This window comes from Corapipo altera, unplaced genomic scaffold, assembly GCF_003945725.1.
Source record: "Corapipo altera isolate COAL_440 unplaced genomic scaffold, ASM394572v1 64, whole genome shotgun sequence".
Classification (NCBI taxonomy): domain Eukaryota; kingdom Metazoa; phylum Chordata; class Aves; order Passeriformes; family Pipridae; genus Corapipo; species Corapipo altera.
Genome location: NW_020884893.1, coordinates 9,387,943 through 9,456,961, shown reverse-complemented (window position 1 = coordinate 9,456,961; position 69,019 = coordinate 9,387,943). Strand labels below are relative to the sequence as shown.

The following is a 69,019-nucleotide window of genomic DNA, read 5'->3' as shown; positions in this document are numbered from 1 at the left end:
GACTTTGTAATGTGCCTGAAAAACCCACTCTCTTATCCCTCTTGGTTAGGTGAGAGGATCCTGGGCTATGCAGAGGAGCCTTGCTACCTGTGGTTCGTCATGGAGTTCTGTGAAGGGGGAGACCTCAACCAGTACGTGCTCTCCCGAAGACCCGACCCGGCGACCAACAAGAGCTTCATGCTGCAGCTGACCAGTGCCATTGCCTTCCTGCACAAGAACCACATCGTCCACCGGGACCTGAAACCAGACAACATCCTGATAACAGAGAAGTCTGGCACCCCTGTGCTCAAGGTGGCCGACTTCGGGCTGAGCAAGGTCTGCGCTGGCCTGACTGCTCGGGGCAAGGAGGGTGGGCACGAGAACAAAAATGTGAATGTGAACAAGTACTGGCTGTCCTCGGCCTGTGGCTCTGATTTCTACATGGCGCCCGAGGTCTGGGAAGGACACTACACTGCCAAGGCTGACATCTTCGCCCTCGGCATCATCATCTGGGCCATGATTGAGAGGATCACTTTCATTGACGCCGAGACCAAGAAGGAGCTGCTGGGGACCTACATCAAGCAGGGGACCGAGATTGTGCCCGTTGGGGAAGCGCTGCTAGAAAACCCAAAGATGGAGCTGCACATCCCTCAGAAACGCAGGACTTCCATGTCTGAGGGGATCAAGCAGCTCTTGAAAGACATGTTGGCTGCTAACCCACAGGATCGACCTGATGCCTTTGAGCTTGAAACCAGAATGGACCAGGTTACATGTGCTGCTTAAATTCAGGGCAGGGCACTGCTGTGCTTTGCAGCTGGGTAAGTGATTCACACTTTTTGACTTAATCTGTCTGCTATACTGGCCCCATAGTGCACTTTGTAGTGACACAAAGGAGTCTTATGTTCCCAGAGCTATTTCTGTAGTGACTCATCAGAGCAGTGCTTCTGAGGTTGTTTTTACCTATTCTACTGCAAAAATAGCAAAAATAAAGTAGAGGTGGGAAATAGAATTAGCAGCTGTATGTCCTGCCACTACCTGAAGGCCCAGTGGAGTTGGAAAGGCTGGGCAGGAGTCCTGCTCTTCACAGGTTCTGGCCAGTGTCTGAGACAGGCTGGGGTGTGGCAGAGAGATCTGTGAGCACTTAGTATAAGCTTTGGGGGTGTCTGTCTCCCCCAGCGGCAGGGAGGGAGCTGCCAGTTCTGCCTCTGCTATGTGCTGTAATTTCTGTGATCAGTGTTGGGGGCACCTCACTGTCTGGCACCATCCCCCTCCCCTGTGACACTTGGACAGGGCACCTCGGGGCTCAGCTGGCTCTGTCAGCAGGCACCAAGTGGCACATCTGCCTCAGCACAAAGCTGTTTCCTTTCACCTATGAGGCACGTGGGTCTGTCTTGTGGCTCTGTTTCATTTCCCTGTTAAGGGTAGGACTTCCCTTTGGTGTGAACTGCAGTGGCCCAAACCCAGGAGATGCTTTGGCCTCCAGCATCTGTGTTTGTAGACCTGTGTCTGCTCAGGAAGGAAGCTTACAAAACAGCAGTGCTCAGACTGAGCTCTGCTCTGTTCAAAAGTCCCCTCCCTTCTCCCCCCAGCTAAATAGTCTCAAGCTCAGAGGTCCTGATCCTGAGACCTGGGTGGTCACACATGGTCTGAAAGGATCCCCAGGGACGTGGGGTAACTGGCCCTGTCATTAACCAGTGACACAGAAGGACTGGGAGGTGTTGCCTACATGGCAAAGCTGTCTGTAAACAGGAGCTGTTACTAGGGATTTTCCCAGCCAAAGATTTCAATGGAACTGAAGAATTACAGATTACCAGGGGTGAGGCTGATCTCTTCCTACCCCAGGTCCTTTTCTCAGGCTCATGCAGAGCTGCCTGCCTGTCAGTGATCCCAGGAGACCTCTGACAGCCTGCCTGTTAGGTGCTGGCATTGCAGCCTGGCCCCCCAGCCCCTACCTCACCCCAAAACCACACAGAGCCGGCTGGACTGGAGCAGACCATGGATACAAGAGGGCAAAGAGGGAGGAAATGGCTTCCCTGGCCAGCACTCACCAGCCCTCAGCTGATGGCTGAGTGCCTGACCTGCTCCAAGAGGGAGCCTCCAGCAACAGGTAGTGGGGAAAGTGGGGCTGTTTTGGCAGATTTTGTTAAAACCCCTCGTTGCTGCCCACCTGAGTGTTCCTGAGCTTATGGAAAACAATGTGCTGCCTATCCCCCCTCTACGTGTGCCCAGGTACACTCTGTGCTGTATGTAGAAAAATAAGGATATGGAAATGGAAAGACCCATTGGGTGGGTCTCGTTCTGTCACTGTTGGTTTGTCCAAACTTGTGCACAGACCATCCCCTTTGCACCATCCCACAGCACAAAATATTTAACACCTTTGAGGTCTCAAGTGGAGGTAACTGATTCAAGCACTGCTGCCTGGGGCTTGATACTGGTCCCAGTGCAAGTGTGGGCTGGGGATTAGTGTGAGAGGAGTGAATCTGGGGAAATGTGAGCCCTTAAGAAGGGTGTGCTCCAGCCCCGGGGCAAGAGGAGACACTCACCCCACCTTGTGCCCCGGGGCGAGGCATGGGGGGGCCGGTCCGGGGTGGGAGCAGCTCTGCCGAGGGTCAGGCTGGGCTGTGCCATCTGGGCTTGCTCTGTGCTGACATGATGCTGCTGAGTTATGCAACCAGCCCCTGCCCTCCGGGGAAAATTCATCCTGCGCAGATCTGCGGAATAGTACATGAAGGGATAACAAACACCGAGGGGACAGTCCTACCCTGCGGCTGTTTGCTCAGTCCCAGCTGCCTCCTGCAACCACCCCCCCCCTCCATCCGTGAGGCTGCACCGATCACTCCCTGGTGACACAGCTGCAGCAGCCATGGATGCTCTTACATAACCCAACCTGGCACACGGAGCGTGGTCGCTTGGCCCACATAGAGCCCAGCACCAGCCATATGTTCCCTGCGAGCCCAGAGCGTTCCTCTGCCTCACTCGTGGGGCACCAGAGTATTCAGTGGGCTTTGCTATGGGGATTTTCTTGTGCCTGGTGTAGTAGTGCATTCAAATCAGCCTTCCTCTGGCTGCTGTTAAATGCAAATCTTAAATTGGAAACCTACTTGAGAAGCTTAAAATGGGATTTAGAGCAGGGCCTGAATTCTGCTCTCAGGTAATTTTAGTTGACCGAGAAACTCACGTAACCCCTTCCAACTTATTCGTGGCCACTGGCATGTAGCTTGGTCATGCAGTTAGTTCTTCCCCAGGACAGTTCAGACCTGCTCAGCCTTGGTTCATGTCATAACCTGGAAAACTGTAACCCTCCCTGACCCAGGCAATCGGATTTTTGCTTATTCTTTGCTATGCCACTGACCTCTTCAGATTTCGCTTCGTGTCTCAGCAGCTTTGCCTTTAGTTCTGCCAGGGATGCTGCACGCACCTGCCAGCTCCACGCTCTGCTGCTCTTCCAAAATGCAGATAGGAAATGTCAGTTCTCAGAGAGGAAAGTGTTTCTGGCTTGGTTTCTGCTGGATGCCGGGGGGTGCCTGAGGTGGAGATGATTCCTTATCTCCTCACCCTCCTCCCCAGCACTGCTGGTGGCCCTGGGGCAGTGCTTCCAGCAGAGGTGGGCAACGTTTTCCTGGGGAAAACAAAGGTATTCTCTTTCTCATTTGAATACTGTGCTTCCCCACCTTGGGCAGAAGTTTATATACGGCCTGAGATCTTCTGCAGAAGCTTATTTAAAGCCAAGTTTATCTACAGATCTCTATAGCTGTTTCCAAAGCCTTTTGGGCAAAGAGGACAAAAGCCTTTCTGGTACAGTTAGGGAGTGGCTTGGTTGTGCTGGGTACCTGCTAATGTATCTCTTGGTTGCTAGCCCAGCACTGACTGCTATGCTTTTAAGAAACTTTATAGTTTTGATTCACACAGGACATCAAACTGCAATGGTTGTGTTCAGTGTAGAAGGCAGCTTGTTTTGGCAGATTGTATTCCATGATATTTTCACTGTGGATGAAACAGTTGGTCTGATGTTGTGGTGGATGCTCAAGATGAATGGCAGGAATCTCTGCAGGCTGCTGCAGCATCTTGGGGGCTGCCATCAGCAGGAGGGTGTCTGGCAGCTGAGGGCAGCCTGGTTCTCTCCAGCACTGCTCTGTCACTGGGTTTGATCATTCCAGTTTTGGCTGAAAGTGGCTGTTTGCATTTGCATTGTTCTGCTCTTTGCATTTCCGACGTGCACCGGGAGCTGATGCTGAACAAGCTCATCTGCTCGCCCTGCATGACAGTGTCTGTCTGGCCAGAGCTCCCTGGTGCTGTGCCCAGCCACTCCCAGCCCGCTGATAAACTGCTGCCCTGTGGAATTTCAGAGCTGGAGGACAGAGAGGTACCGGGGGGCACAGCAGCAGTTCTGGTAGCTGTTGGTGATCAGGGGTGCTGCATCAAGTTACATCTTGTCTGTTAGTACCACTCAGCTCAAGTTTTACCCACTGGCCAGTCTAAGGACAGCAATTTCATTCCTGAAACAATGTTAGTTTTGACTTTGGACTGTTTCCAGTGTGGTTTGTGGATCTTGGCAAGGACAAAAGCCATGGCACAATAGAAGCAAAGTCAGTTCCCCTTCTCGGCCGTAGCAGCAGGTGCAGCATCACAAGCCCACCCCAAAGTTTGGTGATACTCTTCTTGGCAGTATTGATTCTACCTGGGTTGAAATGAAGCCCTGCAGGTGAATTGGATCCTGTCACCTGTGGCCAGATGTATTAGTGTTTGTGTTTGTTCACTGTCAGCCCTGCTTTGCCTTCTGGGGGAGGCTGCTGCGGTTGGATTTAAGTTGCTCCCAAAGAATGCATCACAAATATAGGTACAAACGGCGAGAAAGGGCTCAGGAGATAAATCAGGCTCTCAGCCCCCTTCCCTGGTACTCTGTGTTCCCACACGGGGGCAGATATTGTGGTTAGCACGAGAAGGTGATGGGTTCTCTCTCCCTCCCCTGCACTGAGTCCTCTCTGCCGTGCAGACCCCACTGCCAACTCCCTTCTCTGCGAGACCCACGCGTTGGTGTCACCTTTGCATGCTGGGTGAGGACTCCATGGGCTGCTGGTTCATGTCCTGCTGATGCTGAATGAACATTCGAGCTGATTAAAACTATAAGTGGCATCAGAGGAGGGATTAAAAGCTCTTGAACAAGCTCCTGCAACAACGTGCGTCAGTGGGGTCTCAGAGCTGTGAGCTCAGGGCTACTCAAGCAAGAGCCCTCCCTGAAAATACTCCTGCTCCAGGGAAGCACAAACAGAAACAGTGCCCTTCTTGCTAATGAAGCTGCATAACAGGAGAAATCTTCCACAAAAATCCTCGTGTTTGCTGACCTGATGTCTGGGTGCCTCTCGCCTCCTCAAACAGAAGGGGTTTTTTTCTGATGGCAGCCTGCAAAAGTGGCATCTCTTGGTTGACCTCTCCTGAAAAGGAGTGTGCCCATGACCCTGCCTTCTGCTCTGAGCAGCCTCTCCCATTAGAAATGTGTTCCTCAGGCATGGATTTCTTTAATGAGATTTCCTAGGGCTAAGGGATTGGAGTAATTTGCTGGACAGTGGCATTTTTTCTGCAGTAGGTCTCTCCTGCTGCTCTCAGTGTCCCTGCAGAGCCTGTGGTCCTGTCCCTGGTGGGGGAGGACCTGCCCCTGATGAAGGGGGGAGCTAAATCCAGCCCCCAATTTTTTTCCATATAACTTGAGCTCGGAGGTCAAGTTTGACGAAAAATTAAACTGATGTTAACTCCTGGAAAATTACCACCCCTGCGTAGCATGAGGGAGGGCTGACAAAGTGAGACTTTCATGGAACTGCCACCACTACTTCCCAGCACAACTGCTACCCTTGGCTCTGCTGGTCCCTCCTCTGGAGTTTGGGGCATCCTGAAGGGTGTATTTTCAGTACAGAAGTGACAATCGTGTGTGCATGTCCTGTTCCTTTGCTGGGTCCAGCTCTGCTGCTGTGTGGGATGTCTGCAGGCAGTTTTCTGGGTTGCAGACGAATTGGATGGAAAACGCTGGTGGCTTATGTGTGGAGTTGAGCATTTCCACATCCCTGAGCGGAGAGGATGGGTGGGTGCAGTGCCAGGGCTGTGGATGAATGGGTACAGCACCCCTGCTTCTACAAGGACCATGGGGGATGCTGAGTGTCAGGGCTTTGGCCAGAGCAGGGATCGGGGCAGCAAATACCTGCCTGCTCTTCCCTAAAATTCCTGGTGCTTAGCATCTTTGTGGGCTGAGCTGTGAACCCATCCTGCTCTGCTTCCAATTGTACCAACCTGGATTTTAGCCACCCCTTGCAGAGCCACTTGAGATGCCCAAGCTGCTGCTGACGCACCGGGCGAGCAGTGCAGGGCGTCCCAGGATCACAGCTTGTTCCACCTTTCCTGGTGCAGCACAGGGAGCCAGCGCTCACGGATGCATTACGTGGATGCTCAAGGCCAGGCTCTGCCATGGTAACACTTGTCCTTGTTCCAGCAGGGCTGTCGCTGCAGGGAGCCCTGTGGGATGGGGCGACACTCAGCCCCCAGTCAGCCCACCCCAGCTCAACCCCTGCACTGGGGCAGCTGGATGTGTGCTGACCTTGACAGTGTGCTCCATGCACTGCTGAGTCCCTCTGGGAAAGAACTGACTGTAAACTGAGCCCAGTTCCTATCTGGATCGATAGCAAAAGCACTGTGAAGTAGAGAGATGTGGCAGCACCCGTTTTGGACTAACTGGGGTCAGTGGGCAGGCGGTGGGAGTGGTGTCCTACACCCTTTCCCTCCAGCAGTGACAATGGAGTTACAGTGTAGTAACTGGAACAAATCACTGACAAACCTGACCTTTCTTTCTCCTCTCTTGTTTTCTCTTACAGGTTTATTTACCAGGGACCCATAATCTCCGTTATTTACATGCAACGAGGAAGTCAAAGATAAGGGAAGATGATAATACAGAAGATCTCTGGCAATGTGAAATCTTTGGGTGTTACTTTATTGTGTCGGGAAGGGGTGTTGTGGGGGTGTGGGAGGGGGATGCAGGGGCCTGTGGAAGAGCACAAGCTGGCAGCTGTCACACTGATGAGACCTTTAAACAAGATCCAGAGAGTGGAGCTGCCCTTGCCCAGCCCTCCCCACATCCCCTGTGCTGCCATTTGACTCAGTAGATGTTTCTAGAGATGTGGTTCCATAAGGAGGCGGCCTGGCACTGAGGTGTGCTGCCAGGCACCAGCTCTGAGTCCAGCTGGGCACAATTTTGGGTTGAAAGCTATTGATTTAGCCTAGGGAAAATGGAAGCAAAGTGATGGTGAGGTTCGCACTGGGAGTGCAGTGCTTTAGGAAAAAACAGTCTCTCGAATCACATGTTGCAAGCAGCTAAATAATAATAATTTCATAGCCAGGCAGCTCTGAATAGGTGGGTGCTGCCCAGGCTGTGAGCAGTTCACATTAGGATAGAGTAGGATAAGCAAGCTGGAAAGCCATTTGGCAAGGCATATCTGCTGCTGTGGTGGGCAGACCTCTGCTCTCCCTGGATTTCACTATGATGTTTGGTACTCTCTGTACAGAGGTAACTGTGGAGCTGCTGAGTACATTTTCAGGTGGACATCATCTGCATACAAGAGAAACACAAAGCAGTCCACTGCTCTGATCCATTTAATGCTGAGCTCTAGTTGTTAGGAACAATGCTGGGGAGAGGAGGAGGTTTGGCCTGAGTGGCTCATGGGCTGGATTCTTGCCTCTTATGGGACACTTTTCCCTGCTAACTAATGATCTCCAGAAGGCAAAAGGCAGTGCTGCTGTTCAGGGTGGGTTACAGTACAGTACAGCTCAGGTAAGGAGATTGGAACCTCAGGCTGAGCAGTTAATACTCGATTTCCTTGCCTGTAGTTAAACTCCTATTCTGGGGCTGCCCCCGTGTTGATGATCTTTAGACTTCGCTCACTGTAAATGCAATGTAAAGCACCACCTCTTCTCCACCCTGCAGCTTCTGAACCACCTAAAACCTTTCTCACCAGGTTAAATCACCCAGCAGTGGTTTGGGGAGAGGGCTGGTCTGACCCAGCAATGCTCTCAAGCTGCTGGGGTGCTCAGCCTGGAGCTGGCCATGGCCACGGGCAGGAGGGGATCCCCCCAAGCCCCTGGCTGTGGGAACTGCTCCTTGCCTGTGTGCAGGCTGCAGCTTTCCTGTGTCATCACTGGAAGGTTCCTAACTGGCAGCACCTCTGTGTATCTCCTCAGCGTACTTTGCTGACCTCATGGGAATGAGTGGAAATGGAGGAAATTCAGGTGGGCTAAGGCAGAGCTAGAGCAGAGAAAGGAGGGAGGGGCTTCTTTCTTCTTTTACATCTATTCCAAGACACAAAGCTAAGGCTGTGGCTGCAGGAAGGCCAAGTCCATCTTAGGAGGACCAGGAGGGTCCAGACCATCTGTCTGTGACTTGTGAAGGTTCAGACAGCCCAGATTCGATGCCAAGCCCTTGTTCTCACACTGCTTTTGTGTTTCTCCCTAGGGATGCTTCTGTGGGGTGCAGCCAGGTGGGACTCTCCTGCAGCTCTCTGTGTTGCATCCCTGAGGAGGGGGAGAGTGAACCCTGTAGCTCACAAGTGCAGTGTTAGTGCCCTGATCACTGGACCCATCCTTCCTCCACCTGGCAGAGCCTTTGCTCCTGACTGTTACAACTGTTCTAACTGAACCCTGGCCTGAATGGGTGCAGTAAGAGGGCTTTGTCCTCCCAGCCCTGCTCACAGGGCTTTCCCTGCTGGAATAGCAAGCACCTCAACAGGTGTCTCATTGCAGTTGAAGGGAGCTTCCTAGCAGCAGGAATACCAAGCCTGAAAGGCGGGAGGTGAGGATGGAAGGCACTGAGTGGGGTTGCTCCCTGGGACTGTTGTCTTCAGCCAGCTGCCAGCTTCCTGCTCCTCTCTGGGGACAGGAATGAGCCTGGCAGGCCCTGGGAGGTCAGTCCTCTTGGTCCACTGCTGTTTCAGGCCATCTTCAAACCACACGTCTCCACCTCAGCTTTTGAATTGCAGATGTGTTTTTAAAGCAGCTTGATGTTAGTGAGCTAGACCGTAGTGCCTTACTTAGGATTTAGCAAACACTTCCCAGGAGGAGTCCTAGGGCTGCTAGCCTTTGGCCAACGTGGATGTTTCCCTGATTAGTTTGTCCTTTTAAGAGCATTTCTCCCTGATGATTTTGCTGCTGTTTGTGCTCAACTCCCCAGACTATACAGGAACTTGCCTTGTGTTTACAGCTCCCCACATCTCTCCTCCCAGTTACTTTGGCCAGACCAACACTCCCTCTAGAACAAGCTGGGAACAGGGAACAGCTCAAACCTGTGTGTGCTGTGGGATAGAGGATGTTTAGGCTTCTCTTGCCAGGTGGGTCTATCTGGCCTCACCTGCCTAAGCTCCTGCAGGCTGAACTTCACCCTCCGCTGGGGATGTTCTTGGCATTAGGATGCGCCGCTGGGAAAACCCGAGCTTAAGAAAGCAACACCAAGCCTGCAGCCCATTACCCAGCCTGGGCCAGGCTGGCTCTGTCTTTTGTGGCTGCAGTGAAGCTGGGCATCCAGGTAGGAGTTACCTGGTCAGTGTGGGGGGAGCCAAGGCCCCTGTTGCAGAACCCCGTCGCCCTCTGGGCTCGTGCGGCCCCAGCCGGTGCCCATGCCGGGGGAGTGATTGTATGAAACTGTTTACTTCTGACTTTGCTGTTTACAAGAGGGATGTGGGGTGGGTGGGGGGAACAAGCCAAGCCTCAGGAGGATTGGGAAACATGTTATCTGCACCAGCCTGCAGCAAGGCTGACACCACCGGCATCATGCAGGTGTCACGGGGATTTCCCGGCCAGCTTTGGTCCATGGGGAGGAAAGCAGAGGTGGCTCTAGCCTAGAGGGGTTAGATTAGCTTCCCCATATCCCCTTGCTGCTGTGTTTGAGGTTCAGGAGTGCTAGTGACAGATAAGAGTTACCCCTGTGGTCTTCCTTTACTCCTCAGGACCCAGCTCCTTCACATATCACGGGCTCCTGGAGCCTTTCTGGAGCAATAAGATGTAAAACGAGCATTACCATCGTCGTGGAAATCCTCCGTTGTGTGCGGTGTCTGTCTCCTCCGTATGCAGTTCGAGTCTGGGTTTAAGCCTGCCAAGCATGATGGGACAGCTGCTTCAGGGCACAAACTGGGATTCATTTCCCTGGGCTTTCTGCCGGTCAGGAGAACAGGGAAACCCGTTGCTGCTTTCCTTCCTCGCCCCACGCCTGTGCTGCCCGAGCCTCACACTAGAGCTGCGTGGGGCGAGGGGGGCTCCTGGTCCCCTTTTCGGTGATGCTGACATGGGGTGGGTGTGTGGTGCTCAGTGCTGTGCCGGCTCAGCCGTGCTGCAGGAGCAGGCTGTGGGCTTTACTCCACTCTTCACAGCCCTCCCCATCCCATCAGCCGGGGCAGCATTTGGAAAGCAGAGCCCCCGATCCCTTGGCAGCAGGATGCAGCCAATGCTCCTGCCACTGGCTCCCTCACCCAGGAGCTGTCACTGGCATGGGGAGAGCTGTGCCAGCAGCTCCTGTGATCCTCCGCTGGTTACAGGCACATCCCACAGTGTGGCCCTTCATGTCCAAAAGCGTTTCACACTCCAGGGTGTCTGAGGTGGTGGGTGCAGCTGGGAGGGAAGCACAGAGAGCTGCTCTCTTCCAGCTGTGTCCTGCCAAATTATTTCTCTGTAACCTGCCTGTAGTGCTTATAGCTTTGAGAGTGATGTCTAGGCTGCTGGAAGAGCTCATGGGCCACATAGGGGTGCTTGCTGTCCCCATCCTGGCACCTTTCCCCTTCCCAGCAACTGCCCAGCCCACCTGAGCCTTCAGCTCATTCACCCAGCAAAACGCAGCAGCTTTGCAGGGATGAGCAGCTTCACTGCCACACCACTGGGGTGCTGGCTGACCCCCAGGACAGGCACCCTGCCCCAGCCCTGCTGTGGACTCCTCCTGGTCCCCACAGGCCCTGTGCTGAGCTAGCAAGAGCAGAAGGCTTAAACCCAGACTCCAAACTAAAGATAATATTAGTAAACAAATCTGTATTTTTCTTCTTTTTTTTTTTTTTTTTTTTTTTTTTTTTTTTGCACAGAAGCTGGTAATCTAGGACCTATGTGTGAACAACTTTATATAAATATTTTTTGTACTTGGTTTACTCGGGTTTGGTATGAGACGTTCTATTTAAGTTCTTTGAACACTGTGGATCCCCTGATGTGTATGAATGGCAGAGGCTTTGTAAATTAAGGGACGTTTGTGTGAATAAAGCTATTTGATGGGGTTGAAAAGCCACACACAACTTGAAACATGAGCTCTGTGTGTTTGTCCTCCACTGTGCTGGCAGCAGTGGGCTTGGAAGGATGTCCCCTGGCAGCAATGGGCAGCCCTGAAGCAGCTCTGACTCCATCCCAAAGGGCAGGTCCCTCTAACCCTGGTCTGGGGTAGCTGGACTGACCCCAGGGCTTAGGGCACTAAACCAAGGCATGGTGGCCAGTGCCAACCAGAACGTGGCTCTCTGGCACGCGGCACTTGTGGCCCTTTATCCTCGCCCTGGATTAGGATTAGCCCCGTTCTTGCTGCAGACACCCAACTAGGCCACAGCGATTAGTGGGACAGGGAACCTCTGCCTGCCTGAAAACACCTCCCCATCCTGCCCCTTCCTTCCCATCTGGCCACTTCCCCAGCAGCCCCGTTTGGGAGCCAGAGAGGATAAGCAGCCCCTCGCCCAGTTGTCTTTCTGCTCTTGTCGTGGCTACAAACCCACCAAGGAAAATGCCCAAAACCAAGCTGGTCACATCAGCTGGGATCCCCCGTAGCCCCATTTCCAACCAGGACTCTCAGTGCCACGATCGACATCCATGATGGGAAAAGCACCACAAGGCTGAGCTGCATCCTGCAGCCATTTTCCTGTGGGTGATGTCCACAGGTGTTGAGCAGCTTGGGGCCACCCTGGGTGGGAAACATGGTGTCCTGTGGGACACAGGATGTCCCGGCACACGGGGCCACACGGCCCTGCTCGCCAACCCTTGTGTAACGGCCCCGCAGCCTCACGCGACCCGAGGCAGCGGCAGTGCCCACGCTGGGACGTGCAGGGCAGCCCGTCCTCCCCTGCCACCCCCCCTGCGGCAGCCCCAGCACCGCCGGCCGCGCAGCCCAGGGCTCCCCCCGCGCACCCGTCAGCATTGTGCTCCCTAATCGCTGCCGACAGGCACCGAAAATGGATGTTCTCAGCCCAGTGGGGCCGCGGTGAGGATGGTCGACCCCAGCTGGAGCGATGGCCCCGCTCACCAGCCGGCAAGGGGGGCCCAAGCCGTGTTTCCCCTGGGCCTCCCAGCTTCCAGCTGGTTAGCAGGCATTGACTGCATGGCACCCACTGTGAGGGCGACCCTGGGTGCTTAAACATCTGCCCCCAGTCCTGCCAAGAGCATCCTGGCTGCAGGCAGAGAAGGGGCCAAGTTAGCTCCAGTCACACTGGCCCCTGGTGTGAACACATCCCAAGATTGTCCCTGTCCTGACGTCAAGTGCAGCTGCAGAGAGTGGCTGTGCTACACTGTTGTGCCCCACCAAATGCAGCCACCCCCAAAATCTCTGTCTCAAATGCTGCTGCACCTCCAAGACTTGTTTAAGCTACACCAGTGATGAGGATCATGTTGCCAATCTCCAGGTTCGTGGCATCCCACACTTCTCTGTGACCAGACACACATGTGAGTGCCGTGGCCTCTGGCTCCCAGCTCATCCCTTGCAAATGGGGTGAAACTGAACCCCAGCAGGAGCTTGGGATGGGAGCCCAGGTCGCCTTGCACGTGTGCTGCCGTGCTGCAGGTGAGGAGCTGGTAAGGGCAGGTGACCACACTGCACAGCCGACAACCAAAAAGCGTCATTAGCGAGAGATGTTGGTGTCAGTCACCAGGAGAGATGTTTCACTCTGGATTTGCTCTCTGGAGACCTGCTATTTTGCATGCAAAGAGGTTTGCTGAACTCCACAAAGGTGCTTCAAGTACTTGACAGCTGACAGAAGTACCCTGGCAGCCACCACCTGCCCTGCGCTCCTCAGGGACCAGGGAGGCACGTGCTGGTGCAGAACTGCACGTGGAAAAGGCCACAGCCAGGCAGCAGGGCTGGGGTAGGAAAGGCAGCCACCATGGCCACGAGGCCAATCACAGTCCTGAGCACCAGCACCAGTCTCACCCCAGAGGGATTTAACATCAGAGCAGAGGCAAGATGCTGCCGCCATGGCTTCGCTCTCCCTCTCCCCTGCTTGCACACAGGAACATTTCTCAAGAGCCTACTCTCCACAAAGACTGTGTTTTACAGCTGAAGCACTAAGTCATTCAGCACAAAACATAAGTCCATATTTCTTTTAAGATCTCTTGAGCTCCTCAAGCAGCAGCCACTTCAGCAGCCCTCGCTGGGCCAGAGTGACATCCGCTGCTGCCTGAGCTGGTGGGAGGAGAACAAGGTCCATTGTATTGGCACAGGACATTCATCCGCCTCATCCCTGCATTGATGAATTGCTCTACTTTACCCGTGTCAGGCTCCAGCACAGCAGAGGATGAACAGCTAAAGCTGCACTAAGCCCACACACTCCACTGAGCTGGGAGATGACTCAAATGCAGGTGGAGGTGACGGTGAACACAAGGGATGGAGCCGAGTGAGCAGGGGCTCTGCTCTCCCCATGGACCACCATGCTGAGAGGCAGCAGCCTGGACCCTCCTCACCCTCTGTCCCCCTGTTTGGTGGCAGGACAGTCACAGTGGTCCTTGGCACAGGGAAAGCCCAGCCTTGGTGCTCTGCCACACAGTGGATAAGGCCATGGATGGCACCAAGGTGTCACTTTAAATACCTTTAATCCCAATGCACACAGTATCCCAACAGCTCTCCAGCACCAGCTGAAGAGAGCTGTGCATGAGGAGCAGTGCAGCCCCCAGTGTGTGTGGGATGGCCCTGGCTACCCTGTCCCTCCTCCTGCAGAGCCCCAGGCGGCCCTGGGGATGCCAGTCCTGCCAGAGGGATCCTGGGGATGGAGCAGGGGGAGCAGCATCGCCCAAACCACCTCCTGATTCCAACCAAGGCTTCAGAAAAGGTAATTTTTGCCTTCTATCTGCCTTGAATGCAGGGTGCCAGCTCCACCTGCACCCCACCTGACCCTCCCCACAGCAGGGACCGCACGTGGCAGAGGCAGCAGCTTCACCCAGAGCCACTTCAGGTCAGTCTCAGTTCCATGAACAAAAGCTACTTCTCCAGCTCGTTTCCTGACAGAGATAATGGCCTGTGCCCCTCTGGGGACCCAGCACTTGCTGAGAGGCAGCAAGGGAAGGAATTAAAAACTTATTTCCTCTGCCAGAGATAAGATCTTTAAACAAGCTTCTCAGCCAAGAACTTTAATTTTTTTATTTTTTTTTACAAGTTTTGCAAGGGAATCTTATTCTTCAGAATGGCATCCGCCTCCAACCCCACTTAGAGCTGCCAAAGCCTGCACTTCCCCCGGGACCAGCCTGCAAGAGGCAGAGATGGATGGGATGACACGGGCATGATTTTACCCTTCTGTCCTGCTGCCAGAGCCGGGGGCTGTCAGGATTCCCAGAGGACACCCCTGCTCTGGCCCTGCACTATGGCTCCACCAGCCCCCTTTGATCAGCCCCCCAGACCACAGCCATGGGTGCCACAGCCCCTGCCCCAGCGTTAGGGCTGGATGAGGCCCCAGGGTGAGCACCCTTGCAAGTAGCAGAGCCTGGCACATTGCTCCAAGCTCCAACTCTGCTCCCTCCACACGGATCCAGCCCCACAGTCACTCCTGTTTAACCCAAGAAGGGCCAGTACATGTGGTCTTACGAAAGGTGCTTATGCCCCCTCTGTAAAGCCTTCTGGGAATCAGTGAGGGCACTAAACTGGCTGTGCAGGGTTCACCTCCCCTTCTCCACAAACCCAAGAAGGTCATTGTCTCACCGTGAGCCTCAATCCCTCCTTGTGACACAGACTTGTCCCAGTACTGGCCCTGTGTCTGAGGAACATGGATAAATGTTCCCCAAGTCACTGTAGTCTTCAATGGCAAGAAATAAAAGCCCCCATGCATGTGCCCTGGGGGTTTGCAGCCTCCCCTTCCTTGGAGGCTGTTGTGGGATCAAATGCTTTGGGCTGATTCATCCGTGTGAAATGGAGAGCTAACAAACGATTGCTTTGGAGGAGCAGAATGTGGGTTTGGGCTTAGACCAGGGAAGATTTTTGCCCCCAAACAGCCTCCAAATCCCCAAATTTATTGGCCTGCTGTATCAAACGGCCACTCCAAACTCTGGCAGGTCCAGGCTTTGGGGCTCCCTCCTTGGGTGCCATTAGTGGGTGTAATGAGCTGGAGATAATTGCTGCCTCAGGGACACAATTAACTCCTTCTTGCCCTGGTCCAGCTGGGGCTTTTGCATCCCAGGAGAGCCATTCCTCCCCTCTCCCTCCCTCCACGGTTCCTTAGAAAACTTCCATCCCTCTTCCTTCTCGAAGTGAGCCTCTGAATCACAGTCTGACGAACACCACGAGTTCACTGATGTGTGGAGATGATTTAGATTTGGAATTTATCTGGAATGTATAATTTATTTCAGGTATCTGAGGCACCAGTGAAACTGGGAGCAAGCAGTGAGTAAATCAGTCATACCCTTGTGATGATGGGGATTGCAGCCTTTATATTGCTCTGAGAATCCTGCTCCCACAGAGCCAGGTGAACATGATGAGGGATGGGTATTTCTGGGGGCTGCAGGGACACAGTCAGGGACCCTGGAGGAGGTGGTGATGGTGGAAGACTTTAAAGACAGTGCTGCTGTGAGGACACAACCTCGCTCAGAAAGGTCAGTGTTGAACAGCCCTTTGCCCTGGGACAGGGATCACTTTGAACCTGGTGCTGCTCAAACAGCTGCTCCAAACCTGGCATCCACCTCCACCTGCCAGGAAGCAGCAGAAGAGAAACCAGGCACGGAGTTCACCTCCATCCCTGCCCCTGTTTTGCCTTTGCAGCAAATCACTGTTTCAGAAATGCAGACGTGAAATATGAAGACAGAAATTGCCAGCGACTTTTAATTTGGGTTCTGCCAATTTTTCTGTTCCAGCTATTGATTTTCCATAAAGATTAATCCCTGCTCCCAACCCGCTCTGACAGGCACTATCTGGGTGTTTTGCTTAACCTGGGTGAGGAAATATATGTTTTATTAAGTGTCAGAGCTCGCTAATGAGAAGAGGGAAGAAAATCAATCGTCTGCTTATATCTTGATCTCAGACAGGACTAACAAGTTCTTTATTTTGATGCTGTGGACAGGACAGCTAGAGTGACAAACGGAGTGACAGCGGCTGTCAGCTCTACCACAGAGACAGCTCAGCTGATGAGAGGGAAGGCAAAGGGGTGCGTGGTGTTCAATGCTTCAAACACATTTGTATGTGTATTAATTCAAAGAGATTCATTGAATTGATCCCTGATGCAAAATGACGGAAAACACTAGAATTTCAGCTGCAGACTCTAAGCGGGTTTATGAGGAGGCAAGGTTAGCTGGACCTCCACAGGTCTCTTCTCATACCCTCAGACCAGCAAGGCTGAGGGAAAAGGACTCCTCCAGTTCCCAGCACACAGTCTGAACAACAGGATTGAGATCATGACATGAGCATGAACATTAATTTCCTGCAGAAATTTGGCATTATCACCGAATACTGATCTCCACTCGCCCTCCCCCCAAGCAAGGCCATCAACCTGCTTTCCATCATATTTGGTATCTCTCTTGGCTGTTAGCAAATCACACCTGACAATTGTATAGTTAATCTCTTGGCAGCTGTGAAATGAAATGGTAAGCTCTGGTTGCCTTGAGAGGATGCACTGATTTCTTAAAATGACAGATCACCCCCTCCCTTGGTGTTCAAGCAGGAGCTTAGGGCTGGTGTTATGGATCCTGCCTATCATTCAATTAAAAAAGCTCAGGAGAGATGCACCAGCTAAGCACACCAGACAGCATTAAGGCTAAGCTCTGACCCAAAGATTTAATAGCAGGGAGTACAAGGGCACCTTCAGCCCAGGATGCCTGTCCAGTTTGCTGATGAACTCACCAGTTGTGGCATGGAGCTTGCCATCATGAGTCAGACAAGCCACTCTCTTCTCCACAATAACTCAGCTGACTGGGCAGCCAGGTCACACAGGAAAGCAGAGAAGGAAAATCACTTCGACCCCAGAAGGAAGTTTGCTGCACTTCACGGAGCAGTTTATATCCTATTTCATCATAGCCCTTTAATAAGGATTATGTGTTTAAGTTAACAAAACTCCTGATGGTGTGAAACAGTCTCAGTCTCGCTGTGGAGAGCAAAGTGCTGGTGTCTGGCCTCAGATGGACTCTGCAAGATTTGCCCTCAAAAAGCAAAAAAGCCCTCACTCACAGCACACCATAAAGCCCAGAAGGTCCTGCTCATACCCCAGAACCACCCCTGCTTTCTGAGATTTGGATTAGATATTAGGGAGAAATTCTTTCCTTTGAGGGTGGTGAGACCCTGGCACAGGTTGCCCAGAGAAGCTGTGGCTGCCTCATCCTTGGACGTGTCCAAGGCCAGGTTGGACGGGGCTTGGAGCAACCTGGTCTAGTGGAAAGTGCCCCTGCTCATGGCAGGGGGGTTGGAACGAGATGAGCTTTAAGGTCCCTTCCAACCCAAACCATTCTATGATTCTACGATTCCATGGTTCCATCATCCTACGTTTCCAGCTTCCCTGGTTCCACGATGACATTGTGATGCAGCAGCGGGCACAACCTGTGTCATCGCTTTTGGAGTCACAGCAGACACCTCTCGCTGAACGGGCAGAGCAGACATGCTCTCCTCACGACGCCCGGTGTCCCCGGTGTCCCCGAGCCAGCAGCCCGCGAAGAAGAAGGTACGAGGGACCAGAATGGGCGGATGCGAAGGAGGTCACTGGGAATTAGTGCCATCGCCGCCTGTGGCGGGGGCGTGGAACGGGGAGGAGCTTTAAGGTTCTTCCAACCCCAAACCATTCTGGGATCCTGTGAATTGCGAAGGGGGGGGGAATGTGTGGAGGACTTTGGGGCTGGTCCTGGGCCGCTCCAGCCGCAGCTCCCCGGGCCCGGGGGGTCGCCATGGCAACGGCGGCGGCCTGCGGGGCTGTGGGGCCGGGCAGGGCCGGGCCGCGGGTCCATCCGGCCGGGCCGCACCGGGACCGGGGCACCTGCACACACCTCCGGGGGCCTGACGAGGTGGGTCAGGGCTCAGGGGGAAACCCCCCTGCGTGCCACTTCGACCCCTCCTGGGTGAACACAGAACCCCCTCCTTGGGTAACTGCACCACCACTCCCCCCCCCCCCGCCCCCAGGCTGCAAGCATAGCAATACTGCAGGGAATACAGCCAGCCCTTCCTGGCAGGAAAAGAAAGAAAAAATATGTATGTGAAAACAGCAAGGGAAAACAAGCACAATGACAGCTCGATCTGTGGGCAAACAATCTGCTCCAGAGAGCCAAATCCCTCCAAGAGCGGGGAATGTCACCTGGCACATGTGCTGGCACTGCTGCTCCCTACGGGATGCCGGGAGCTGGCACTGCCTTGGTTTAGGTGGAGTTTTTTTGGGGGAAAGAAAAGAAGTGAAAAGGAAATACAGTTTAGTTTGTGGGTTTTTTTAGATGACAGCTCTCTTGGAGAGAAAAAGTTGCAAATGAGTGACTTAATATATAAACCATGGTGCAGCTCGGGGCCAGACAGCTACAAGGTTTACAAACGCTTGGAATTCCTATGAGGAAATGTTATTAGCTCCATTATGAATTTAGCGAAAATGGAGCTAAAGAAAATGTGTTTGTCAAGCAGGTGTCACCATCTAGCTTCTACAGAGCATGGAAGAATTAAAATCTCACATTTTAGATCTTACTTTCAAAATTCTGTATCAATTTCATTTTCAAATCAAGTGTGTTCAGCCTGTGAAAACCACCTCAGTGTCCAGCTGAGTTCTCATTACAGTATCACTGGCAACAGGGACACAGGCATTTATTTAGCTAACTGCTGTTTGTGGTACATAAACTTTGTGAGCCACAGGTACTTCAGCTAAAGCACAACAGAGAAACACCTTCCGCCTTGGCTCAGAGGGCACCACCAGCCAGGGCACATCTTTGCCAATAAATGAAGTATAAAATCACCCCAGACTGGTTTGGGTTGGAAGTGACATCAAAGATCATCTCATTCCAACCCTCCTGCCATGGGCAGGGACACCTTCCACTAGACCAGGTTGCTTCAAGCCCCGTCCAACCTGGCCTTGAACACTTCCAGGGATGGAGCAGCCACAGTTTCTCTGGGCAACCTGTGCCAGGGTCTCACCACCCTCACAGGGAAGAATTTCTCCCTAATATCTAATCTAACCCTACCCCCTGTCAGTGTGAAGACATTCCCCTTGTCCTATCACTCCAGGCCCTGGTAAACAGCTAAGATTAAGCCAGCAGATATAGTGCTACAAGAATCCCTGTCTAAACATCCTGACATCGAACTGTTTGCAGGTGTTTTACATGTGTTTCATTCTCTTGCTGTACATTGTTCATAGACTGGCGCATTATACAGGAAAGCATCATGATCTGCAATAATGCAAAATAAAACCAAAGAAAGGGAAAGCAGTACATCACTGAAAACAAAGTCAGGTTATGACTGCCAATCCACTGTTGAAGGTGGAAGTGCGAGGAAAACGCTGTAATTCCCCTTGGAAGCTGTCACGAGGTGACACTCAGTGTTGCTCTGCCTGCTGCGCACCACCTCGCGTGGGGGCAGAGGGTTAATTTGAATCACCAAGGTGATTATGTAGCTGTAGGAACTGGCTGAGAAGGTGGGTCTCAAACCTCAACAGCCTGGCAGATTACAAAGAGAGAAAAATAGACATCTCCAGAGAGGCAGAAGAATGGAAAGAAATTGCTTACAGGAGTACAAAGGCAGCTAATTAGAATGAAACAGAAGATAATAAGATAGGGAGAAATTTTGGCAGAGTGTCTCAGAGAATAGTTCCTGTCAGTGAATATATTAAGCAGAGGTAGAACCTCTCAAAGGGAGGGATAGAAGGATGCCATGGCTGGAATACATATAAGTAGACAATATAAAATATGAGAAACCACACAACTATAAAGGAAAATTCCTCTGGAACTACATCTAGTCTAGCAGTTCTTTTCCATCTACGTAAGCTAAGCTTTAATTAAGAGAGAAGAGTCACAGCCATGATTATACTCCCTCACAGCTGCTTTTCTTTCGGTTCTTAATGTTATTATTGCTGCTTTCCTACACAGCACCTGAGCTTTGAAAGCATGGCTAAAGTTTTCAGTGAGACTGAAACCAGTTCGGAGAGTATGGCGACCAGAGAAGGGCAAGACAATGCCACCGTGCAGCAGTACATGAGAAATAAAAACCTTGTTCTGGATTTCCTTCACAATGAGCTGAACCCTCGCCTCCTCCGGTACCACTGGAACAGATTTAATCTTCTGAAGAAGTGTTACTTTTACCTGAAGATTGAGCCCAGACACCTGTGCGTGAGAGACCCGAACAATATGATGATTTGCGCTGACATCTTGCAAATCGCAAACCCCTGCCAACTCCAGAAGATTAAGAAGGTGGGAAAAAAACAGACTGAAATCCAACTGGCACTTTTAACTGAGCTGTTGGAACAATTGGATCGAGGACGAAAGGAGCTGAGCCATTATGTAGAGACCTGTGACATGGCAACTTTCCTCTCCCAATGGGACTTGACTATAAAGAAAGTGCTCAAGCTCTCTGTGCTTTTCAGTAAACTCATTGCCTTGGAAGAGCCAAGAAAGCTCCATGTCAAGCACAGTTTGGTGTCACAGGTAATTCTTGGAGGTGCTGTGCACCCTCACATTAGTCTTTCTCTATATACAAAGAAGCCACCAATTTTTGATCGGAGAGAGTCATTTGCATCCCAGAACTGGGCCCAGCTCAAGTGGATTAATGAAAATCAAGAGTCACACCTCGAACGATGGCAACTGGAGATTAAGTTAGTGACAGATGACAGTCAGACAGAACCAGGATACAGTCGGATTCAGGAAGTCATCTCCAACCCATGTGTAATCCATCACCTGCAGCCTGGCAGATTATACGAGTTCAGAGTTAAAAGATCTGACACTCACACACTTGTCTACTCACAGTGGCACGACCGCCTTGTATTGGAGACAAAAACTGTCCCTGTTGAAGACAACAACGGCAGCACCAATGGCAGCACCAATGGCAGCACCAATGGCAGCACCAACGGCAGCTTCGGGTTTACAAGGCGGCTCACCAGAACATCTTCCTCATTTTAATGGTTTGGAAAAGATGAATAATTAAAATAAACTGTTTAAACATTTTGCACAAAATTGAACTCGTTCTGTTTTCAGCAGCAATTTTACAAGCGCCTTCCCCAAATCCCTCCAGTCAGACAGTAACCCATTCCAAATTTCTCACACAAAACAACATCCTTAGGAAGCATTTGGGGCTCGACGCTTGTATCCCACTGCCAGAACCAACAGGTGGGAGCAGCCAGAAGCAGAAAATCTTGCAGGACACCTCTGAGGCAGAGCACAGGAGACAGAAGCACCTCCACCATGCAATGCTTTCCATACACCACAAGATGCTGGTGCCAGCTCCTTGCAATGATATTTTGGGTTTTTTACCCCAAGTTATTGTCCTTCTTCCAAAATACCTGAACTGAACCCTACAAAATAGCTGAATTGAACCCTGAGCTCTTTAAATCACCCACCCAAACTTATCTCCATCACTGGTTCCTCTCACCCTCTACACCCTGTGCCTTATAGGTAACTAAGCATGACTTCATGCTCATCCCTCTATAAGTGCATGAAAAGATCACTCTAATTAAAAGAAACCAACCAAATCCCAACAATAAATAACCCCAAGCCCCCCAGCAAACAGGGAAGGGTAATACATCCACACAACCAATATGCAGAAAATGATCTTCTCTGCCATGAACTGCAGGTAATGTTCATTTTCTTTTTTACCATTTGGTTCAGTCCAAACAGAGCGGTCCCCACACAGATTCTAATCAAACCATCACATAAACAGACCTTTTAGTAATAAAATTTATTATTTAAATAAATTCAGATTATTTTTACAATTATGGCTTAAATATCAAAAAAAGGAATGTTGAGGTTCATTCTTATAAACGGCCGAAGCAGGTAAAAATATTTGTATCCAAAAGGTCATTTGAGGTTTGCTGCGAGTCACAGACGTACAAAAGATAAAAACCTGCTGCATTTCAAGTTCCTTAATTCACACTTCATGACACTTGATGTTTAATTTCTATTTTAAAAAACCCTCCATCAATTTATTGCAGTAAATTGATTGTCCTACATAGATCTGTCCAAGTCCTCAGAAACAGCCCAGCTGGCCAAGGAGAGGATTCCTGGAACCACATGGCCCATCCCAGGCTGACACCAGGCACACCACTGGCTCCCTGCATAGGTTCCCCTTGTTCAATTTGTGCTCAAGCTCTACCTAATGACAAAGAAATTAAGTTAATCCTGATGGATGAACTGACATTTGTGTCCTGCAACCATGTGCTTTTTTGGCTGTGACTGTGGAGAACACAGAGCCTGTGACTGGACAGATGCCCTGGGCACCACGCTGCCAGGTGTTCCCACTGGGATTCCCAAAGGTTTGGTATTTTAACAACATTTGCTTGAACGTAAAATTCTTTCAAAAGTTAATTCAAAGCTCTGTGTGCAAATGAAACCAAACCAATTTGGACTTTTTTTTCCTCTATTGATTTCTATGATTCTCTCCATGAGCACAAGGACAAAAACATGATATTCAACTGTCACTACAGTCTATAAAAAGTTTAATTGCACTTTCTGCTATCCCTGACTATTCCATGTCCAGCTCTCCAGGAACCTGCTCACAGTGCCAGAAGCACAAGGGTCCAGCCTGGCTGTAACTGCTGCTTGGGTGTATTTTCTAAACACCAGTTATAAAATACATCTTCAGAGGAAAAAAAATAATATGTATATTGTCTTGCAACACAGAAATGACCAAGCAAAGCATTTTAGTCTAGGCTTTGCCTCTGTGGAGTAGGAATAAACATTTTTTTCCCCACTGAGGACAAAGGGAGTTGCTCTATGAGGTCTCTCTCTTGGCCAAACCCCCTCCAAGAGCACGGACTAAGCCACTACACATGGGGTGAGTCTTCTCCCATATGAAATAATGTATTACATGTATGAAATAACCAGGAAAAAACCCAGGGGAGAAACTCTACACTTACAGGTGATCATGAAAATGAGGCCCACTGGTTCTAAAGGGACCAAGGTGGCTTTGTTAGAACGATGTTGGTCCCATGTTAAAGTAGCTATCCCAAGAACTCCAGCCTCTCCTGCAATTCTCCGCATCATCTTGGAGCTAGATGATTGCATTTCAGTAGTCTGCTGACAATCTTATTTTGGAATTGCAGTAATATTTGCAAAACCAGGCTGGTGCAGAATCTTTTAAGGTCCCACCCTGGATGACTTCAAAGAGGAACAATGAATTTTACATCTTACCAGCACCTTTAGAACCAGCAGGATGTACTTCCTGTGGGGTTTTATGCCTCATGGAATCACCAGCCATGTGCCTGTTATTATGCTTCAGCAGGACAAGAGCAAGCCTGGGTGGTCTTTGGCATAGAGCTCAAACCCCCCAAAGGCAGATGTGCAGGAAGGTAGTTTAAAACTAGGAAGAGAACAACAAAACTTCTCCATGTGTTCTTTAGCCAAGTCTAACAAAGAGTTCATGAGAAGAAACACGGCGCTAAATACAGACTTTTCCTGACACAATGCTTCCTTATTGCACATTCCTCCACACTGGAAAGAGCCACGCTGCACTTCAGCTGCAAACAGGATGAAATTCATCCTCCCACAGCGCTGTGAAACCACAGGGACTCACACCAAGGAAAACTTGTGTCCCAGCACAGTATAGACTTGGTACTACACCATGTTTGCATCTCATCTCCGTCCCACACGGACACCTAGAGACAGCCAAGCACGTGGTTTGGGGAGAGCCGAGGCAGGCACTTCATACATTCAGAGTTGAAATGAGATAAAAGACACCCTCCCTCAAAACTATCATGCTTCAAAAAGCAGCTCCATGATTCTCGGAGAGCACCGCTTCACCGTGATACATCGCCACCAGCCACACTGGGCAAAAGCAGCCTCTCTAGTGAATCACAGCTTCCAGCTCACAGCAGTTTGGCTACAGAAAATAGAAAAATACATTATACACACATATGCCGTGGTACATTTATCAAATTTCCTTCACCACTCTTAAAATCTCAGGCCATAAGGCTGTGAAACAAATTCACAGAGTTAAAAGTTAATAAATTAGAAGCAGCTTTAAAAAAAAATATATGTGGGGTAGGAAAGAGGGGCTCAACAGGAGATTTCAAATAAATTCTGAACAGTCTAAAACAGGCTGACAAATCCCAGCGTTTCCTGGTAGGAGCAGTCCCCACCTTTCCTTTTTTACCTTTGTGCTGGTGAGGACAACCTCCTTTGTACAAAGAACATGTAAATCTATTTACAAAATCACCTTGGCACTGAAATATTTACATGCTCAGAGAACAACATTTTGGCTGGACAAGGAGTGGTGCATGCACCTCTCTTTGCTTTCTTCCTTCACTTAAAAAAGAAAAAAAAAAATAAAAAATGAGAAGTCTTAAAAATCACCCTGGTCTTGGTTTTAAAATGAGAGGCTTTTTTTACTCAGAAGCTTTGGTCCTCCAGGGTAAACAGCATCTTGCTGAGCAGCTCTGCTTTGTGTGGTTGCTCCACCCCGATGAATAGACTGAGTATTTGATCCCCAAAGCGCAACTCCGATGGCTGGACTAAATATTTGGTCCCCAAAGATTGCAGCTGCAGTGGCAGTTAGGATGGGGGGGGGTTCTGCTGAGCATCTCACAGTTACAAAAACAGTAATGTCATCAATAAAGTCACACACCCGTCATCCATCTCCAATGCTTTTTGGTTTGCTAATAGCTGAAAGTTCCTGTCCAAGGTTGCACTGATTAAAAACACCCCAAAATGCTGAAAGGAGGTGCTGAAGCTCTGAGCTGTCACGGTGCAGGGGAAGCTCCCAGTTCCCCTGCTGCATTTGGCTCCGTGGGTCATCAAAGAATGGAAAGATCTGGTCCTTCCCAAGGCACACGTAACGCAGCTCTGGCAGAGAGGGCCCATCCTCATCGGATCGCTGTGGTCTTCCTGACACGAATGTCCTGGGCTGCAGCACAGCAGTTGCGCTGGCGGTAATGCTGGAGCAGTCTCTTCCACAAGGGGTTGCATTCCAGGAGGTACCGGTTCCCTGTGGGCACACGGATGGGGCCAGCGGGTTAGTGGCCAGAGGAGGCTCGGCTGATACCATCACACAGAAACTTTTGTCTAACATCTCTAGCTAATGGGGCTGGGTCCCTGGCAGGAGCATTTCCAGCTCCCTTCTCCATGCTGTCATATCTGTGAGCAGCTTCCCTACACACCACAGCCTATGCCTGTGCAATTAGGAGAAAAATAAGCAGCCAGATTTTGTTAGGAGAGAGCTCTAGCATGCAAAGGACAGGAACAATGTGGTCCAAACCAAAGGGTGAGAAAAACTAACTATACGTGCTGCACTCAAGCCATGCATGAGCCCTGCTTTGCCCAGATTGCCCAGTTTCAAAACCACAGACTAAAGAAAGGGCATAAGAATAAAGCAAGACCATTGGTTGTACTAGTTTGGATCACCACCCCTTTATCCAAGCATCCTGTTCCCCTGCAGGCCTGTGCACTGTCCAAGGAGACCCACCTATGATGCAGAGTCCTTCCTGAGCTCGTGTGATGCCGACATTGACCTGGTTTGGGTCAGTAACAAACCCCAGGTACTTCTTCTGCCAGCTCTTCGTGGGCTTCCTATCAATCTCAGACCGGGGGCAGGAGCGTACAGTCGAGAGGATCACGTATTTCCACTCACTTCCTAGAAAGTGGAATCAAACCAGATTTTTTTAGAAGGAAGCTTTTGGTCATCCCTCCACCCCACAGGACACTCATTTCTCCACTGCAGCCACCCTCTGGATTTCTCTAGCTTCAGAGACCATCAGACTTCTGGTTGTTGCTCTCCAAAGAGAACGTGCTTTGGCAGTTCTCCAATACCCCCATCAGACACAGAATCATAGAATCACAGTCATTTGGGTTGGAAGGGAACTTAAAGACCACTTAGTTCTAACCCCCCTGCCATGGGCAGGGGAACTTTCCACTAGAGATCCTCCACCTTCCTGCCTTAAGCAGCTTCACCCTGCCCAAGCACTCCAGAGGCTTCCAAAAGATTTATTATAGTCACAAATCACCCAGAAATGTGATCCTCCATGGTTGAAATGACCCTGGGGTAGGGTTTGCTCAGAGACTGTATTTGCGAGCAGCTCCTGAGGAAGGCGGGAGGAGACAGACCCGACCCTCCCCTCTCCTGCCCCCTCACCTTGACTCTTCATGATGGTGCAGACAGTCACCCCGCGGATGCCCTCCCTCAGGAGGCTCTTGTTGATCTCAGACACCTGGGCATTGTAGGGGCTCAGGATGGCGATGCTCTCTGGCCGGATGGTGCCATCTAGTGCCAGCTGCTTGGCGATCCTCACCTGGAGAGACCAGCGTCCTGCTCACCTGGGAGAGGGGCCTGAGGGAACGGCCCCCCTGCACCCTCTCCACAGGGCAGCGATGGTGCCTGCCTTGAGGTCAGGCTGCCCCAAGCCTGCCTCTGCCCAGGGGTGTCCTGGTGTGCTCCACACCCGGGAGACACCAGATAGACACTGCACCCTACTGATCTTTAACCTTACATCTCTGTCATCCCTCCACAATCCCAAGAGTCACCCAGCACAACACCCTCCCCTCCTGCGTCCCCAGCAATCCCCCAGGACCCTCCTCACCGCCTGTGCCACTTCCTCAGGGTTGGCTTTGGAGTTCTCGTTTCCTTCCTCAGTGGAAATCATGAGGGACTGCTCCTTGCCTTCCACATGCCCAAAGATGATGGGGCAGCAGCCGTTATCCCTGTGGTGGAGCACACTGGGTCTCCGATGAAGCTGGGGACACGTTTTCAGCCGCGTTTCATAGAACTCCTGGGATGGGAACTCGCAAATGCCATTGTGCTGGCAGAGAAAAGGAGAGAAACCGAGGTGAACAAAACCCAAGGAACTTCTCAGCCTACAGAATCTCTTTGGGCAGGCTTCACCCACTATGACATTGTGCTGTAGCTGGCCCTAGTATATTCCTAGATATAATCCTATATCTAGGAAAGGGAAAGCACTAATGGAGAATATCTGATGCTTGAGGCGAGCCCACATTTTCTGTGATGGAGAAAAGACAACCCCCTCGAGGGCCTCACCATGCGATATTGTGTATCCAGCATCCACGCCTGTTCCCGGTAGCGCTCAAAGAGAGACGTCTCCATGCCAAGACTCTTGCAAACATCATTGTTAACCACCGGCTTCAGCTGCTTGTGATCCCCGAGCAAAACAACCTGGAAGGAAGAGCAGACACCTCAGCTGCAAGGGTGGTGGCACTCATGAATGAAATCAGCTCTTCGAAAGGCTGCTTGTACACAGACATTTGTTGCTACTTATTTATGTTATGGTTACAGCAACCTCAGTCAAAGCCCACAGTGGCCGTGATATAAAGATCCTGTCCCAGATAATGTGTTCCCATCTGATGGGAGAAAACCAAAAAATCGTAGAATTCTACAATAGCTTGGGTTGGAAGGGACCTTAAAGATCTTCTCATTTCAACCCCCCTGCCATGGGCAGGGACACCTTCTACTAGCCCAGGTTGCTCCAAGCCCCGTCCAACCTGGCCTTGAACACTTCCAGGGATGGGGCAGCCACAGCTTCTCTGGGCAACCTGTGTCAGGGCCTCACCACCCTCACAAAGAATTTCTCCCTAGTATCTAATCTAACCCTGCCCTCTGTCAGTGTGAAGCCATTCCCCTTGTCCTGTCCCTCCAGGTTCTTGTCTAAAGTCCCTCTCCATCTCTCTTGAAGCCCCTTTAGGCACTGGAATGCACTCTAAGGTCTCCCTAGAGCCTTCTCCCCAGGCTCCAAATCTCTCAGCCTGTCTCCATAGCAGAGCTGCTCTAGCCCTCAGAGCATCTTCAGGCCTCCTCTAGACTTGCTCCATCACGTAGTTAAGTCTACTCAGATCTGCTCTATGCTTCTTGTCATGTTAATATTTTGTACTTGGGTCAGAACAATTTTTTGGTGACAGCAATACCCATCCCATAAAGAAGCACAAGCCTTAACATGCAGTAAGACTTGGAAGAGCAGCATGGTAAAGGATGGAAGAGGTTCCAGAGCCCTGAGCCACTGTCCCAGGGACGTGTTTGGGAGGGACGTACCTTCTCAGCACGGTGGTGGCCGACCAAGGGGATGAGGGTCTCGGGCTCCGTGGACATGGCACACTCATCAATGATTATCTGCCTGACATTGAGCTGCTCCAGCATGTTGGAAGATGAGGCAGAGCACGTGCACAGGATGACATCGTGATGCTGCAGCTGATACGTGCGACCACTTGACAGCCACTCTTTGTACCTGGTGGTCGATGCAGAAGACATCGGGTTATGCATAAGGGAAACATCTCCAGATTCCTCTTCAGGAACCAGGCAGAGCCTGTACTTTCCCAAATGATTATGGCTCCCTCCCTGGGATGAGCTGGTGTTCCCAGAAAAGGGCTTTGGATGGACACTGTAGGAAATGTACTTTGTCCTGAACTCAGCAGGGCGGGGGCTGCAGGTGGAGGATTCAAGGGTCACAAAGGCATAATAGGACTTCTGGTCCAGATGGACAACAGCACCAGCACAGAAATGATGCTGAGGCTCTGCACTGTGCCACTAATCTCGAGCTCATCTCTTTTTATCATTATTCTGAACAAACAGTTTATTAATCTGTGCTTCAGAGGTGGCACACAGCCAAAGTCAGCCATCTCTCACCAGGGTCTCTTCCTACTCACTTCTGTGTTTCTGCTTCTGTGATCTGGTCTCCATTCCTCATCCGAGTGTCAAAGTGACGGATCTCCTGCCAGAAAGGGCTGGGCGCCCGCCGGATGAGGTGATGCAGGATTATATCGCTGAGTAAAGAGTCAATATGTAAATATATTCCCCCAACACAGACCCAAGTGATCTATTCTACAGTAAGCAAACCACACCACCTGTCTATGTGGAGAAACCCCACTAGCTAAAAAAGTCACAACCAGATTGTCCCATCATTGTAGATCCAACAGTTCACACTCGAGGACAGAAAATACAGCCACTTCCCTTTAGCAGTTGCAAGCAGGAATGAAGTCAGAGACTTTTAGAGCTGTTCCACAAAGAGATGAAAACATCTAGGGACTTTTAAACAACCTGGGTTTCCTGACTAGTGCTACATTAGACTGTACACCTTCACCTGAATAAATTAATTACAAATTAATTACAACGCAGGTTAGTAGTGCTGCTCCACAGTGGTGGAGCAAAACTGCATTTGCTCTGGCCTGTTCAGGGCTACTGGTGCAGAAGCCACCTCTCCCCAGCACCCTCATTGCCTGTGGTGCTCTGCCATCCTACCTGAGCTCACGCTTTGGCTTTGTATCCCGCAGGGATTTACGGGAGAGTTGCCGGTTGCTCCCCGGGTACGGGAATTCCATCGCCTCAATGGCCTCCCCATAAACCCTCAGTGGTTTCAGGCTCTTCATCTTCAGCAGCATCTCTGGGGAAGGAGGACAGGTCTGCTCAGACAGCACCAGGCACTGGTGGTGCTCAGGGCCTGCCTCTCCCCACCCCTCACCCCTCATCCCACCCTCACTGGTCCTCGCCCTGCAGCGCGGGGTCTTCCATAAGGACCATCCCCACTTTCTGCCTCTCCTGCTCACACCACGTGTTCTCCATCCCACCACTACGAGCCACTTCAGGGGCTTAAAAAACAATAGTTACCAGCAACAACATCAACAGACTTGTTGGATGGGCCACAGTACAAGATGCACTTTCTCTTTTTGGACTTTTCTTTTTCCAAGCATGGTGTTTCGTCCTTCTCAATGCTCTCCTCGTTCAGTTGATGGAACCAGTAGACAATGTGAGTTCCAACAACGGTCTTCCCTGTGCCTAGAAAAACAAGGAGGATGCTGAGAACATTTCAACAACACCACCCATGCTCTGGATCAGCATCTGCCTCATCAGTCATGAAATAAAATCAAGAACAGAGGGGACTGCCTTGCACAGCTGTGGGTGATGCCAACACACGCTCCCTTCTCCTGGTTCACTGAGGGTCCTATGGAAAGCAGCAGATCAGCTCTCACCTGCCATTCATACCATGTGTTCTCCTGCTGTCCCCCCTTACCTGGCGGGCCTTGGATGAGCGTGAAGGAATCTCTCAGAGCATTCTGGATAGCCTGGCACTGACTCTGGTTAAGCTTCCTGTGGCTGCCAGGGAGATCAAAGGATCTTTGCTTCAGGATTCTGGATTTTGTCACTGTTACAGCAGAGCCAAGAAAACAAATTTAGAGAAGGTTACTGAGTGCAGCACAGAAGTGATTGAGCAGGAGGATGCAGCAGGTACTAAGGAGTCATGGTCCATAACAAGACCACCTAAAAATAATCCTTGTCCCATGCCAAGATACTCTGCCTGTGAACCTTCTCTGTGAGTCCTGGGGATTACAACCTCAGCAGGGCATCCCAAATTATGTAGCAGCTCCTCTCATCCCCTTGTCAGGGGAACCTCCTGGTGTGGGAGCATCAATCCTAAAGCAAGGGCCCACAGAAGCTGCCAGGGCACCTGCCTGGCCAGAAGCAAGTAGCCACAAGGTAAGAAAGATTGATATTTGCACTTACCTTTCTGAGGAGGTTCATGGCCAAGGGCAATGCTTTTAGCAAGGTCGGAGGCATATTTCAGCCTCCAAAGTGCCTTTTCTTTCCGTCTGACAGACAAGGAAAAGTAAGAATGAATGGAATGCAGCACAGAATAGCAAAAGTTATAATGCAGCTTTGCACAGCTGCCTTGTCTATACTTTCTCTCTGCTTTGGTGTTGCATTAACTCCTTCCACAAAGAACTTAAACCACAAATAACTTAGACTTATTCTGCTCCTCTGCTTCTGGGAGTATTTCTTAACTGACTGAAGAGCTGAGCCTGCAAAGATGTTGAGGGCAAGGAGCACAACTTCTGTCCTAACTTCATTTTATTATGGCCCACCCCCTCTTTGTGGATTAGCTTCCAATTTTTCCTAAAATTCATGGCACAAAAGGAAGCGCATTCTGCCCTGAGAAAGCTACAACATCGTGGGTGTGTAGCAGCCTGTGCTGTGTACGAGGAAGGGCAAACTAGACATCAGCTCTGATTTAATAAGAGCAGATCTTGCTTTGCAGCAACAACAAAGGGGAATGATTTGGAAATCAGGGAGCACTTCTGCTAAACAAACCCCACTCCAGTGCTTCACATATGACATGTATTGCAGCAACTCAGTAACATAAGAAAAGATGCCCAGGGAAATTTCAGCACCCATCTCCCCAGTCTCAGGGACAACCAGAAGAGCATGAAACCCTCTGGAGAACAAACCTTAGGAGTGCTGCCATGCCCCTGAAGATCCACAGCCCAACAGTATGGTCAGTAAGAGCTGGGTAAAGGCAGGTTTTTCAGGGGATCAGCCACAGCAGAGAGCAAGGCCCATGGGGGTGCAGCAGAGAGGCCCCAGGGGAAAGCAGCAGAGGGGCCCTGTGGGAAGGCACTGCTCTGCATGGACAGGTTAACCAGAGCACACTGCTAAGCCCACTTACACATCTGGCAGCATCTTTGGTATGAGCTCCACCGTGAACCTGGCAGAGGGCTGTGAGATCTCCACAGGGATGTTCTCCATAGACATATAGTGGATGTAAAAGTTCATTGTCTGCTGACCAGTCCTGTCTGACTTCTTGTCATCGTCAAACTCCTCAGTGATCCCATGAGCCACCCAGGTGTAGGTATCAGGATCGACCACAAGTTTGTTCTCTGACCTTCCCTTGTCAAGCAAAGTCAGGTTCTGGAGGCCATGGCTAAGGCTTTCCTCATCGCTTTGGAGGCTCCCAAGCTTCAGCCCCTCTAAGCGGATGCACAGGTAACAGTTGAAGAAGTCCACTTCAATGGAGCAATCCTCCAACCACTTTTTGTTCAGGATGAAGTTCCCTTGCAGCTGCCCTTTGCTTGTCCTTTGCCTTGCCCACTTTATTTTAACATCATGGAGGACAATCGAGTCGTTCTCGGCCACGGCACACGACGCAGACTCCATGGCACTCATCGGCATCCACACCTTGTTGTACTCCGTCGTGTTCTTGTACCTGTCCTTGGATTGCAGCGTGGCATAGGCAGAGAAGCACTCAATTGGCTTCTCCGTGTGCTGCAGGCAGACATCAAAACCCGGCGTCACACACCACAGCTGCACGAAGGGCACCAGGAAGCCCCGGCGGACGTCGGTGGTGAGCTGGAACCGCAGCGCGTCGCCGGCGCTCAGCTCCAGGGCCAGCTCCATGTAGTGTGAGCACGGGCTCTTCCGCACCCATCCCACGTGCCGCTGGTACAGCTCCTTGCTCTGCTGCAGGAGGGAGGCAGCCCTCTCAAACTGCTCCTTCCTGATGGCTGTAAGCACATCTTGCCACGTCTGGGTGCGGAAGAGGGTGACACTCTGGTCGCGGAGAGGTCCTTCCCGCAGGCTGTGCTCCTTCGTCTCTGCAGAGTATATCCTCCTCTTCCACGTCAGCCTGATGCTGCTCCGCTGCTGGATGAACACGGGCTGCTCTATCAGCTGAAGGGACCTGTAGTTAATTTTCTGTGGATCCGGAAGACTCTCCTTGTTGAGGGGAAACAAGGCTTTAAAAAACCTGCTCATCTCTTCGATATCCACCACGAAGGCAATTTTCTGCAGGACTTGGCCCTTCAGCTGGGTGGCCATCTGCAGGCAGTGGGCTCTCTTCTCGTACATCATCGCCTGGGAATTCTTCCTGTTGAAGTCGTGGCAGAGAAAGTCAATGTCATCCACAGAATAGATGAGGGGCTTCTTGTGGAGCACGGAATGAAGGTGCCGCTGGACCACGACATCCACGTATCGGCGGATGGGAGAGGAAGCCCAGGTGTACGAGTCAACATGCAGGGAGTAATGGCCTGCTTTCGACTGGGCAGTGGAGTTGGAGCGGCAGAAATAGGAGCGGCTGAGCAGCCTCCTGAACTCCAGGGCCACGGGGGCCAGCTTTGGGTGGATGTCATCAGTGACGACGAGGTCTAGCATCTTCTGGAAGTCACGGGCACTGGCAGCCGACTGCAGGTGCTCCCAGATGGGGGCCAGAAGACTGAACTCCACATTTTTAGGGGTGTCTTGTCCAGGAGGCACCTCTCCCAGGTGATGTGAGAGATGGATGGACAAAGGAACGATGTGGTTGTACTGGTTTTTCATGTGTGACAGCTGTGTAAGACTTGGCTCACACTGACACCGAAGAGGAGTGACATTTCTGGTCACTTCCTTGTCAGTGAGGAACTCAGCCACGAAACTGTTGAACATGATCATTAACTCCTCTATCATCTGATGGGACCCCCTCTTACCTGGGGAACTTTCCTCATCCAGCCGGTCATAGAAACAGTCCTCCTGCAGTCGAAACTTCCTATGGATCCTGGAGAAGTGATAAGCCACAGCAATGCAGTCCTCCAGGGTATCAAAACGAAGGGTGTTTGCTGCTCCCCTGTAGCAGTCCTTAATGCAGAGCTCTGCCTCTTCGTAGGACAGCTGCCTGTCTGAGCGGATCATGGAGATGGTGAAGACTTCCTTTAACATCTGATCAGTGTCCTTTTCTACGGTGACAAACAAGGAGATCACCCGTCGATCTTTCTGCGGCAGGAGGCTGCAGACGTCCTGGCTGATGTGGGGTGGGAACATGCCCAGAGGCTCCCGCTTGGGAGCGTAGTAGGTGACGCCCCGCTTCTTCGCTTCCAGGTCCAAGGCACAGCCTTTGGGAATGATGCCGGCCACGTCTGCAATGTGGATCCCAATCTCATAGTGACGCCCAAGATCCCTGACACTGATAGCGTCGTCCAAATCCCTGGCACCCTGGGGGTCAACAGTGAAGGTCAGGTAACTCCGACAGTCCTTCAGGGGTTCCTTGGTGAGGTTTATTTTGCTGTTGGAAGTGTATTTGGCTAACTCCCTGTTGACAGCAGCTGGGTATTTATTCTCCAAACCATACTCCAAGGCAAGGATCTTTAAGCCTTCTTCCAAAGTCAATGCTGCATGCAGGATCTCCGTTACTATTCCCAAAGGGTAGTAAAACCCCTCCCGCCAGGAGATAACCTGGACGCAGAAGAACTGGCACCTCCTCGTCTCCTGGTTGATCTTCTCACAGCTGACCACCCTGTACTTCCCATTGACAAGCTTGCGGATGGGAACGACATTGGGTTTCTCCTTCAGCCCTGGGACAAATATTTTGGTGACAGTGGGATCGATGGGTATCATCACCCGGGGATCAAACTCGTCCATCATGCAGATGAAGCTCCGTTCTCTCTCGGCGCGCTTTAGGATGCCCACCACCTTCCCCTGCGGGCGGTGGCTGCTGCTGTCGGCCGTGCTGCCCTGCAGGATTTCCACCAGCACCTCATCCCCAGTGAAGGCTGTCCCACAGTGAACTCTGCCCTTGATCTGAATGTTCATGGCAGGGGAGTCGTTGAGGGTGAAGGCAGAAGCTCTGTCGAACCCCTCTTTGATCAGCTCGCATCTCTTGTACATATTGGGGTGCATGTGCAGATACAGCTGCATCATCTGAGAAGAGAAGCTGGTGTATTCCTGCTTGTCTGCCCACAGGTTTGAAGCCTCAGACTTCACATTGAGCAGCCCTTCTTCGGACACTGTCACCAGCATGTTCTTGCTCTCATCTAAGAGCTCCTGGAGGATGGGATCATCGGGATTCATGCTCTCATCTTCAGAGCTGGAGGAATCTGTGTCACTGTCCTCCTCATTCCTCTCTGGGCTTCTGCTCCAGCTCTCCTTGTCACAAGCAGCCTGTTTGATCTGGGCCATCGTCAGGTTCTCCGGGAAGATGCTCCCCTTGTCAATGCACTGCTGGATGAAGCGCTTCCACACCTTGCTGCACTGGCCATGGGAGCACAAGGCCACGGCATCCCCCACTGCCACCACCAGCGACTGAGCCCGGGTCATGATGGTGTTGAGCACTCTGGCCTCGTTGAAGAACTCGAGGTGGTGCGAGGCTGAGATGCGCAGGCTCTCGCTGGTGTGGACCGTGCTGATGATGATGACCCGAAACTCCCGCCCTGCACCGGAGGGGACAAGGGAGAAGTCACTCACAGGAATCCAACGGGGAAGACCCTGCCTGGCTGTCACCCATCTATGCTGTGTCATGTGGCCATAGACTGATGTAATCCCGCTTGGCTGAAACACGGGAGTCATCTGATGTGAGTAAAGCAGTTCTTGGGGATGGTGAGATCCTCTGGGCACGAGCCAGGATGGACACCACAAGGCACCACTGCCCACACATCAGGGAGGGAAGGGCAGTGTGGAGACGGGACAAGGGCACTGGGGCAGTGCAGCCATGTGTGCCCATGGAGTAGCCCTGTGTGCCCAGTGCCACCAGCAGCCCTGCCAGCTGCTCCTTGCAAACACGGGTTTGCTGTGAATCCCAAATTCCCCGAGGGACTGAGGATCTTGCAGGAACAAGAGCAGTGACCATTTGCAAGGATGCCTCTCCCCTCAAGAAGAGCTCTGCTGATCACACAAAAAATAACAACCAAAAAGAAGCACCCTGGTGATGTCAGAGCTGGGAAGACACTGCAAAAAAAGGGTGTGGGGATCAGAAACACCCCCCAGGGTCAGTTATTCTTACCACGAGGAGTCTCAGCTGCACATAAAAAAAAAGATAATAATAATAATAAAAACATAGATGAGTCATAAACTAAGTCCTTGAGGACAAAATCAGCCCTATCCCTCCCTCGTCATCCAGACCAGCAGATTCCTCCTCTAGTGAGCTGCTCTGTGATTGGTACCCACAGGCTACCCTGGTTTCAATTCCCTTCTATCACTTGCCTCCCCCACTGGTACTCAGGGCTTCACATGATTCACACATGCCCAAGTCTCTGGGATGGCACTTACAGAATTTTCACCCTCCTACAAAGTAAAATCCATATATTTGAAATGAGTTGACAGTTGGGTGCAAATTTAGTTCAGTGTGAAATCTTATTCACTGAGGAAAAGATGAAATCGAAGAATTGCCAGCCAGAAGGGGATGGAAATCAGCCAAAGGATTTCCAGACGCTCTGTCCTTATCAGCATTACGTGGGCTGTGGCAGTGGCAAAGACATGGGGAGGGCAGGGGAGCTCTGCCTGGCAGCACCTCCCAGAGAGGTATTTTTCCATTGTAACAGCCAATATTTTGCATTTTAGCAGGGAGGAAAATGTAAATATGTTGAAAACTCCTCTGCTAACACCTCACTGCCTCTTCCCCCAGCCTGTTACACAGTGGCTGTAGTTGCTATGGACTCTCCTGTTCACCAACATGACTGCAAAAGTCCATGACTAGCACGCAGAAGACCCCAAAACGTGGCCAAGCACAAGACACACACCTGGCAAGTTTTCGTAGTTTTCCACCACCACATCTTGTAGCTGCTTTTTCCTCAGTTCTTGTCTTGTTGCAGAAACCTGATAAGAAAGAAAGAGGTACAGCTGAACTCAGCTTGGAAACACCTCCCATCCAACACCGAGGTCCCTCACCCTGCCCAGCTGCAGGTTCCTCAAGTTACTTGGCAGTAGCCACACATCCTGGGCTGACTTCAGCCAGGGCTCCCACTGCCTTGTTGTTAACCTGCCTAGAAGATGCTGAAAGCAGTGTTCAACTGAGCCATCCCACCATGAGGCATCTCTGCTCCGACCACCCAGGACATGCTGCCTAAAATGGACATTGCCTCAAAAAAACCACTGATGGCATGTGAGACCCCAGATTCCCTATTTTCACTAGCACAAGAGACAGGTTTATCATAAATAGATTAAAAAGCATTTATTAGGGAATGTTTAGTCATCAGTGCAGGTATAGCCCCTTCAGGTGGGGAACACAGGTTTTTAGCACACACCTGCATTCCATGGGAGACCACACAGATCTTCTTCAGATCCCGGACACCCCACTCATCTGGCCACCTCTGATAGATCTCCTTCACTTTCTCAATCACTTGTATTATCTCGGAGGCGTTGTGCCAAGAAATCATGGAGATATCCCTTTCAGCCACACCAGACACGTGGCAGAACACGAGCGGGTAGATTTCGGGATGGGGTGGGATGTTCCCACTGGCTTGGATAGCATTGCCATTGCCAATGTAGAAGTGCTTGGAGACAAACTCAATGATGCCTGCAGTGGAACGGTAATTCTCGTTGAAGATGATCCTGCTCTTCGTGGCCACTTCATGCCTCTCCCTCTGGTAGAACTGAAAGAGCCGGTTCAGGAGGGTGTGATCAGCAGATTGCCCACCCCCAACACAGAACAGCTTGGGGGTTATCTGCATGTGGTCCCCGGCGAGGACAATCCGGGTCTCAAAGGTGGCGAAGGAGAGCGGAACCAAAGCTTCACACTCCAGCATCTGCGCAGCCTCGTCGATCATGATGTGGGTGAAGTAGCCTGGGGGAACCTTCAAGTTCTTGGATAACATGGAGGTGGTAATAATGATGTGGTGCTTGTCGATCTCCTGCTGCGTGGGGTGCCGGAAGGAGCGCTGGTCTGGCGAGAGGCAGCAGTACATCTGGGTGATGGGGTCTGTCAGGTTGACGGGCCGGTCGGTGGATATAATCCTCAGGGGGACAGCCCACGGGTGCCCGTTGATCACATAGTTGTGGAAATACTCCCGGATGTAGATGTCAGCAGCACTAGAGGGGAACAGAAGGGAAAAGCAGTGCTCTCAGATCATTCCCCACCGCACACCCAAATTCTCCCCCATCTGGTGACACCACACTTCTCACAGCAGACATTCATGACCACACAAACAAGCCGGTGTTGGTGTAGCCACCAATTCCCAGCCTCTTTCGAGAGTATGGTTTAAAATAGGAGTTGATACTCAAGACTAGGGCATCTCTCAAAACCCATATGGAAAAATGGGATGTGCTCAACAAAACCTGTGGCCCTGCAGCTGCCCAGGGCCAAGTGACACGGAGCTCTCCTCTGACAGCATCCCCATCCCTGGGCGAGACAAGATCTGCCAGAGAAGTTTCCGTGCAAGCAACCAGCCTGGAACAGGCTAAGATTAGCAGTCACCATCTATTATGCATTAAAAACTGAGGCAGTAGCAGCCTGCAGGATCGGATGTGGACGCTCTTTTCAGTGTAACTGCTCTAATTTTAACAGTCTTGGCCTGGTTTCTCTGAAGGCAGATTCAATGGCATTCAGACCAGATCTGCATTTCCTCTCCCCCAAACTCTCCTTGGAAAAGTCAGTAAATTGGCACGTGCACAAAGCAAAATAGTCTTCAAGGACAACTAGAGCACAATATTATCCCAGCACAGTCAGGCAATGGCTTTCTACTTGTTGCAGTACACAACAGTAAAGGCTGGAAAGAACTGTCTCTCCAGCCCCATTCTCATTTTATAACGAGGCAGGAATATGTTAAGTGTTCAAAACCAGGTTGGATGGGGCTTGGAGCAACGTGGCCTAGTGGAAGGTGTCCCTGCCCATGGCAGGGGGTTTGGAACAAGATGAGCTGTAAGGTCCCCTCCAAACAAAACCATTCTAGGATTCTATGACTCTCTGTTGCCACTTCCACAAAGACTTTCACCCATGCCTGGCTTCCTCCTAGCAGGAACTGCTAGAGCAGTTTAAGATGTACTCAGTAAAAACTAATCTATTTAAGCAAACAATTGAAGTGCACACTGAGAAAAGGGCAGCTCAGTTCTGGCTCATACACTTGGGTTCCCCCTCAATCCCCCAAGGAGAGCAATGGACCAGACTACCCAAAACTCTGGTTGCCTCTTCCCTGCTAACCTGTTCGTGTGAGTGCAGATCAGCACCCGTGTGTTGGGCTGCCTGAGGATCTCCAAGGTGGCCATGGCCAAGGTGAACGTCTTCCCTGTACCGAAAGGCCCATAGATGAGCAGAGGTGGGACCTGCCGGCTCGTGGTCTTCTGGCCTGTGATGAAGGAGATGGCTTGTTTCTGCTTGCTATTCCCTCTCTGCGGTGACCCAAGAGAGTAGGGGATGGTGCAACTGGCAACATCTGGCAGGACCAACTTCTCATCCAACAGGCGGTCCACAGCCTGGTGCCACTGCCGGAACAGTAGCTGGTCGATTTGGAACTGGATCTCCACCTTGTGGGAGGTGTTTGCCTTGAAGTTCAGCTCCAAGCAGCATCTGTTTGGTATCTGTAGCCAGATGGTCTTCTCCGTGGTGGCTTTGTGCTCCACAATAACTTCATAAACCCGGTTGTCTATAGGTGGGTCAGGTGCCAGGAAAGCGGTGGGCACGGACCTGCTCAGCAGGTACCCCTCGTCCGTGTCCGGCGAGAGGTTGTACGGGGTAGGCACTTCAGCAAACAGCTCCCCAGAGACAGCAAACTTCATCCCCATGGAGAGGCTCTGCAGCATGGGGGTCAGGGAGATGAGGACCCGCAGGTTGAGTCTGAAAGGAGGAAACACCCGAATGAAGAGCAGAGAACAGACCCAGCAGTTCATGAGCCCTCCCCAGTGAAAGGGGGATTGCTACCCGCACCCAGAGAGGGTCTGCCAGCCCCCCAAGCACAGAGGGACAGAAATCATGCTTCTCACTAATCCACAGCCACAGGATGAGACCCAGCTCTCCCCTCCTATCACCACCCAGCAAGCCATCCTTCTTGGCAGGTTCCCATTTTTCTGGGAAAGCTCTCCAGGACCCAACCCAGAAGGGACAGAGACCTCAGGAGCAGCAAGGCCCCATGGGTTAACCATGGGCTCATGGTCCTCATCAAGGAGGAACCATCTGCATCCACACCTGGCACTTACTTGGCAATCAGAGCCTGCTCAGCTTCCTCCTCACGGAAGAGGAAGCTGTGCATCCTGTCCCGATAGTTGAGCCGGGTGATGGGAACCACTGCACCACCCTCACTTTGGTAATCCAGCGCAAGAGCAGGAGGTTTGTACTTCGCCAGCAGAGCCATGTCTTCGGCAGTCCTTGGCACGCTGGGAACGATGATCCGGTTACCTCTACCCCATCGCTCAAAGTTGACGAGTCGGCTGCTCTCCTTGCTGCTGGGGACGTGCTGGGGGGTCTCCCTCCTGCCCACCTTCACCTTGATCTTCTGCATGAGGACGGGGCGTTTGCCGAAGTCAAAGACCACCCACTGCTCGAAGACCCCCAGTGTGCAGCACTCCATGCTGACCTCCACCAGCGCCGTGCGAGGCGAGGAGGACACGATGGCCACATGCTCCCCCCGGAGGTACTGGAGGTCCTGGGAAAGGCCATTCCCTGAGAAGTAGAATTTGACTCCAGGTTCCCGCTTCAGCAGGGCCACATGCTGCAGAGACATCTGCCATTGAGGAAAAGACAGGGATACAGTGAGGGCAGCCCACGGGATGAGCCCAGCATCTGGTGAGGTGCTCCAGCAGCAGTTCCTAGAGAAATGCCATGTCAGACCCACCATAGCTTATTCCTCATGCAATCTACAGCAATTATTTTAAGGTCTCAGAGAACCTCAGGTTTCAGTTAAATATCAGTGGAGTCAGTGTGCTGTAAATGGGAAATCTCCTGCGCTGGAGAGGACAGGCTCCTGCCCACAACACCCACAAAATCCTGGACAGAAAAGCAGCTGAATGTGATGATACATGGGAGGTGTTAAGAGGAGCCAAGTCTACCCCAGCTCTACTGCAGAAGATGGGAGGCACAGTGGCTGGGCACACAGCCCCAGTGCAGGCACCACCTGAGCTGCTCCTGAATACCCAACACATGTCCTCACTCCGACATCACCAAAGACCTGTCCTTCTGCCCCTTGTAGAAATAATAATTAAAAAGCCCCAGCCAAACAAAACTCTCCAAAGGACAAGGACTGCACCCAGCAGCAGGCACTGCCAGCAGCGAACAGCATCCCCCTGCACAGGGCTGGGCTTACCTGAGTGTGGACCTTGAACCTCCACTGGTATTTCATCCTCCTGTCCTCCAGCTGCACTTGCAGAGGCTGCTCACACACAACTCTGGCACCCTCGACATGCTCAGACATCTGTGGGAGGCATGAGAGGGACTGAAGGTAGTGTCCCAGAGACACACTACAGAGCCCTCCACAGGGCTTTACACTATATCCTCCCAAGAGGGACCAACAGTACATCCTCACCCACCACTGCTCCATGTCCCAGTGCAGCAGCCTTGGGAAGCAAGAGCACCTACGGCACAGCTTGGGTACCCTGAGCAGGCTCTCAGGTTGCCATCTCAAAAGGGGTGAAGGAAGGGGGATGCCAAATCCCTTTCTGCATCTCCATTAGGAAGGTGAGTGGTGGGTTCCATTCCCAAGCTCTCACACCAGAGGATTCCTGCACTGGACCAACGCGCTCCCACCCTGTGCCCACCACTCACAATTAACACCTCGTTGGAGCACGTCCGATACTCGGCAATGAGCCGGTCCTGGTAGGACAAGAGCCCGTCCTTCAGGGCTTGCTTCTTTTTCTTCACGGCAACCTTCACCCTCTGGATCCACTCCTGCAGCTCCTCTTTGGAATGAGCCTTGGTGCAGCTATTCCCCATTTCACACACCTCCGCTCTGTCGGGAGAGAGGTGTCCCAGGTGCCACCCGTGACCGGTGGCATGGGGGTCCTCAGGGAGCCGGCAGCTGCCTGCTGCCCCTGCCCTCTTCCCCGGTGGATGCCTTACCTGCTGCACAGCGAGAACTTGGTCAGCCCGAGCGGCGGCGCGCGGTGCACCCACTGCACAGAGCCGTCGGCCGAGAGCATCTGCACGTGCTCGACGGAGGAGCAGTGGTTCTCAAAGCTCTCCTGCGAGCTGAAGGTCACCAGGCAGATCCGGCAGTAGAAGTGCACTGGCGTGGGTGCCTCTGGCTCGCCGTTGGTGCTGCAGGTGCCCACGGGCAGCAGCAGGTCGGAGCGCACCAAGCCCTCCTCCCTCTCGGCCTCCCAGACGGCCATCTCCACGTCACTGTGGGCAAACTGGCAGCGGTGCAGGCCGTGCCTGCAGGGCTGGCCCCGGGAGACGAACCGGCAGTAGCTGAGGGTCGAGATGAACTCGGGGCAGGGCCGGATGGCTGTGTACTGCTGCTTCTTCTGGCTGTCCAGCACCACGTGCACCAGGAGCGGGTCCCAGGCGCGGTGGGACTCGCAGAGCCGCCTGTGGCCACCCACCGAGATGCGCTGGGGGCAGCCGAAAAAACAACGCCTGCAGATCTCCTGGAAGCGCCCCCCGAACTCGCTGGTGATCTCACTGGCAGCGCTGGCAGTGGGGTGGGGGGCAGTGTGGGGGTGACTCCCCAGCTGTGCCTGCAGCACTGCCGCCTTCAGCCAGCGGCGCTCCAGCTGGTGTTCCCTCTCAAAGTTCCAGACCATGGCCTCCTCCACGCTCCAGGCAAAGGTGCACTGGTTCTTGTGCCTGCTGCAGCCCATCCCCATCACGTAGTACCTGCAGACGGCGTAGCGCGCCGGGTTGGGGAAGCCGGGCCGCCGGGACACCTTCCTCCAGGCCGTGCTCCGGTGGCTGCGGCAGCGGGCCAGCAGGATCTCGTACATGCACTTGTGCTCCACCTCCCGTGGGTGGTAGGTGATCTCATTCTCCTTCACGCTGCACTTGGAGCAGACCAGGAGCAGCTCCAGATGCTTCTGGAGGCTGCCCAGCGGCACCCCTGGGCCATTGGCTGTCGGCATCTTTGGTGGTGGCTTGAGCGGAGCAAAATGAATGTCGGGAAGGTCCTACCAGGCGATGCCAGGGAGAGGAGGTGCCATGGAGCAAGTGGATGTGTCCTAGCTCACTATGTACCTGCCAGCCATTGGTGCGAGATCATGAAACCTGACAGAGGAACAAGGAACAAGCAACTTAGCAGGAAATATCAGACAGTTCCTGGCTGGGTGCACACAGAGGCAACAGCACAGCCAGGAACCCCGCCCAGACACCCTCACACTCGGCACCCCAGCACCTGGGGTCTGCCCCCACCCACTCACCCAGCTCTGCTCCCCCACCACCCCGGGTCCCAGGGGACCGTGTCCCACAGGGATCATGCTGCTGAGTGGTGCTGGCTCCCAGCAGTGCTCAGCCTGGTCCCGTGTGCCACAGCCCGTAGACCATCAGCATTTCCCACCCAACATGGCAAAGCAGTGGAGGCTGCCCCAGAGGGCCCAGCACGGCCCCCACAGCAGCCACAGAGCTCCCCCCAGACCACAGCCACATTATCCGACTTCCTCTTCCTGCTGCCGGCGCCTCCCCCACCTCAGTTCCCTCCTGCCAACTTTCTCTTTCTTTTTCCTGCTCTCTGCTCTAGGCTGGCTGGGCAGCCCCACAACAAGTGGGAGGAAACCACCTTCAGCTCCTCAGCACATCTGCCCTCGTGGCACAAAAGATTAATTGGAATTAACCAAGGAAGGAACCACCCTCTTTGCTCCCGGGATGCAGCACCCAAGGCCAGGAGATGGGCATGCAGGAACAGGGACCTGCCAGCATCTCTCCAGCTGGCAGCTCCGTAAACATCCGGCTGGGAGAGCTCGGCCCTGGCGGTGAGGAAAGCAACTCACAGCTCACTGCCCTCTCCGGCCACCAGCTCCGGCATTTGCCATCAGTTTCCTGGGTAACCAGAGGCCAGGAACATCCCTGGGAATGATGCTGCAGGGTTTGGTGGCTGGGCCACATGGTCAGGGTGAAGGAAACATGCCCAGGCACATCCGTGGGCGGGGTGTGCTGCCAAGCAAAGCCACCAGCCTCATGCTGAGGGCTCCTGACCAGCAGCCACCATGGACTGGCTCTCTAGTGATACTGAGGATGAGACAGATTTACAGCTGAGGTCTGGTGGACAATGGAGGAGGAGGGCAAACCTTGCATTGCTTCTGCAGAAATACTTTTCACTTTTAGTTAAGAATTATTTTCCCTCCTCTGGGATTAAAGGGGTGCTGGGGGAGGCAGGCAGGGCATGCTGAAGCTGCTGCTCCAGCTGGAGCTCCAGGCAGCAAACACCAAGCTGGAAGTGGCTGGAGCATCACCCACCCTCCCAGCTCACCCTCAAAGAGGTCCTCACCTCCCATCCCAGTGTCACAGCACCCACCCACTGCCGAGCCAGGAAGGAATCACCTAATCCTACTTCTCTGTGTGTATCAGGTTGGACACGTGCTCAGTGGATAAACACCAGCCCAGTTTATCTCTCAAGGCCTGGCAGCGAGCCTGGCACTGGGCAGAGCTGCAGGTTTCTGATTTGGAAAGCCGTGGGATTCCGTGGTGGACTCCCACGGCAGCGCTGGCTTGATTTGGGTCACTGTGCCACGGCATCAGCTCTGCACCCAGAGCTAAATCACCTCAACTCATCTCTGTGCCTTCACTTCCAAACCTTTACTTGCAGCACTCAGTGCAGGCTGGCAGTGAAAAAGAGCAGCCCTGACCCAGAATGGGCTGGGGCCAGCAGAGAGCCAGGATATCCCATCCTCTGCCTGTAACAAGGTCATGGTCATTGGACTAAAACTGTTTCTGCAGCCCAGGGGTCGGGAGCTCTTTCTTTGCTCTGGTTCTACCACAAAAAAAGAAAGGTTGGAGCCACAGCAGAGGTTCTGGTGCTGCCTGATTGCTGACTGATGCAGAGAAAATGCTTTCCACTGAAATGAAATAATTTGGGAAACAATAAAAATACAGGAGAGCACCTATGAAGGCAGGACAGGGCATGGGACACTGTGTCTCCTGCCCAAGGGCATCAAGGGATGCTCTGCTGATCCCCAGCAAGACACCAAAGACAGCACAGCACTGGCAGGGGCTGCAGACCCTCTGGAGCTGCTTGGAAGCTGCTCCAGTCAAATTGCTCCAGTATCATGAGCTCCTGAAAAACCCACACACCGGGAACCCAGGCAGTGGTTTGGGGAGACACGGTTTGCTCTGAGCACGGCTCTGCAGGACCCCGTGCTGGGCTGCAGGAGGGAAAATCCCTGCACCTGCCCCTTCCTGTGCCAGCCTGGGGAGACTGTTTGCTAAGAGGGAGCATTCCCACTCAGCTTTCTCCAGGAACTGAGTGATGAGCTGAAGCTAACTGTGACCCCAGGGCAGAGGCAGAGACCCCTGCGGCTGCAGGCTCAGCTTGTCCCGGGAATTTGGCTTGGGCAGGAGGGACATGGGGGGAGATGGTGGCAGCAAGGGGCTGGTGGGGTCAGGCTGTTCCCAAACCTCCACACTGGGAATGCTCGGAGCAGGACCCAGGTCACATTCAGCCTCCAAGAGCCTTTCAGCTCCTTTGAAGCTGGTGGGGGCAGCGCATTCCCGGTGGAATCAGAGCTGACATCTGCAGCTTCGGGAACACCTTGGCACCCCTCTGACAGCAGTTTCACCTTCCTTCCTCTGGAAGACTCCTCCTTCCCACGAGCCCTCTGGGAAAGGCACTCAAGCTCAGGGTTTGTGCAACATCTGTGCAACATTGAAACTGGTGAAAACTCCAAAATACCTCAGTTACACACACAGGAGAGGATGAAACCTGATCGGTGGCACATGGTTCTGTGGAGAGGGAGCCGAGCTTCCTGGTCCCAGCACGTCCACAGCCACAGAGCCCACGGGAGACACGGTCCCACAGCACTGACAAACCCAGTTAAACGCTTAAGAACTGCCCATAAAAATCTTGCAGGACAGCCAGGCTGCTACCGGAATTCTTGCCCGGGCAGGGCATCCCAGCTGTAAAATACTAAGAGGGAATATTCCACCTTTAAAGGGGTCAATTGCCTTGCTGTTTATTTTTTTAAGAAAGCATTTGACTTTGAGCAAACTGCCAGAACATGCTCTGGGTCTGGAGGTGGGAGGGAAGCGGAAGGGGAAGTGCAAACCCCGCTCAAAGTCTCTGCACAGCACCAGCACTGCCCGCAAATTAAAACATTTTTCTCTCTACAGTCTTATACCAGGAAGAGGAAAAAAAAAAAGGAAAAAAGAAAAAAGCTAGGGGAACTTTTGCAATCCAGGCTGGGGTGGAGGGAACGCTAAGGGCATGAGGAAGCTCAGGGAGGTGTGCTGTAAGACAGCTGTCCCACTGAGAATAAAACTGATGTCAACTGGTGTCTCGGGGCAAAATCTAAATGCCCCAACAAAGGTAGGAGCTGATGGGGAGCAGTATTTACCAGCCAGCCATGGCTGACAAGCTGACTTTTGGATATTTTAAGGAAAACAACCTTCTTTCCACAGGTCTTGAAAAGCTCAGACCAGTGTTTAAAGCCACTCACATCCTGCTGATGGGTGACAACTCACCCTGGCAGACTGAGAGGCTGGTTTATTGAACCCCCAGGTCATGGAGGTTCATGGCCCCATCAGGGTGAGTATCTGCCTCTCTCCCAGTCGCACAGACCCTCCCCAGGCACCAACACAGCCCCACTGCCAGCACAGGTCCAGCCTTGCCACAAAGCAAACCAAACCACGCCACCGCTGACAGCATTTCCTCCGCACTCAGGAAGACGCTTTGGGTCAGGGCCGGGCCACGCTGTGTCCGAGCATCGTCCCCAGCAGGCGCCTCACGGGGCAGCGCTGAGACCAGAGATAATCACATTTTTCCAGTAATGGCGAGTGGAAGCACGGCTGTGGCAGAGAAATGCTCATCGTGTCCCTGCGTTCTGACGCTCCGCACCCATCCCATCCCACCAGGAGGAAGGCGGTTCTTCACCAGAATCAGCACTTGGTTAATTATTGACAGGATATTAGGCAACGCGTTAGGCTGGAGTAAGCCAAATGCCCCTCGCTCAGAGCGAGCGTCGTAGATCAGAGTGCTGGGACAGCCCTCTGTGGGGATGGGGACAGGGGACCGCGTGCCTTGAGGGCTGCAGCTCCGCATCCCAGCTATCAGACCCGGCTGAGCACTGGGGAGTTTTTCCTCAACTACAAGCATTCAGAGCAGCAGTGCGAGACCGTCCCAGCATCCCCAGCAGCCCACGGGTGATCGGTGCAGCCGGGCTGGCCGGGAGGGTTTGGCAACGGTGGAAAAGGAGCTGCCTGGCGGATGCTGCCCGGTGCCACCCCATTGCCCACAGTCCCCCTCCTGGCTGCACCGAAGCCGCACCCCGCCGGTATCTCCCTCCAGTGCAAAAACAGCCTCCAAAGTTCTCGGGGCACCCCTCAAGTTTGTGCAGAGCCCCCAGATACCGGCACCCCGAGATGCTGCATTTGCTTTATCCGACTGTAAGAAGTTCACGCGGAGCTCCCAGATGCTCCGAGCTCAGAGGCGGGAGCAGAGGGGGGAGCTTTCGGCGTTCGCCCACCGGAGGCGGCACTGTGCACCCCTGGGGTTCTCCCCATCCTCGATCCAGAGCTTTGCACCCCAAGATCTGCACCCTGGACATGACCCTCCTCTCCCCATGGCGCGCCAGCCCGGGCAGGGACGCTGCGAGCCGAGGCGGGGGCTGAGCGGGATGCTCACCCCGCACGCCCTGCAGCATCTCGCACGCCCTGCAGCACCCCACGGCTCGCTGCGGGGCTGCCGAGGGCACCCTCGGTCCTGCTGCCCCCCAGGGCGTTCCGCAGACCCCCCATCCCCGGAGCTCCCCCACGCTCGAAGCCTCCCCCGCTGCTCTCACCGCGGCCGTCGCCGCTGCCGCCGCCGCCGCCGCCGGGGTGGGGGGTTCGGGGGGACCCGGGGACTCGTCGCCGCCGGCAGTTTCGCTTCTGGGGCCTCCCCGCATTCAAACCGGGGCCGGACTTCGCGGAAATTGCATCACGGCGGCCCCGCCCCGCCCCGCCCGCCGGCACCGCGGGGAGCAGGAGCCGGCACCGGCACCGGGAGAGGGGAACCGGCACCGGCACCGGGGGGAGCAGGAGCCGGCACCGGGACTGGAGGGACCCGCCACCGGGACCGCCACCGGGCGGGGGGAGCCAGCACCGGACAAGAGGGGAGAGCCGGCATCAGGGCGAGGGGAGCCGGCACCGGGCGCCAGGGGGAAGGGGCATCAGGGGGGAGTGGGCACCGGCACCGAGGGAAGCAGGAGCCGGTACCGGCACCGGCGGGATAGCATCACCCGCATCCCGCAGCGAACAGGACGAGCGCTCCTGGGGGTACCAGCCTCCCAGCCCCGTCCCGCTCCACTCGCTCATCTCCGCGCATCGGGGGCCGAGTCTCACCCGGGTCATGACCTCCCCTCTCTCCCCCCAGCGTGAAGGGGCCGCTCCCGGAGCCGCTGCTCACCCGCGGAGGGTCGGGGATCCCCGCGCTCAGCCTCAGTCCAGCGCAGGTTGCAGCGGCACCGGCGAGTTATGAGCGAATATCGATCGGCAGCCCCAGTGCCCAGCCCGGCCCCCCCGGCAGCCTTTTAATGGTGCTCGGGGGGGAGGGCGGTGGGGGCAGAGTGCTACCTTCCTTTCTCTTCATCACTTTCGTTTTCCGTTCGCTTCCCCGCCCGGTGCGGTGCACACGCTGCAGAGATCAGCCTCGAGCCAAAAAACAAACTCAAACCCCAAATCCACCCCCGGCAGCAGCAGAGTCTCGTTTGCATCCGGTATTGTGGGGCAGAACACACAGCCAGGGGGCAAGAGCCCGCACCCCGGGTTGTGGGCACATGCCACTGCACAAGCACCATCACCTGATGCTCGGCACCCAAGTGTGGGGCTCCTCAGCACCTGAGGAGTGGGGGATCCTCAGCACCCGGGGTGTGGAGGTTCCTCAGCCCCCCAGCATTGCCCCCTGCCACCTCACCAAACCCACCCCACAGCAGCTCAGCACCTCATCCCAGCATGAGGCAGCGTCCTCCCCTTGTGTGTTCTGGTGCTGCTGCGAATTTGCGGGTGGTACTCACACATAACTGACAACCCCCTCAAAACACACACACCCAAGCAAAAACCCCAGGAAGTCCCTGTAACCCACCTCCAGCCCCAGGAACCCACCACAGCAGCAGCATCTCACCAGCCTGGGCATGAGGCTTCAGAAATCCCCGGCCCGCAAAGCAGGTGTTGCGCTGGGCCCAGCACTACAGTCGTGCTCCAGCATTCCCACCTAATGGAGTTATCTTCATGCCAGAAGCCAGCTGCAAGCCCTGGAAACAACCAGGGAAAACGAACACACCTCCAGCTACAGGTGGCTGTAAAGATAGCAGGCACCAGAGGCAAAGTCTCCTTGCCGAAAGCACCGCTGTTCAATCCCTCTGTCAAGCGATGGGCACGTCGTGCTTGGTGGTGCCACCTCAACACAAAGCCAGCCTCAGGCACAGAAAGAGAAGTTTTTCCTCAAAACAAGTGGGAGGAGGAAACACAGCCCGTGGGTCACGCTGGTGGCAGCAGAGCAGGGAGGAAGGAGGGACAGGGACTGGTTTCTGAAGTGTTTGTCAACACAGATGGAAGGAGGAAGAAAAACAATGTTTTTGACCTTCCAGCCACTGGGGGCCTCAGGGAGAACCCCTGCCCTGCTCCCATCCAGCAGCACCCTGTGGAGCCTCCAGGGAAAGGGGCTTTCCCACCACTGAGGGGAGTGGGACAGCCCAGGCCTGTGGGCTCTGAATGGATCCCACCAGAACAGTGGGCTGCCATGGGAACTGGGCATTCCTGGCTGGCAAACCCAGCCAGTCTGTGCACCAATGCTCTGGTCACTGCTGGACCCGTGGTGGGACAGCCACTCGAACAATGCCAGGCTCTGCTCCGTGTGCTGTCAGTGGGGAGCAGTGGGTGGCTCAGCCCCGCAGCAGGAACTGACCCCCACGGAGCCCCCACACTCTGTGTTCCTGCCCAGGAAAGGGCTTCCCAGCTGACATGAGACTGTTACAGTTCGGGCAGCATCAGGGCTCCATCCCTGGCTGGGAAGGAGCAATCCCTTCCCCTGTGAGGATGCATTCCTGGAGCCAAGCGAGGCCCAGCCCTGGTATCAGGGTGTTCCACAGAGATACAGCCTGTCCCTGCTTGGTATTGCCTGTGGGCAGAAATCGTCCCCCTCCGCAGCCCTGACTCTAAACCACAACAAGGGTCTGTGCGACAGCTCAGGCGGGATCAGTGAAAAACAAACAAAACACCTGAAACAACCCTCCCCATGTGCCTGAGCCAGGACAGGCAGTGCCCAGCTCACCCAGGTGGAGCAGCCTTGGCACTGGGGCTCCACTCTGGTTTTACAGGTGGGAACAAACAATTCTCACTCTGTTACATAAAGCTTCCGGCCCTGCTGAACACATGCAAAGGTGCGAGAAGCCGCGGAGCAGCGCGGGCAGAAGCGGGCTCTGCTGTCCCTCCATCGCTGGCCGCGGGGCGCAGGAAGCCACCGCCGGAGCAGGGAGGAGGCAAAGCTGCGTCACCACATCCACAGCATTAGGGCGGGGGAGAGCCGAAACCCAGGATTTGCCGATTTTAGACAAACAAACACCCAACCCGAAAGCGCTGAGTTTCGGTTTCCATTCCTGCGGCGGCACGGCTGACTGTCACGGAGCGGTTTCTCCACGAAGTCATCGCTGCTGCCCCCCCCCCCCCCGCCCAAGATACGCTGCCCTTTGTGCGCTGCACACACGGGGCTTGTCCGAGGACAATCTGGGAGGTGGGAGAGCTTTCCCGCGAGGATGCTGGAGCATCTCCTACCCTGGTAACAGCCCTCACCAGCCCAGAGAGACGCAGTGACTGAGTGGACACTTGTGATTTCTCACAGCCCTCCACTCCTTGGCACCCCCCAGGCATCTGCTAGGCAGGACCATGGCACAGCTCTGCAGGAGTCTCTACTTTTTCCCAAATATTGCAGGCTGCTTCCGTGGATACCTGAAGGAGAAAATGCAAGCAGCCGAGTCTCCATCACCACACAATCCAGGAAAAAACAGGGACTTGGCATGAGTCATCTGCAGCCCTTATGTAATTTGTCTCTGGATGTGAGTAGTCCACGGCCGGCTGTGAGTGGAGCAGCCCCGGGCTCCCAACGGGAGGAGAGGGGAGCACGGCTGAGCACCCAAGGACCCCAGGAAGGCAGCTGCTGGCAGCACCAGGCTGGCAGGGTGGGTTCTGAGGGCCCCAGCCCTGCTGCAGGGACCCCAGGCTCCCACTGCAGGTGGACACACTGGGATCCACTGCAATGATCCAGTTGTGGAGTGCACAACACTCACTGCAGCCCTGGGAGCCTCCTCCCTGGAGAGGGCACGGCTTGAGGGCTCCCCACTGCAGAGCCCCAGATCTCAGCGCTGTGGGAAGAGCTGATGCACAGGTGGGACGTGCCCCCCATGGCCGATGCTTTACCACCCCTGCTGAAACCAGAGCTGCAGGACCAGGAGCTACTGCCACACTCGCATGGGACTGTCCCCACGGCCAGGGCATGTTGCTCAAGTCCCCACGGCCGCATCCAGCCCAAGGCCACTCATCCCGACACTTAATTTATAATCTCTGCTTACAGCTTGCTGCAGACAACTTCCTTCTTTGCCTTTCCTTTTCAGCCCTCATCCTCCCACGAGTTTCTGACTCTGCAAGCCCCCAGCTGCCCTCGGCAGGGCGAGGAAGCACCGCGGCACTCCCAGGAGCAGCACAGCCATGTCACCAGGGCATCCCTCAACACCCCAGGTAGTCTCTCGAGAAAAACAGGGCTGCCCCACCAGCACCTTTCTGACTGGCTGCCCCGAGAGCTGCTCAAAGGGAGGGGAGGATTGCACCAGCCCAAATCTGCCTGCAGAGCTCTTATTGCTTGGGGAGCTGTTTACATCCCAAGGAAGCGCCGCTTAGCAGAGCAAAGTACGCCCACGCTGGGAATGCTTTGCCGGTGAGGTGATCTATAGTCTCTAGGGCAGGTAAAGGTGCACGTAGCCAGGGAAGAGCTGCTGCCTCCTGCCTGCTCTGCCCTGGCACTTGCTGCCCGCTGCCACATCCCCAGCACTGTCATGCCAACGCAGAGCTGCCACAAACCCTGTCCCACTCCACAGTCTGATGCCACCTCTCAGATACCATTAAAAAGGAGCCAGGAGATCCCTCCAGCTGTCCCCTTTCTGCCTGGATGTCCCCTCTCCCTCAGTCCCTGAATAACCTGGATGAGTTTGTCCAAAGCAGAGATGGCTGGAGCAGGATGCTCAGGCCACAGCTCTTCATGGCTGGACAAAGGCACCATGGCTTTCCAGCCCCACCACTGCAGGAGAAAGTTGTCCCTGTGGTGCAGATGGACCTTCACTCACCATCACAGCACGGGAGCACAGGGATTTGGGCTGGAAACACACCCCAGGTGTGGCTCAGCAATGCTGCTCCCGCTGGAGAGGCAAAAGGCAGCTCAGGGTGATCACAAACCTTTATATTTCCTTGGTCTGACATGCTACTGCTGTCCCAAGTACACAGATAAGACTTCAATATCTTAACAGCAGGCAGCTGGGAGGGAAAAGACTCTGATAAGGCAGGACTCCTCCTCCATTGCAGCCCCGGCTCAGCCTCTGCTGAAACGAAACAAAATCTAATGCCTCAGAGGAATAGATCACTTTTCCCCATGATTATGTGTCAGAACTCTTCTAAACACAGCTTGGGGACCAGTGGTTATCAGCACTGGGTGCAGCCAGTCCGGCCCAGCCGTGCCATGGACAACCAGACTTTGGAGCCACGTTTCAGGCTCCTTACACACCCACAGCCAGAGAGAGCACAGAGGACACATACACTTACATCTAATAAAGAGTGTTCCTGTCCTGCCTTAGCCCCCGCTTTGCAACCCCAGCTGTCGCACCCAGACGCAGAAACAAAATAAACCAGCAACACTCTTTCAAAAAAATATTTATTAACTCATTAAAGTGACCTGTCGCTGCTGCTGTTGCCAGATAAAAGTTTGGAGAAACCCCAGCACTCCAAGCACCCGACTCCTTCCAGCCGGAGACAGCGCGAGCATCGCTGCGGCCGCAGGGCACACGGGGGCCCTGGGATGGGACCTGGTGGGAGCCGCAGCGGGTAGGGCAGCTGAAGGAATCCTGGGGGGAAGAGGGTTGAACACCCCACCACGGAACAGCTGCTCAGATCCAGCGGGGAGGGACCGGCAGTGCCCGGCTCCCGCGGGATGAGGCGCCCGGCGGGACGTGGGGACCGGGGACACCGGGGTCCCCCCTCGTGAGGAAGTGTGAGCTCCTTGGAGCGTGGCCGCTGGGCTCAGCTCTGCACGTTCAGCAGTACGGCTCTGCCATGCAGAATGAGCTTCCCAACCAGGGCTTTGCTTAAAAATCGCCGTTGGCTTAAAAAAAAAAATCCCAAAGAATGGATTTTTATTTTTTTTTTGAGAAAACTAGAAAAGGACCCTAAATCCTCAGAAGTCACAGCTCTTCCTGGCCCTCTGGGTTTCACTCTTCCCACTCCTTCCCCCAGCAGACCTGGGCAACCACCATGACTGCTGTCACAACAGCTCCTACTTGTTTCTGCCACCCAAAAATGCCAGTGTCACACACAGAACCCAACCTCCCGGGGCCTGCGCCTGCACTGCCACAGAGCCCTTCCTGGTGTCGATGATTGTACATATCCATGGAATTCTTGCTCTTGGCATCCCCTCTTCATCCCTGCAGCCCCTGGGGATCAGGAGCAGCAAGCTCCCCTTATGCCAGACCCCTTGGCAGCTTCACTTGCTCTTCCTTTTGCTCCTGCCCACTCCTCCAGCGGACATTGCTCTGGCTGAGCCTGCCTATGAGGCAGGGTTGATGAGCCAGAGCAGGATAACTATTCCAAGAGAACAGGGGAGGAAAGCTTTATAAAAAAATAAGCTCTTTTTTTCTTCTCTCCTCCATACAGGGCAGAGCACTTTTGCCTTTCCCTTCTCTGGGCATCCTTCCTCCCCCTTCCTTTCGTCTGACCTGAACCTCCTCACTCCCAACACGAGCCGTTCTGAGTCTTGTCAGCCCGTGCCCCTCATGACACCACTCTTTGTCCCACAGTGCAGCCAGAGAAGAGGCAGTTCCCCCCAGAGTGGCACAGCCAGCGTCCCTCCAGGCAAGTCCCCCCCTCTCACTTCTGCTCCGCCTCATCAGCCACTGCAGTCACCTCGATGGCGGCGGCAGCGTGCTCGTCCCCGGCGGCCTCGGCGGCACCAGACGGGACAGTCACAACCGTGCTCCCACCAGGAGCTATTTGTGTCACATTCTGGATGGTCGTGCCGAGTCCTGGCAGCGTCAGGAGCTGGAAGGGGCTCACCACCTTCACCACTGTGCTGCCGTCCTGGACCGCGGCCGTGCTCAGCACCGTCAGGTTGGAAGCGTCCGGGTGGATCTCCACCGTGCTGGGGAAGGTGGAGCCGGCGGAGGCCAGCACCGTGTACCCCCCCAGCAGTGGGGAGGCCGGGGAGCTGGCAGCGGGGGGCTGGGTCGGGCTCTTCCCCAGCACTGAGGGCGGGAGGGCCGAGACCACTTTGCCGAGAGGGAGGTTGGCAATCTGGGAGACTGGCACGCCAGGGGTGACGGCGAGCTGTGCTGGCTGGGACAGGACCTGGGAGGTGATGGCAGCTGGTCCGGAGGTGGCCCTGGTCAGCCTGGGACGTTTCAGAGGTGTGGGGACGGAGACAGGAGTGAGGGTCATCAGGACGTTGTTGAGATGCTGTGATTTGTGCTTCAGCTCCTTCGCTCGCTTGCGGTGCTCGTCACACTGCTGCTCCAGAGCTGGAGAGAGAAGAGGTTTGGCTCAGCCTGGATCCTGGACAAGCTTCCCAGGGACTGTGGCGATGCCTGGAGCCAGTCCCACCATGGCTGGTTTAGCAAGCACCAGCTTTAAGATAAACCCCACTTTCTTAGCCCAAAAGAGAAGGCAGCAATGACCAGTGTCACACCGGTCTGAGGACATACCTGCCAAATCCCGTGTGTACTGCTCCCTCGAGCGATCCATCTGGCACTTGTGGCTGGCCAGGACCTTCTTGACCAGATCCAGCATACCAAAGTTCTGGACTACGTTGTTGAGTAAAACAGCATCTTAAAAAACAAGACACAGACCTTTGAGGAAGCAAAATTCCCCATGCAAGCTACTTACGGCTTGGAAAAAGCCACACGACAGCAAACGCGTCCAGCTGAGACAGCCAAAATCTGCAGGAGGGTAACGCAAGAGGCTGGGGAAGAGGAGAAGGCAGAAGCCATGAGAAAGGGCAAGAGGTCTCCAGCGTGTAAACAGTCCTCTCCTGCCTAGCAGGGGTGATGAGAAATCTGCTGGCACAGTAGCTGCTTGCTGTATCGTAATTCCAATGGCCCAGATTCCACCTCAGTTCCCAAGCCAAGCATTTGTCCAGACCCAAAGCCAGCAGAGTGGAAGCCCCAGGCACAGGGAATTGGAGAACTGAGGTCACCTGAAGTGTCCCTGAGCACAGCCAAGAGCCTGCCCAGGCAGAAGCCAGAAATGGGATTTTTTATGATGAGCTATGTTCCTATAGTGCCACCCATATACCCCCGAGGAGAAATAAACCCACAAGCCCCTCTCCCAAGATGACTGAGCCCCATGCCCAGGTCCTTACCCCCGAGCTGCAGCGGGGGATCCTGCGCTCGCTGCTGCAAGCCCTTCATGGTCTCCACCAACTCCTGGTGGAACTCGTGGATCACTTCTTCCAGAAGACCTGTGTCCTTCAGACCTTGCCAAAAAGCAAAGGTGTCATCTGGAGAAAGAGAAAGCAAGGAGAACCTCAAAATCCTTGGTGGTGGTTTAATGGCCATCTGCTGTGGGTTCACTGCAGACACCCCCTGCAGGGGTGCAGTCCTGCTGGGCTGGAGATCAGGGGGCTGAGGCTTTGGCAAGGCCCCTGGGCCCAAAGGAAGGGCAGCCAGGGAAGGACGTGCTCTCCCAATCTCTGTCCTACACAAACAGGACACTGATGCTACAGAAAAGCCCAGTGTTCAGAGCACACCAAGGAAAAAGAATGATTTTATGACCCCTCTGATAGATTTTTATTTTTTTTTAACCCCTAGAACCACATTTGGCCATGGCTTTGACATCTTAATGCTTGGAAACAACTTCTTCCCCAGGTGATGCTGTAGCCAAGCCCACACACTGGTGGGATATAACACCACGCTTTGCTCCATAAGCAGCAAAGGAATAATCCCAGTGGAGATTCATGCAAGGCTGATCTGGCAAGAGGGTCCTTCCTGCTCCTCATCCCTCCTATTTCCCTGTTTCCCCACATCTCCTTCACCCGGCTGGGCCAAGCCTGGCAGGATTCTCAAGCCATACCTCCGATGCTGGTGCTCCAATCACTGGCATCCTCACATGTTTCTATGGTTATTGTAGCCGGGGATCCGTTCACTGCAACCAATAGCAAAAAAGAAAAGAAAAAAAAATTCCCAAGTCCTGATTTTTCCCTGTATTTTCACGGGCTGTTTCCAAGCACTCCCTTGCTGCACTTCCGTGACTGCTCCTTTTTATTGGACGGGATCACTTTTGTTTGAATCCAACACCAAACAGAGGGAGACGCCCAAGTGGTTGCTGTGCCAGCTGTACTTATTTTTCCAAATTGGAGTGCAATCCCCAGGGATTACTCCTGCAACCCTTGCAGCACAAAAACACATGCTCAAGAGCAGCATTTCCCTCCCACTTTCCCCTGCAAACACACCAGTACCGCTAAGGGCAAAAGTCAAACAGATTTACTCTGATTTTTCTGGCAGCCCTTTTTACCCAGCCACTGTTTGTCTGGAGGGTTTCTAAAGCCTCGAAGGGGAGAGCAGCCCCCCAGCTATGCAGGGATGCAGGAGGGCTCCCTCCCTCCTTCCAGCTCTGCCAAATCTCAGCGGTTTTGTTACCATAGAGCCAAGGAACCGGCGTCATTCAAGCCGTGCGCAGGAGCAGGATGGATGGGAATCTGGCCAGAGCCCCACGGAGCTGTGCAGAGTGTTTGGAATGCTCAGCTGCTGCCATTAAATCCAATCACTCTGCTCCTTTACTCCACAGCCCTCAGGGCTCTGGTTATTCCAGCACAGCTCAGTGGCATGGGAAGTGTCTCCCATCGGTGAGCTGATGTCCATGTTTATCAGGAGGGCTTGGAGCAGGCTGTGCTGTGCATTGGCATCACCTTCTCCACCTCAACACCAGGATGTGGTGCCATGGGAACTCTGGAGAGCCAGACAAGGGGCTTATCCTGTCCCACAGCACCACTAGGAGCTTGAGACGTGGGGAACTTTGGGGGCTGTTCTTCATGCTCAGATGGAAAAGTTGTTATAAAATACAGAATTATTTCAAAATTAGAAAGCTTTCCAATAAAACAGCCTCCTGTAATTACAGGTCAAGTTCATAAAACCAGGGAATGGTTTAGGTTGGGAGTGACCTCAAAGCTCATCTCATTCCACCTCTCTGCCATGGGCAGGGACACCTTCCACTAGACCAGGTTGCTCCAAGCCCCGTCCAACCTGGCCTTGAACACTTCCAGGGACAGGGCACCCACAGCTTCTCTGGCCAACCTGTGCCAGGGCCTCACCACCCTCACAGGGAAGAATTTCTTCCCAAAAGCCAACCTAAACCTACCCTCTTTCAGCTCAAAGCCATTAAGTTCAGGGTTACAGCTATATAGCCCCATCACTTTTAAGATCTACATTCACAAGTGCAGATAAAAAAATAATCTGCTGTGTCCCCCAGTTCTCTTTAATCTTTCATCAGACCAACCTGATAAGTGAGCCTTAAATAAAACCCCCTAAATTATTCCAGAAGAAGTCAGGTTAGAGCTGAGAGGAGAAGGGACTCCTACCCAGGCACCCTGTGCAGCAGGAGAAGCCAAGCTGATCCCTATGGACACAGCCCGACCAGCAGTGAGGACAGAAGGGAACTTCATCAAGCAACAACTACAGATTAATTGCAGTCCTCTGCTTCAGTTGCCTGGGAAGTTGAAGCCAGAAGGGAAGCTCCAGCCCTAAGGGACCTGGGTTACACAGCACAGTTGCTGTGCTTTGATGTGAGGAATGGCTGGACGTACCATCGGCAGAGGCGGGAGTCAGAGGGATGTATTCCGTCGATGTCTGGCTGGTCAGGGACACCCTGGCTCCAGTCAGGTCGATTTTGGTGCTCCGGCACGTGTTGGAACACACCTTCGTGTGCTGGTAGAAATCCAGCTCTCCTGAGTCCATGATCTTCCTGAAAGAGCGGGAGCAAGCACAGGGACAGGCAGGTCAGCAAGAACCAAGAGCTCCGAGATGCAGCTCCTGGCAGCCTTCACACCAAACTTCTCAGAGGCAACAGGAGCCCTTACTGGAGCTGATGAACTCGTTTGTTGTGGGAGGAAGGGGAGGAGAAAGTCCCTCTCTGGTCGCACCAGCACATCCCCTCAGAAGCTGCAGCTTCCAGCAGAAGGGTCAGCTTGAGTCTCAGTTCAGGGTGAGACCGCAGGGAGCCTCTTCCTTCCTTCCCTTTCTGACTCTACACCTCAAAAAAAGATGGGGCATAACCCTATTCATAAACTAAAATCAGATCTCTCATCTCAAGCAAAGGGGGTGGCAACACTGGCGTTTGGGATCTTCCCAGTCTAAGCACATTGTCTCCGAAGCATCCCCAGGCCTTGCTGGCCAACAATCCCCTGAGCTTCCCAAGGATTCTCAGCTCCCATGGCTGCTGGGCTTGCCTTCACACATTCCTCCTGAAGTTGGTTTTTTTTTTCCCCTCAAAGCCCTGCCTTGTCATAGCCTAAGCCTATTATGCAAAATCTACGTGGAGGAAAAGCTGCTTAAGAGGAATATGGGAGAGGCCTGCATTGAAGCAGAAGAATACAGGGAGAGGCAATGTCACCCTGTGAAAAGAGCACAAAGCCACTGACAATTCCTGGAGAAAGAGGTGATGCTTTTTTATCCTGCCCAAAGGCATAGACAGACTTTAATTAAATCACAGTCTCAGGCTGGTGTTCAGGAAGACCATAGAAGAATTGAATTACTGTAGTTAAGACTAGACAAGATAAATGCTTGCATAAAGAATCTCTTTTTTTTTTTTTTTGCCAAGTGATGTCAAGCAGATGTGCTGCAGCCAGAGCATTAGTGATGACCAGACCAATTCCATCTGGTGGGTCATACTGGGAGCCCACAGACAGCATGGCCTGACCACCAGTGACCATTAAAATTTCCAGTGTCCTTACACCAGCTGGGATCTCAGTGTGGTTCAAGTCCTAAAATGACCAGAGAAATATTTCTTGCCCCAAATTATTCCCTAGGCACAAGGGACAGAGCAAAGCCATTGGACTGACCACATTTGGGGCCAGGTTGTCATTAAAACAAATGTTTAGTGGTTCATTTGCTCCCTCAGCAGGAAAACAACTGTGCCAAAGGCTCGTTTCTGCCCCACCACTATTCCCTGAGAAAGAAGTGCCCACAGATAAAAAGGAAGAGACTCACCGGAGCATGATCCCGTTCATCCGGATCGCCCGCTTCCAATCCTTCAGGGTGGACTTGCCTGCCAAGTGGACAAACTCCTTGGGGCTAATTAGGTGATCATCGAACTGCAGAAGGCAGAGGTGCAACATCACTGCCACAAGCTGTAAATAACCCAGGGGTGCCCTGCCAGCAGGGTTCAGCCGCGGAGCCCGGCGGCATTTCCCGGTGCCCAGCAGTGGGTGCAGCTGCACCGCAGCCTCCACGTGCCATTTAACACCACCAAACCAGATGGCTGGCACATACTTCCCACCCCAGAGAACCCTGGCCAAGTTAAAAAGATTAAAGCCAAACATGGATGATTAGTTAACAGCTGCTCAGAGCCAAGGGCTTGGGGTCTGTGTGAGTTTGGAAGTGCCCAGCCTGGGCAGGACAGCTGGGAAAAAGCACCCGGAGCTTGTGCAAAATATCATTAACAGCAGGGAGCTGCTCACACTCCCACTAACAGTGGACTCAGCAAAAGCTGGGCTGCACCAGTAACATTTGGGTCCAGGGACATGTTAAGGCCCATAGGAGAGAGGGAAGAAGCCCATTTGTGGGGTCAAAGATCATTTGGTCTTTGACCTCCTGCTCCCGAGCCCAACCATTGGTATCAGTGGAACCTCTGGCCTCTCTCGCAGCACACACCCACTTCTACTGAAAACCAGCTTCAGGCAGCTGGCACACACCTTGCCAACTCTTTCCCTTTCTTTTATTGCCCTACACACCCAGCCATGACTGAACACACGTGCTGACCTAACAGCAAACTGTAGAATCACAGAGTTATAAAATTGTTAAGGTTGACAAAGACCTCCAAGTTCCTCAAGTCCAGCTGTGAACAGGCAGCTCTCTCTAAAGCATTCTCTTACAGCCCATCTCAAAGGATTTCCCAAACCCAGGTCTCCTCTTCTCCATGCCCATGTTGACCAACACAGAGCAACACCACCATGAGTGCATGAGAAACTGCTTCTCTTAACAAGGACATGGGCTTCAGTGCAGAGGATGGATTTTAGGTGGCAGCAACATTACTTGCAGCAGTACCTGTCCTCTGCCTTGGGGATGGAGAAGACCATCTCTCCTAGGAAAGGCAAGGACCATCCTTTGGGAGCCCTCTTGCAGCAGAGCCCAAGGACACTCTCCCTTAGCAGGGTATTGTTTAGGCCATGTACAAATGCCATCAATGACTCACTCACAGTGCATTAGTGAATTCATGCAAACTATCAACTTTCCAACTGAGCAGATACTGGAAGTGTCCAAGTTTCTCAAAATTTTCAATAACACATTTAGTTGAGGCAGTGTCTTTCCAGCCAGAACTGCTCGACTTGGCCAAGACAAATATCAGGTACCACAGTACCAGGAAAATTTACTCCTTTCCCAGCATGATGTGGTTCTGATGCAGCTACCACAGCTCATCACAACCAGGACAGGCCAGGTGAGCCCACAACACGGGCATGAGCCCAGAGTTGGGCTCTCTGCTCTCACCTGCACACACTTCACATTGATCCCAGGGCACACAAACTTCCTCCAGATGAGGTTGGCTTTGCTGTCCCCGCAGGTGATGGGGTAGACAATCTCTGCCTCCAAACTGTCCTCATCTTCAGCCATCTTCACTTCTCACAGGGATCAGAGGAAGGGACAGATCAAAAAGAAACATGAGCCACAGCCCCCCATTCACCTCCCCGAGGCACACATGCAGTGAAAAGCAGTTTTGAAACTCAGGAATGAAAAAAGAGTAGATGTTGCATGGTGGAGCGTATAGGGGTTTGTGGCCACCACTCACTTGCATTTTGCTACTAAAGCATCCAACCACCCAAATTTCTCAGGCAAAACAGCCCAGGTAGATTTATGCCAACTGAGCTGCAGCTGAGCACATGGAATCTTAAGAAGTCAGTGGTCTCACTCTTGATAAAAAAGAAAGGAATGATGTTATTTGGGTGGAGACACCCTTGGTTTTAGGCTAAACCTGGCTTTAAGTCAACTCCAGCCCCGTTGGTCACAGTTTTTGCTCCCCAAATTCACTTTTACCTGTAACCAAAGCCAGTGAGTTTGCTGCAAACTGCCATCCCCATGGCAGGCTGGAAGGGCAGAAGCCAGGGATGGCCAAGCACAGGGACTCATCCCGCACCAGGAGAGGGCAGCAGCAGCCCAGCCAGGCACTGTCAGCTCCCTCCTGATCACCCAACCCCCTGATGCCCACTGGGCTCCCCTGGGTGCTGTGAGAGCATCCCTAGTACCCCTGGGAGAGCATCCCCAAGGCCAACAGAACATCCCTGGTACCTCGGTGGCTCTGCACAGCGGTGCCCGGACTTTCTCAGCCAGCACCAGAGCAGGGTTGTGCCACATCTGGGGTAGTGGAGCTGGCACAGCTCAACCAAGGGGATATGGAAGGAGCTGACCTACCTAGAACCGCTTCCTTCAGGTGTGTGGAGGCCGTGAAAGCAGCAGCAGCTGCAGCAGCTGCATTTTCAGTCTCCAGAGTGTCTTCGTTTATGTCACCACTGGAAAGAGAATCAGAGACATCCTTAAGCCATGTGGCTGTGCCACCCCCACACCCAATGCCCCATGGAGACATTGCCTCAGAAGTCCCTCGGACCACATTTTCCCACAAGAGTTAAAAGTCAGCTCTGGGTTTGGGAGGCTCAACTCCGTTTTTCCATGTGGAGATGAAGAGCCCCACAGCAGGCAGGCCCCTGTCAGCAGCCTGGCTGGCTTTGCCTTGCCTCCCCTTTAATCCCAGCCCCATGGAGCTGCCTTGCCTCCCCTTTAATCCCAGCCCCATGGAGCTGCCTCTGGCCCAGCCCATGCTGGAGAGCTGGCGTGGAGGGATGCTGTCAGCACAGCCCCTTGCTCAGAAGTCACTGCCAGCTTCTGGCAGCTCTGCCTGAGATTTCCCCAGGAAAAACATGTGTGAAACATGCTGCTGCTGTCTGGGCAAAGGACTGGCTGAATCCCCTGGTATGCAGGATGCTCGTGGGAGCAGGGCCTCAAGGAGCCACAGAGACACTATAAAGAAGTTTGACAAATCCCAACAGCAGATCTGTGAGCAGAGATGACATGAGCTACAGACCCTCACAATCCGATCTCTGAGCCTCTTAGAACCTGATATACCCATGATATCCACTAATAGCTAGATATCCAGCTGCTTCCAACCTTCTCACACTGGAGATCTCTGCCTTCTCTTAGTGTTTTGCCCACAGAGTCACGCAGTGGGTCCTGCACAGCACCCACATCCTCATTGTTCTCATGTCCCAGCTCTCACTGTGGCATACAGAGCCTCAACCCCCTTCAATGAGCTTTGGTGCACACTCTCAGGGAGCAGGCATTTGGAGCTGTGATCAGGGACATGTTCCTCACCCCCTCAACTGGTACCCCCATCTGGGACCCCTACAGATCTGACCTGTGCATCACAGCCAGTGCTCAGCAGGGACCATTCCTAATGGGTTTTCATTAAACCACAAAATGGTTTGGGTTGGAAAAGATCTTAAAGACCATCTCATTCCAACCTCCTTGCCACGGGCAGGGACACCTTCCACTAGACCAAGTTGCTCCAAGCCTTGTCTGACCTGTTATTGAACACTTCCAAGGATGGGGCAGCCACAGCTTCTCTGGGCAACCTGAGCCAGTGCCTCACCACCTTCACAGGGCAGGATTTCTTCCTAAAATCCCATCTAAATCTACCTTCCTTTTAAGATGTGTGTTTGGTAGTGTTATTGAAGATGAGTAATTGCTGCATCAAGCTTGTCCTGCAGGGGAAGGCGGGGGGAAAATACAATTAGCTTTTCACTTAGGCATATAAATTTCCTAGGAAGACTGTATGGAGAAAACAAACCTGAAATCTACCCCAGTTTGGTATCATGGGTGAATTAAAAGATGGTCCTAATGACTCACTGCCAACCGCGTTTTCCACCTGCGGTGCCACGGGGACAAGGAAATTCAAGAGCAACTGGTTTTTCTGTCCTGACTCCTAACACACAGCTCCAGGGTGGAACTGCAGCTTCAAAGCATCCCTCCCCTTGGCAGCTGCAGGGCAGGTACCTGTGGGGAGCAGCACAGAGATAAGGAAGGTGTGGGCGGCAGCTCGGCCTCACCAGGTGAGTAACTTGGAGATGCTGCTCCACAGAAGAGAGAGATGGAGGCAGATCCAGCTGTGACAAAAAGGGGATGGATGTCACACTGCCTCTGCACCTCCCAGAGACCAACAGCCCAGAGTCCTGGGAGGGGAAGGAGATGGGTAACACAAAAGGACTCGAAAAGGTAAACTCTTTGCTAAGGCATCTGCACACAGGTGAGTATTAGAGAAGTGGCAATCTGACAGAAGAACAGAAGAACCGTGACCTGTTTATTTTTCATGAGTTTGCTGCTGGGTTCTTGCATTTCTCTGGGTACATTTGGAGAAAAGTATGTATCACTTCAGCAGGGTGCCAGAGGCAGCAGCCACCTCAGCCCAGCACCCCACAGCCCTGCCCTGCCTCCACCTGCCACCAGATCAATAACCAACACCAACTTACCCAGAAGAAACCCCTGCAGCAGAAAGTCAGCACCTGAAACAGAGCTTCCTCCTGGACTCCATCGCATTCGCACCACTCCGAAAAATGACCGAAAGGCACGACTGGATGGGGAGGAATAACCCAACCCACACCTTAAACCTCCAGAGGAAGACAAACCAACTCCAAGCTTGTACTAAAAATTCAAGCCACTAAAGTCTGTGTCTGACGTGGAGATACAACTGGGGAGGAGATAAAACCACAAGAAAAGGTGAGCGTCTCCACACTGCTTCTCCCATCCCATTCCAGGGGCAGATGCAAGAGAAAACACAAACACCTCCCAAGCCCCAGCAGTGCAACCCCCCAAGCCAGTCCTGCCTTTGCTGGTTGCCATGACGAAGCCCAGGGAGGATGGTTCTCATCTTCCTCCCCAGGAGGATCCATAAACCAGATGGGAGGAAGAGAAGAAAGCACGTGTGGATAACACACCAGGCTGGCATCTCCTTTCTCCTCTCTCCTGCCTCGCCTGGAAACTTGAGAGAGAAAAAAGTCTCCCCCCAAAAACCTTGAGCTCGGGCTGCTGATCAGAAATACAAGTACCTTGTCAGAGCACCAAGCATAGACCCCTTCTAATCGCAGACCAAAGTGAAAAGCTTCTTGCTCATTATTATTTTCCCATTTCCCTCTGCCTTTTCCTTAAGAACACATGGACTAATTAAGCTCTTAACAATTGGTTGCATAGGGAGTTTTTTTAATAGCAAATCCATATCCAAAGGAGCACTAGAAAAAGGCACCAGCCCCCAAGCTGAGCTTGGTTTAAGTGCCACACAAGGCAAGTTGAAAGCTCCCTGTGTGAGCGGTGACTGAGCCAACACCGAGGGATCTCAGCCCATGCCTGCAGTCACTCTCCTGATGCCAGCTGGGGCTACAGAGGGAAAGGGAGAGGAAGCCAGCACCCCTGTGGGAGTAGAGCCCCATGAAGGCAACCATCCAAAGCCATGAAGAGACTGTGGGTGGCTCATGTTGCCACCCTCCACCAGCCCCACTGCCCTGCTCGGCAAGGAGAGTCAGGCAGGTTTTGCTCCGTGACCCCAAAATCCACATCCTTTCCATGGACCCACTACCATCCCGAAGCAGGGGGGAGTCAGGAGCCTGCTCAGCAGCCCTTCTCCAGAGAGCTGCATGGAAAACCCTCAGGGAATCTTTTCATGCCTGCCAAGGTATCTCTGCTCAGAGCTGCAACTAAATGAAAACGTTCCTCCCTCTGCTGTGCAGAGCTGTCCCGCTCCTGACCATCCAGGGGACACTGGGAGGGTGAGAAAAGGTTTCTAAGCTAAAACAGGAGGGGAACTAAGAGCAAAAAGAAACCAAACTGACTGAGCCAAACTCTGCTGTGATCCATGTTCCCAGACAACACGCACGTGGATCTGCAGAGGCTCAGAGCCACTTTACAACCAGGAACCATCCTGCATCCAAGAGCAGACACATCCCAAGTTTCATGTCTGGCTGCTTCTCCACTGAGGGAGCCAAGGAAGTCACCATGGGATAGAAAGCAAGAGGAGTGGAACCCTTCTTCCCCACCATCACCCACTCTTCTGGGAATGGAGAAGGTTTTTGGAAGCACTCACAGACTCAGGATGTGGAGGAGCTGGGCAGATCCTGCCCATCCCAGCACTGACAGCTCTTGCCTCTGCCTGTGTCCCTGTCTGTTCTCTATCAGAAATTCATCTGTTAATGGGTTTTATCCCATTGGATTGGAGCAGCACAAAGGGAATGCACTGTCCCCTTCTGCCCTGCCCAAAGCCCCAGGGCACTGACATAAAGACATGTTTGAGAAAAGGAGACAAACACCTCCTTCTTATGGAGAGGAATAAACAGCCACTCACCACCCACTTATTTCAGGTACAAGGACTTCTGGATCAGACAAACCTGCCTGGATCCAGCTCCAGGTGTTAATTCTGGATTTTCTGCCCACCAAAAGAGCAAAGCACAAAAATGGCTCTGGGCACCATCCCATGAAAAACATAAAGACATAAAGCAAAGAGCCCATCACCACATGGGCCTTCAAGGTACCAGCCAGGCTCCTTGGCCATGGCCCACCTGCCAATGAACAGGCCAGATCTGAACCAACAGCCTCAAATCTGAAATTCCAACAAAAAAGGCAGAAATTAGGGAAAGCAACAGCACTTGGACAATCAGTCACGTTCACTCTGGGTTTTTTGAGCAGTGCCTCCCCGTTCAGCACTGTGTGGTTTCAAGGCCACCTCTCTCACTCCCATTGCTGGCAGTGCAGGCTCCTGCAGAGCTTGGCTGAAAAACAGCCCCAAACCCACCTACCCTCAGGGAAGGGGAGCCCAGCTGCATCACCCTCACCGTGCTGCAGCCAGACTCATCCCTTGGAGGTATGCAGCTTAGTGAAGCAATTGTGAAATAAATAGCAGAAAAACATTGATTTAGCTACTGGTGTCCTGTTCCAACCGGATTTGTGCCCATTCCAACATCCACATCCACTCAGAAAAGGATATTTTGGGTTGGGGTTTTGGCTTTTTTTTTAGTTTTTTAATAAATAAATAAATAAATAAATAATAATAAAAAAAGGCTTTATTGCTTTTCACTCTGGGTAGCACCAGCTCAAAACCACCAGTGGTAACTCAGCTTTAACAGAAAAACAGTGGAGCCTGCTCTGCAAGTTCAGAGCTGCAGAGCCCTGGGTACGGTCCTGGGGTGTCAGCAAGGCCCTAACGAGGCACCGGGTACTCCTGGGTGAGCCGTGACGCAGGAGGGAGCAGTGGGGGATTAAATCCCAGCCCAGCTGATTACAGCCACAGGTTTCCAGCACATCCCCTCGGTGTGCACCGACCCCATCTCTTACCCGTGCTGGGACAGGTTGGTGGTGACCAGCACTGTCTTCACCTCCTCCATGCCCCCGCCGTCCACGGCGCCGTCGGGCGTCGTCACCACCACCACCTCCTCCATGTGGACGCTGACGTCCGGCGTCGCCATCCCAGCAGGAGTGGGAGAGCCCTGGGTCACCAGCTGCCTGTGAAGAAACGAGGGGAAGCCCCATGTCAGCAGGTCTCACTGACAGCCTTGGTTGTGGAAGGAGCATCGGTGTGGTGGGAAGAGGGGCTGCAAGGACCGCGCGTTCCTACAGAGAGTGGACGAGCAAATCCCCAAGTGATCCTTCCCAGGAGGAGGGACGAGGGGAGACTCAACCCAACACACACTCTGCAGGCTGGGTGAGAGTGATGGGCATGGGTGGGACTGAGGTGCAGGAGATGAAGGGCAGAGTATGACAGTGGTCAAAAAAAAAAAATGGTCCTGGCATTCACCGAAAACTCTATGAAGATACATTTAGCAACACACCTTAACACTGAGTATTTCAAACTATCTCAGAAGGATTTCATGCTGCCAGAGGAGATCATCACTGCCTCCTTCATGGCAAAAACAGGGACTCTTCCTTCCTCCAAAGTCACACACACAAAATTCAAATTAAAAAAGCATGTCAAGCCCGCAGAAACAAAGTGACATCTGGAAACTATTTAAAAGTGTGCATTTCTAATAAATCAGCAATAGATGTAAGACAGCACTCCCTCTCCAGCTCTCTTGGAACCCCTTTAGGCACTGGAAGGTTCTCTAAGGTCTCCCCAGAGCCTTCTCTTCTCCAAGCCAAACACTCCCAGCTTGTCTCCATAGCAGAGATGCTCCGGCAGTCAGAGCATGTCCATGGCCTCCTGCGGACTCACTCCAGCAGCTCCACATCCTTCTGATGTTGGGGGCCCTAGAGCTGGAGGCAGCACTGCAGGAGAGGTCGCAGCAGAGCAGAGCAGAGGGAGAGAATCCCCTCCGTTGCCCTGCTGCCCACAGTGCTGGAGATCAGCCCATGTCCAGGTATGGAGAAGTCAGCACCAACAAAGCATTTCCCATAGCACTAGTGCAGCCCACACAGAGACAGGTAAGGGTACACCTTATCCAGGCCTGGCTGTTCAAGCTCAGACCCCCATGAAGTCCTTCAAGCAGTGGCACAGAGCACAGCAGAGATGCCACTTGGGTCCCACCACTTCCCCAGGACATGACTGGAGCAGTGCCCTGACCCAACGCGTCCAATGTGACTTCACAACCAGGTTCACACCCTGCAGAAACACCTGCCTGACCCACAGACCCCACAACTTGATCTTCACCTCCACGGAGCCCTTGGATTCATCTAAGGTGGACTGGCCCTTCCATGCCAGTCCAGCACAAAGCCACCAACAGAAGCACTTTAGTTTTCACAACAGTGCAATCACTCAGCTGCATTTGGCTCGACTATTCCCATTTTTGTTGTCACTCTATCTCCACACTTGTCCTTCATTTCAGGGTAAAACCCCTCCTGCAGCATTAGCATCACCCACAACGGCCTCTGCACCAGCACGTGGCTTTGGGATGCTCCAGACATCCTGCCCAGCATCATGGGATTGAACTCCACATGTGCTTCTCAAATGCCTTCAGGGAAGAACTGGCATGGAATGGAGAAAAACTGATCTGAAAACACAATTTATCTAAAAAGTGACTAAAATCACAGCAGCAGCGGGGTGCAGTGGGGTGGTGGAGGGGGATGAGGGGCATAGGGGAGCACCCCAGGGCTCAGGGTGCCCACGGACATCCCTCCTGGTGCACCTCACAGGGTGATGAGGGCGCATCGAGGGCTGCAGGAAAGACTCGGGGTGAGGTGGGGAAAAAAAATACAAAAAGGAAAAAGAAAAAAGCATTGCTCAACTGGGAGGGCAGGAAAGGATTTTTTGGGTGCAGCATCAGGACGGTAGAGAGCAGGGAGAGGATTGCACGGGGGGAGACAACTGGGGACAGCAATCAAGGGGGTGCAGAGAGGGAGGGGGTGAAGGTGGGGGTGCAGGGAGGGTACTTGGGGGTGCAGAGCGAGGGAGGTGCATGAGGTGGGCTGCAGGAGAGCACAGAGAGAGGGGGAGCACGGGGAGGGGGCTTCAAGGGAGTTGCAAAAGGGTGCACGGGGGGTGCACGGAGAGGTGGCTTCAGGGAGGGGCGATATGCAATGAAGCACCAGGGGTACTACGGGAGGCGGGCTGCATGGAGAGGGGGGCACAGGGGGCTGCGGCTGCACGGGGTTGGGGGGTACACGCGGGAGGGGGTGCACGGAGGGGGGCTGCCCGGAAGAGGGTTGCAGGAGGGTGGAGAGCGGCTTCCCAGGAAGCAG

At 53.2% G+C, this 69,019-nt stretch overlaps 4 protein-coding genes across 7 annotated transcripts in view; 2 read left to right on the top strand and 2 right to left on the bottom strand.

Moving 5' to 3' along the window:
- STK35 (serine/threonine kinase 35) overlaps positions 1–11,283 on the top strand; it is a 17,109-nt gene extending 5,826 nt beyond the window's left edge. Inside the window, exons 2-3 of the mRNA XM_027646071.1 lie at positions 50–797; positions 6,837–11,283. Coding sequence (XP_027501872.1) covers positions 50–762 — 713 coding nt within the window. The 3' untranslated portion in view covers positions 763–797; positions 6,837–11,283. The remainder of the gene's footprint in view (positions 1–49; positions 798–6,836) is intronic.
- Positions 11,284–18,066: 6,783 nt separating this feature from the next.
- Positions 18,067–21,335, top strand: FNDC11 (fibronectin type III domain containing 11). The gene is made up of 2 exons (XM_027646246.1): positions 18,067–18,198; positions 20,251–21,335. Exons 1-2 carry the CDS (start codon positions 18,082–18,084, stop codon positions 21,274–21,276), a joined length of 1,143 nt encoding a protein of 380 aa, XP_027502047.1. The 5' UTR covers positions 18,067–18,081; the 3' UTR covers positions 21,277–21,335.
- A 710-nt stretch (positions 21,336–22,045) lies between these two features.
- Positions 22,046–42,926, bottom strand: HELZ2 (helicase with zinc finger 2). Its single transcript, XM_027646230.1, has 19 exons — positions 41,802–42,926; positions 41,508–41,691; positions 41,050–41,157; positions 39,947–40,470; positions 38,955–39,587; positions 37,063–37,846; positions 36,559–36,634; positions 31,746–35,253; positions 30,806–30,891; positions 30,315–30,446; positions 29,912–30,079; positions 29,546–29,687; positions 28,954–29,070; positions 28,343–28,535; positions 27,338–27,472; positions 26,883–27,101; positions 26,438–26,594; positions 25,772–25,939; positions 22,046–25,294 (listed from the first exon to the last, which is right to left on the bottom strand). The coding sequence occupies exons 1-19, from the start codon at positions 42,800–42,802 to the stop codon at positions 25,173–25,175; spliced, it is 8,457 nt and encodes a 2,818-aa protein (XP_027502031.1). The 5' UTR covers positions 42,803–42,926; the 3' UTR covers positions 22,046–25,172.
- Positions 42,927–52,766: 9,840 nt separating this feature from the next.
- On the bottom strand, positions 52,767–68,688 carry GMEB2 (glucocorticoid modulatory element binding protein 2). 4 transcript variants are annotated; one of them, XM_027646260.1, is made up of 11 exons: positions 68,451–68,688; positions 68,222–68,305; positions 66,683–66,850; positions 61,727–61,824; positions 60,809–60,939; positions 59,312–59,415; positions 57,910–58,067; positions 56,181–56,252; positions 55,471–55,608; positions 54,815–54,937; positions 52,767–54,631 (listed from the first exon to the last, which is right to left on the bottom strand). In XM_027646260.1, exons 3-11 carry the CDS (start codon positions 66,811–66,813, stop codon positions 53,985–53,987), a joined length of 1,602 nt encoding a protein of 533 aa, XP_027502061.1. In that variant the 5' UTR covers positions 66,814–66,850; positions 68,222–68,305; positions 68,451–68,688; the 3' UTR covers positions 52,767–53,984. The 4 variants fall into 4 exon arrangements, with proteins under 4 accessions (XP_027502061.1, XP_027502059.1, XP_027502062.1 ...); XM_027646258.1 differs by having other exon boundaries at positions 68,222–68,688; XM_027646261.1 differs by lacking the exons at positions 68,222–68,305; positions 68,451–68,688 and adding an exon at positions 67,177–67,723.
- Between the last annotated feature and the right edge of the window lie 331 nt (positions 68,689–69,019).

Excerpts from the sequence above, each read along its gene's own strand:
- FNDC11 (XM_027646246.1), top strand. The coding sequence starts at position 18,082 with ATGGCAACGGCGGCGGCCTGCGGGGCTGTGGGGCCGGGCAGGGCCGGG. Across the intron at positions 18,199-20,250 it reads ACCTCCGGGGGCCTGACGAG|CACCTGAGCTTTGAAAGCAT; the intron begins GTGGGTCAGGGC and ends TTTCCTACACAG.
- GMEB2 (XM_027646258.1), bottom strand. The coding sequence starts at position 66,813 with ATGGCGACGCCGGACGTCAGCGTCCACATGGAGGAGGTGGTGGTGGTG. Across the intron at positions 58,068-59,311 it reads ATGAACGGGATCATGCTCCG|GAAGATCATGGACTCAGGAG; the intron begins GTGAGTCTCTTC and ends CCGCTCTTTCAG. Across the intron at positions 54,632-54,814 it reads GTACACACGGGATTTGGCAG|CTCTGGAGCAGCAGTGTGAC; the intron begins GTATGTCCTCAG and ends TTCTCTCTCCAG.
- HELZ2 (XM_027646230.1), bottom strand. The coding sequence starts at position 42,802 with ATGCCGACAGCCAATGGCCCAGGGGTGCCGCTGGGCAGCCTCCAGAAG. Across the intron at positions 30,080-30,314 it reads GCTCATCCAAGGCCCGCCAG|GCACAGGGAAGACCGTTGTT; the intron begins GTAAGGGGGGAC and ends TTGTTTTTCTAG. Across the intron at positions 27,102-27,337 it reads TGGATACACAATATCGCATG|CACAATGGCATTTGCGAGTT; the intron begins GTGAGGCCCTCG and ends TTTCTCTGCCAG.